We start from the raw sequence: 72089 nt of genomic DNA on the forward strand, positions 1-72089 counted from the left end.
TAACATCCCATCCCATTGTACTTTATTTCTGATTTGACATTGAACATGAAACCATACTCTGAGTAATGCAGGGAAGTTGTATAAAAACATTTATTAATGAAATAATATGTTTGTTACATTTTTATCCTTCTTATAATATTTTGTGATGCTGCCAAGTTACCTACATCCTAACTATGCTGAGTAAATTATATTCATTCACACACACACACACACACACACACACACACACACACACACACACACACACACACACACACACACACACACACACACAAAGTATTTAAATCATATAAGTCAGTCACCAATCTGTGATGTTCAGTGCACAATCAGGGCCAAATGTCTGAGTTCACTAACAACGGTTTCAAATTATTAGTATTCAGATTGTTGTGATGCCATAATATTTCATTTAAACTCGACTTAAACCCAACAGACCTGGTACCGAGTCTAATAGAACGCTGTTATAATTGACTGGTAAAAAGTTTAAAAAAGACTGGTTTGGTAAGTTCTATACTTCCTAAAACTTTTGAAGTTTCTATGTACTTTGTGGTATTTATATGTTTTTTTGGCCAGTTGTAGTCAAGGAGTTGCTGAATGAAAAAAATGGCATCTTTGTGCATGGGACCATTGTGCTGTCCACTGTCTAATCTAGAATAAATGAAGCGATGGGGAAAATGTAAACTTCTCCTTTGGTTTATCACAATTTACTCAGGCATAGTAAAAATCACAATGTTACTGAGACTGGAAATATATTTTCTGAGGTCTGACATATCCATCGAGACCATGATTATATATTGACCTGATAATCGTGGAAGTATTTTTGATTAATCTTGGGTATGCCTGTCTAGGAGAGCCACACCTCCCAGCACTCGAGGCTTTAAAAGGTTAAACAAATATGCATTTATGCTCCTAACATGCTTATACTGCCGCATGGCTCAGTTTTATTTTATCATTTCTAATGCCTTCATTTAGTAAGAACACACTGCACTAGGCTTGAATTTAGGCACATAAATGATTAAACTAATCTTGTTTGAGATATATCATGTGAACAGACGTGTTCGTGTTCAATAGCTGATGAAATAAAAACAGATTGTGAAGGTAGTGAACTCAAAATCTGAACCTAACATGAACAAGAGCAGAAAAAGACTGACTGTGTCAAACATGGGAAGGAATAAAGAATAAAGAAATAAAATAAAGGTAATAGTAAAGCAAGCAAATAGACATGTTTTTACAGAAACATTTTAGAGAAAAGCACAAACTTTCAAGCTTACGGTAGAAGTTAAATTTGATAAAATATCACAATATGCATAATGAAAGATTAAATAACTGAATAAAGTTGTTTAAAAAAAGCTGATTCGTAAATCTGTAATCATGAATATGACTATACTATATGATCCAATATGACTATAATTATAATCCAATAATTTGGCTCCTTTTTTCAACTAATTTTTGCTGCATAATTGTATTTATTTTGTAAATACATCCATCAGGGAATGCTGTGTGTTTGCTAAATAGAAGTGTACAGTGTCTTGCAAAAGTATTCATCCCCCTTGGTGCTTGTCCTGTTTTGTTGCATTACAAGCTGGAATTAAAATGGATTTTTGGGGGGTTAGCACCATTTGATTAATACACAACATGCCTACCACTTTAAAGGTGCACATTGTTGTTTTATTGTGACACAATCAATAATTAAGGTGAAAAAACAGACATCATGTGACAGATCATGTGACACTTTGCACACAGGTGGATCTTAATCAACTAATTGTGACTTATGAAGTGAATTGGTTGGAGCAGCTCTTATTTAGGGGTTTCATACGAAAGGGGGTGAATACCTATGCACACTCCAGATTTCTGTTTTTTCATCTTAATTATTGTTTGTGTCACAATAAAACAACAATGTGCACCTTTAAAGTGATAGGCATGTTGTGTAAATCAAATGGTGCTAACCCTCCAAATATCCATTTTAATTCCAGCTTGTAATGCAACAAAACAAGACAAACATCAAGGGGGATGAATACTTTTGCAAGGCAATGTATAGTGAAAGAATGCAAGGACAGATGTGTGTATGTGTTAATGACTGAACAGTCGTTGCTCATTTGTTAGAGTTCTGCACTAGTGACTAGCTCAAATCCTGGGATCTCAAAAGATCCATGGTCGGACTCATGAGCAAAATTCTTAATCGTCAACTGCCCAGTTCTGAGATTGAGTTCTGATTAGGTGATGTGCACAAGGACATTTTGGTATCCATCAAAAATGGACCTTTAGTTATTACATTCCTGACAGTTTGTTGATGGACAACAGGCATCAATCCATGACAGTCATGAAAGCATACTCAATCATTTATTTAGAAAGTTGACCAGAGTTGATGTAACCAAGCTCCAATTGATGTTGATGTGTTTACCAATTAGAGACAGTCTGGTATAGATCATCAGTGTTTCAATGGGTTGCCTAGTCATTTGATTCCCAGTAATATGGGGAAATATTCTAAAATGTCCTTGTACACATAGACGAGATTGTAAACTGCTTTGGAGATTAGGACTTGTTCGAGCTGTTTCAAATAACTAATATTGTTCAAGTTCCCTGAGTTGATTTTGGATTTTGGATTTGAGTTATGCATGAAGAGCTCCAAGTCAGAGTTTTAAGCCTCTGCTTTGTTCTTAGAGTGATCAGCATGAGTAAGACTTTCTCCGACCTCCTCATCCTCAGGTACCTGCAGATAAAAAAAAAACAAAATAAAAACAACAACAAAAAACCCTCATCAAATTAATAAATAGTTAATAACAGAATAAGGATAAATAAATCCTGCAGTGTTTTCTTCTTAGAAGTATTCTGTTCCTACTGCTTAGATGGATAGTGATACAAATGTAACATTCATTTTAACATCTACAATCTATCATGCCTTTCTGATAATCATTGATCATTGATATAGTAAAATGCTGATTACAAGGGATGCTTAAAAGATATTTAATTCATTCATTCATTCATTCATTCATTCATTTATTACCTTGCCTGCGATGGAGTAAGTGGAGCAAGGTACTGTAATCAGTGCGGTTTGTTTGTGTGTCTGTCTGTTAACAATATAGCGTCTAGACAGTTACACCGATGGACTTCAAATTTTCAAGGTAGGTGTGCAATGGTCCATAGATTACCTGAATAAATTTTGGGGGTAATCGAGTCAAGGTCACCGGAAAGGTCAACCTTTCGGTCAAAATAACATCTTTTCCATTATAACTCAAAAACAATTGCTGATATACAAATGTTTACTATTATGCGCATATAGGAACTCCCATATGGGATTTCATTTGGCATCATGATCTTTGACCTTGAGTGACCTTGAAAGGCCAAACTCAAGGTCACAGATTTTCAGAGGGCTGTAACTTGAAAACAGTTAATGGTAGACAGATATTTACCATTATCAACTTATAGGAAGTGCCATATGGGCTTTCATTTGGCACCATGATATATGACCTTGAGTGACCTTGAAAGGTCACACTTAAGGTCATGGGTTTTCAAAGGGCTATAACTTTAAAATGGTTCTTGATAGCCAGATGTTTGCCATTATCAACATATAAGAAGTCCCATATGGGCTTTCAGTTGCTGCCATGACCTTTGACCTTGAATGACTTTGAAATGTCAAACTCAAGGTCATGGATTTTCATAAGACTATAACCTGACAGTTGATGATTGAGAAATATTACCATTATCAACATATAGGTATAAAATAAGTGCTGCTGGGCGAGGCTTGTTTTGCCTGGCAACACTTGTTCATTAATTTTCAATAACCAATTTATCCTGGTCAGGGTTGCAGTGGATCTGGAACTTATCCCAGGAACACCAGGAGCCACATATACTAATGATCTGTGCCAGTAAAAACCTTCTTTTGATGTTAAAAATTTACTATCAAGATTTACTAAAGACACACAGTGAAAAGTTATCAATGGAAAGGCATGGGCAAAGTTATTTTTGTGCTTGACCTCACTGCATATGTGAGGAGGTTTCCTTTTAGACTGCAAAATTTGGCGTTGGAGAGTATTTAAATAAATCACACAACATGATTTACAAAGGTTTGTGGTAGTCAATTTTCTACTAATTGCGCCATTATTTAACGCTGAAAAAAGCATGCCTTAATTTGCACTTGACATCAAGATGTTGAGAGAGCCTGCAGGCAGAATTGAGCATGCACAGAATAATTTTTTGTTGGCTTAGATTAATATTTTCTCTTCAAAATATAACTACTCTATGTTCAGGAACGAGGTATAAAAAAAGAGGAGTGTGTACAGGGAGAGAAATTTCTCCACTTGTGTTACTTTATTTGGAAGACATTATCAGAACATATTGATTGTCAAGGCACGTTATTTTGTACCTGTTTGCATCCCTACTTTAATTTGTGTTGCTCTTAGTAGATTGCATTGATCATTATTAAAATGAACTGACTGTCCGTGCGTTCATTAATATGCATGTTGTTAGTAGATCACCCACAGTACTGGCTACTCCTATGTGCACCTTTAAAAAAAAATTAATTGGAACCTCACACTAATTTGCCCTGCTTAGTAAATATGGCCCTCGGTGAAAGGCAGGAGTACACCCTGGACATACATTCACACATTCACTCACACCTAGGGGCAATTTAAAGCAGCCAATCTACCTAATGGCTTGTTTTTTTTTTTTTTGTAGCTGGGAGAAGACCTGAGAATCCAGAAGAAACCCACATGGTTTTGAGAACAACAGGCCATCACTTACATCACCTTTCTTATTCATATTTACAAGGACCAGTCAGTTTACAATGTTCTCACCTCCCAATAGAGAGAGTCGTCAAAGCAGTTCTGATCAGGTGGCTGTCCCCAGATTTGCAGCTTTAGTAAAAAACCTGTAGCACCAAATCAAATCATGTGAATTTTTTAGCATTGCACCCTTCTCCTCAGGTACAGAAGATGACACACAGCTAGCTCTCTCTCTCTCTCTCTCTCTCTCTCTCTCTCTCTCACACACACACACACACACACACACACACACACACACACCATATAACATTTAACACACATATAACAGTCATTGATGTGTGTGTGTGTACACACACCCCAATCAATCATAAAATTAAAACCACTGACAGGTGAATTGAATAACATTGATGATCTCATTACAATGGCATATGCAAATGGGTGGGATATGTTAGGCAGCAAGAGAACAGTCAGTTCTTGAAGTTGATGTGTTTGAAGCAGAAAAAAATGGGCAAGTGTAAGGATCTGAGTGACTTTGACAAGGACCAAATTGTGATGGCGAAATGACTGGGTCTGAGCATCTCCAAAACGTCAGGTCTTGTGGGGTGTTCCCAGTATGCAGTAGTTAGTACCTACCAAACGTTGTCCAAAGAAGGACAACTGATGAACTGGCGACAGGGTCATGGGGGTACCAAGGCCACAATGGTGTATATGGTTAGCCCAGTTGCCTCATGGCAAGAAGGTTCTGGGTTCAAGCCCAGCAGCCAGCAGGAGCCTTTCTGTGTGGAGTTTGCATGTTCTCCCTGTGTCTGCATGGGTTTCCCCCACAGTTCAAAGGCATGCAATTAGGTGTGCATTCTGGCTGCTGGTTCTCACCAGAGCTTTTTCTTGTTTGTTTTCGTTTGAATGTTTTGTCCGCTGGTTGTGGTGTAGCTCCGGACCCAGTTTTGGGCGTCGGTTCCCTCCAGGCCTTGGTTCGCCATGGGTGATGCCTGTGCTCCTAGCTATGGACTGCAGTGAGCTCGTTGCTCATTTTAACATCGTAGTTGTTCAGCACTCTGTACAGCAGTGCTTTAGCGCTTGGCGGTTTGGGACATACCAGCACTCTGCATGGCAGTGCGTCTGTGCCCGCTTTGTGGATCCATGGTGCAGTGTTCCGAATGATGTTGCCCGGTGGCATCACGGTGGCTGTGCAGGCAGTGTGGGACTTGTTTTTGTATGCCTTTTGGTGGGACTGTGGCTGCTACACCATTGGAATGACATCCTGACCTTTATTTGGTGGACTTTTTTTTCCCCCCATAATTGTAAAGTGACCTTGGGTTTTGTGAAAGGCACTATATAAATTGAAATAATAATAATAATAATAATAATAATAATAATAATAATAATTATTATTATTATTATGGGACAGCCTTGGGCTGAGGTGCCCTTGAGTGAGGCACCTAACTCCTAACTGCTCCCCGGGCGCTGTTAGCATGGCTGCCCACTGCTCTGGGTATGTGTGTGCTCATTGCTCACGTGTGTGTGCATATGTGTGTGTTCACTGCTTCAGATGGGTTAAATGCAGAGAGGAATTTCACAAGTGTGTGATGAATAAAGTTGTTGGTGTTCTTCTTCTTCTTCTTCTTCTTCTTCTTCTTCTTCTATCCCACAGAAGAGCTCCTGTTGAACAAACTGGTGAAAAAGTTAATGCTGGCTAAAACAGAAAGATGTCAGCATTAACATTTTCAGCAGTTTATGCTACAGTAGCTCTTCTGTGGGATTGGACTATATGGGCTAGCCTTCACACCCCATGCGAATCAATGAGCCTTTGTGCAATTTCTTTCCCCCTTAATGCATTTGAGATCATCAAACAGTTGTGGTTTCACAAAGTTACAGAATACGTCCTTGTGAATATACATATCAAAATGGAACTATATTATCACCCAAAATTCTTCAGCTAATATGACTTCAACTACTGTTTCTGGAAAGCCGTTTGAACTGAAGCAGTGATGAAAAGTGTAGTTTGCACGAAGCTAACCTAGAGTGTCTAAGCTCATCTTGTTTGCATGTTTACATTAGTCTTGTAGCTCCAGTGCAAAACTAGAGCGGCAGCTACAATTATCGACAGTCCATAATTATCGACACCTTTTCAGATTTACCAATAAAAGACAATTTTACAAAGGTGAGTTTCAGTTACAATGGTTATTATTGGTTAATTAATCAACCCGAAGACCCCCCTTGCCCTTTGATCTTGGTGTCTGATGACACAGCTCATTACCTGAGATGGAATTTTTTCAGCATGATCAGCAAGTTGAGAAAAACCCAGATGTTATCATCGCCAGTAAGTATGGTGGAAAGATCATGGGCATGTTTTTACTTATCAAATTCACCGATATTTCATGATCTCTATTCAGGCACAATTTATGTATTGAAAAAGTCTTTTTTTTTTTTAACTTTTGCAATGGCCAAAAGATCATTAAGGTGTCGATAATTGTAGCCGCCGCTCTAGTTGTAGACCGTAGACATCAAACATGTTCTGTCTGATCAGCTACATTTGGAGTGTGGGGAAGTTGGGTGCGTTCTAAATTTGGCCCTTTTAACAGAACATGAGCTCAGTTTTGTGTAAACAATCTTAAACATGTAATAGCTTTTATGTGCTATAATTGTTCAGTGTAAATTCATGTCCTCTGATTCCTACTGTGTTAGTGATAGCGGAAAATGTGTGAACACTGAATGACAGACATATTCTATGTTTCCATCACTACTTCAGTTTTTAGATTTTTAACGGTGGTTATGAAGACAGATAAAGATGTAAAAGTACGCACCTGTGGTGGTTCCTCCAACCAAGGCGAAACCAAGAGATGAAGCTAAAGCAGCAGCCTGATGACCAGGACTAATTCTAAAGATATAAAATGAAGAGATACATACACAATGATAAATGCTAATATACAAACACAAGCGCAATGAGAGAGAGAGAGACCAATTCTGACTATATTAAAACTATAAACACATTACTGATCAACAGCAGCAATATCAATCAGTTAAGTTCACTGCATGTATTAGAGATAAATGCTATTTTATATGATCCACAACCATCACCCTATTGCTAACAACTACCACTATGATCTGGATTCTTTTAGCAAATACTGTATGTCCATTTGACAATTTTTTTGTTTCCAAATTTCCATATTTAGTCTTTATTTCCTGTTCTGGTTAATCATTCTCTCTCTTAATTCATTTCACTTCTGCCACCTAAAATAGTAGTGCTTGTCCTGTTAATATTGCCCTAGAGCAGTGGAGTCCTGTTTTGTGGAGTCCTGGGGCTCTAGTTTCATGTTGGTGCAAGAATAGTTCCTTATTAATGCTTGTTAATGCATTACCATTTTAGTTTGGTGCAAGCCATTTTTAAAAGGCTTGTGTTCTGTTTTGTGGTCATAAATGAACGTGGTATACTGGTGTGGACAGACTGACATGTGGAATATAAAATCCACTGGTGCAGTGGGATTTTAACGTAATTTTGGTCCGAAAACATGTGTCTGTTTCTGCCTCCTGTGAGCACAGGATGCAGTGTGTATACGCTTTTAATCTGTCTACAGTTGTATATATAACATTGATCTTTTTTTTTCTCTCCGTGCTCTCACGGAAGGCGGTCGCATTTCTCTGCTCTCCTCTCCTTTTTTTCCTGCTTGTGCTCTTTGTTTCGTCTCATCTGCCTATACTTTTTTTTTTTGAGAGACTCTCTCTGCCTTGAATTTCTAAACTAAAAAAGCATGGATTTGATAAACTGGTCTCCTAACGAAATTGACACAGTTTTCTCAACGAGAAAGCCTGGGTTCGGGGGAACCCACCTGTCCTGCCAGAACATCTGTGGAGGACATGGAAGATATCTACCTATTCGGAACCATGATTATCGGACTTTTGCTGATTGGATTAGGCATTGCCCTGGTATATTGAGGAAATCAGACAATGGTGACAGCTGTTCAAAGCCCCACAAAGCTGCCCAATATGATTGAAGCGGTGGGCAAAGCTGTCGGCACTTAGACTGTGGCTATTAGAACTTGAACCACAACATGGTTGTCATCTTGGAGACGCTTTTGGCTTTGCAAGGAATAAGTATTTCGGAGACCAAATTGAATTGAACAGAATGGACGAAATGGACAGATATGGACGAGTGGTGTGGACGTGTAAAGACTGCGTCTGTTCGAAAGACCAAACAATCTCTATTTTATCGACATTCGGCTCCCTGAACAGCACCGGCCTTGATCAAGGCCGTTGCTGGAACAACATTTCCCCCAGAAGGTCACTGCTGGGAGACACTCTCGCATTCTTCGCATTCCTTCCCCAATTTTCTGCAGTTGCCGTTTTTCATCCCCAGTGTGACAAGCGGGTGAGTGACCAGCGCCGTAATGGCTGCAGGAGCGGACGGCTGCTTGCTTGCGCTGGGTTACCTCTACCTCCTCCCCTCCCCTCCTATCCCCTTACCCCTCCCCCCTTACCCCCCACCCCTGATTGCCCCCTCCTTTCCCCCCTTTCCCCCCTCAAGTCCCGTGTTTTAAAGTGTACTTATGTTATTGTGTGCTATGTGTGGAGGTTTTTTAAATGCTCCCACACTGTACTCCTGATAGGAGCATAGTGGGGGGGGGGTGTTCTTTTTTCCCCCTCATCTTTCCTCATGTTACTACTGTGTTTCTTTTTCTTTTATCCCTGTCTTCCTGTCCTGTTCCCCCTCTGTAAGGACAGGTTGATGGTCAATTTCACTGGTAACAGTGATAATAAAGGGTTCATTCATTCATTCATTCATTCATTCATTCATTCATTCATTCTCTTCCTGTTTTTGTTTCTGCCTTTCAGTCTTTGTTTTTTTTCTATCATCTTTAATTTCACTGTTAAACACAAGAAACAGGACAAATGATTTCAAGTGCAAATCTCATTTAGGCTATAGCAAGTCAGAATTGGTCTGACCACAAGTGATAAAATTAGCTTGGTGGGAAAAAAAAAATTAAATGGGAAAGAACATTGGGAAATATGAAGGTGGAATTTGACTAATCGAGGCAGCAGTTTATTACAAGGCCCAAGAGACTACAAGAGGGTGGGCTGTACTCTCCTTTGTTCTGAGAGAATAATTACATCAAAATGAGGAACTGGTATTAATTCAGTAATAGTCACACTAGCTATGTGCTATCTCCAGCAATACTCATTTCTATCCATGTTCTTACTTAGAACTGTTCTATTTCCTGTTTCAATGCATCTTATAGTTTGGAAAACACTGTGTGTGTTTCTATGTCAGTCTTACTTTTCTTTTTTGCCCAGTGCTGCTGCTACAATCCCAGCTAGACCACCCAAAATCCCAGGCATGCCATGAAGGTTATGCACTCCACATGTATCCTGAATTCCCAAGCTTGATGCAAGGATGGGCTACAGATAAAATAAACAAGAGAACAACAAAGAAAGTACTAATAATTATATTGTTATAACTCATGACTAAGTTAGCGTTTTATGGTTTACTACATGTTACTATGAACTCTGTGTACTACATGTTAACATTCGAAAAATATTAATCAGTTCTTTATGCTGTTGTTTCTACAGGATGAATTGTGTATGTGTATTTGGGTGCTTACGGTGAGGAATTTGAAGCCGAGAGTAGAGATGATTCCAGCAATGACGCCGATCAGCATGGCTCCAAACGGTGCAATGGCCATATCAGCACACGTTCCCACGGCAACTCCACCAGCCAGGGTTGCATTCTGTATGTGAACCTGTGAAAGAAATTTGTTATGTTTAACCCTCAGATTTTCTTTGGTAGGGTGCTGTTATTCCGTCTTATTATTACTTGTAATCCTGTTTTAAAAAGTAATTTTCCCTCTAATAGTTTCTGTTGTGATATAATATTAAGAAATATGATTAAGCACGTAAATATGATATATTCATGATAATGTCAGACAGAGATTTATGAGATTTTGCACCAGAAGCATGCAAGTAATTCAAGCACATGACATCATTTTAAAACTGAGGCTTCTAGTTATCACAGTTTTCTCTGGCATCTAGTTTTGTTTTCAGTTGGGCACCACTCAAACTGATGATCACATCATCAGCTTTTCTTTGGCTAGTATGCCACCACTCTTGCTGGAGCAGTTGGGGATTAGGTGCCTCACTCAAGGGCACTTTAGCCAGTCCTGCTGGTCCAGGGAATTAAACCAGCAACCTTTTGGTCTCAAAGATGTTTCTCTAACCATTAGTCCATGGCTTTCTAATGAAAGCAGGGAAGCCGACAGACTCTAATCACCATGTATACCACCTGTTAAAGACCATCTGACAATGATAAAGGTTTGTTTTGATATGTTTGTTGAGACATTACATAAAATCCAATTTTCATTATCATTAGCTCGCAAGCAAACTAGCACCAGGCATTGGTAGTTATTTTGCTAGTCACAATGTTGGGGAAACTCCAGTCCCAGTACAGGGCCAGCCCAAGGCATGTCATGTAAACCAGCAAGGTAAATAACAAATGTATAATAATACACAAACCTTTCAATGATTGTATCAGAATGGCTGAAAATACTGAATAAGTACAAATCTATTGTACTAAATTCCAGTAGTCTATATATTTTTGTTCTATGAAACATTGATGCACATAATGGCAGCATTGTGTTAGCAACTTCACAATAGCAACAATGATGTGACCTTCAGTGGAGAATGAGAAGAAACAAGCTGAAAAAGATAGGTTCATTATTAGTTTTGTACAGTTTATCCATCCATCCATTATCCATAACCGCTTATTCTGTGCAGGGTCGTGGGCAAGCTGGAGCCTATCCCAACTGACTATGGGCGAGAGGCGGGGTACACCCTGGACAAGTTGCCAGATTATCACAGGGCTGTATAGTTCATTTATTCATATAGTTTACTTGGCCTTAGATGTTTTGGTGGGCTAGCAGCAATTGGTCAGTTTGCATATTCTCCCCATGTCTGCGTGGGTTTCCTCTGGGTGCTCCGGTTTCCCCCACAGTTCAAAGACATGCGGTTAGGTTAATGTGGGGCAACCATGACCTGAGGTTGGGCTGAAGTACCCTTGAGCAAGGCACCTAACACACAACTGCTCCCTGGGCGCTGGAGCATAGCTGCTCACTGGTCTGGGTATGTGTGTGTGCTCATTGCTCACTTGTGTGTGCATGTGTGTACGTTCACTGCTTCAGATGGGTTAAATGCAGAGGTTAAATTTCACTCTTTGCTTAAATCTGTGCTTGAGTGTATGTGTAACAAATAAAGGCTTCTTCTTCTTCTAGTCAATTAGCTAGACATGTAGCTTACATGCTACAATATGTTAGTTATTTAGCATAACAAGCCTAACAGTAATGGCATGAAAGTAAACCTGATGTTTAAATAAATTGGTTGCCAGCTTCGTTGATGACTGATATTAAATAAATAGTAGTCAACTAAGCTGGCAACCAAGCTATGAAAGACTAAAGATGATGCTCTAATTTGGTTATATAACTGGGTAATTGTCATTATGATTGCTCATGCCGATGTGGGAAAACAAAGATGAATTCTGTCCAGGAATGAAAGCCAGTTTCAATGTATGATATACTGAATCACCCCAAGGATTAATAGTTATTATCAGGAAGTTATAACCAGGCTATTTGTGTTTTATTGTTTATTGATTGTCTGAGTTTTGTTGGTTACATAACTAGTTTGAAAAATAGTTAAATGTTCTAGCTCTTACTATTTTGTAAGGACATTACATTTTACTGTGATTATAATTATAGCTTTGCACAAAATACATTTGTAGAAGACATTGCCATCATTGTGCTGCCATTTTCTTCTGCAAAATTATGCGTACATATTCTTTAGGAACATTGCCAAAGTACAATGTATGACTATCCCACAGGGAGCCCCAAAGAATTCTGTAGGTACAATTACACTATAATCAGCACCTTTGTGTGTGTGTGTGTGTGTGTGTGTGTGTGTGTGTGTGTGTGTGTGTGTGTGTGTGTGTGTGTGTGTGTGTGTGTGTGTTTTAAGTGGATCCAAGCACTTAACTCACACTTGTGTGACATAGTATTTTTCATGTCGTGCCTTCATTTTTCCATCTAGTTTTGTTGAGCTGTTTAGGACACATCTAACTGTCAAATTGACAAGGTAGGTCAATAATAATGCATAGACGTTTCAGGCTTAATTTCTTGACAATACAGAAAAATGCTGTTTGGCAATGAAGAATTCAGTTCAGATGAACAGAAGTTTTATCCCATCTTGTTCAACAGCATTATATTTAATAATTTTCGTTTAGGATTTATTTTATTATAACTGATCACCAAAATGACGAGATTTCTGGTTTGTCTCACCATATCTAGTTTGCCTTTCTCCTCTACCAGGCTGGAGGTAGCATAGGCAGCAAGCGCACAGGCAGCCAGAGAGAAATAAGTATTAATGATGGCAGTGAGCTGTGGAGGTCCAGGGTCGGCAATAGCAGAGTTAAAACTTGGCCAGAACATCCACAGATACACAGTACCTACAGATAGGAAAAAATACAACACATTCACACAATTTTATCCAATAAGCCTGTTTTGTTGAATGATGAATGAAAGAATAAATGATTTCTAAAATTATGCAAGGATCACAAAATTAAAATATCGTTATATAAAGGAAAACACTATGGTATTCAAAATATGCATATACTGTACATATTCTACCTAATCTTCCACATTCCTTGGGAATATAAATGCTGGGGATCAATACACAGAATCTTGTCTTTACATTACATGATTTCCATCATGTAGATGATGAATATATCTATTCATATAAATATTCATACATACATGCATACACACATACATACATAGCTATCATATATCTATCATGATGTAATTGATGAATATACAGATGTATGTATATGAAGAATATGTCATAAAACTTTTCTATTCTGATGGGTGTAGTCTCTTCCAGGATGACCCCGCCCATATTTACAGGGCACTACGGCTGACTAAATGGTTTGATGAGGATGAAAATAAAGTAAATAATGCGCTATGGACCACAAGTTAGCATGTCCGCCTCTCAACTGGGAGATTGTGAGTTCTACTCGCGGTCGGGTCATACCAAAGACCATCATAAAAATGATACCTACTACCGTCTGGCAAGGCATGCTGCAATACAAATGAGAGTGGGGAAGTCAAACTCTTGTGGTTACCAGAGGACTAGCCCCCCACTGTAACCCTAAGCGAGAGGCCGAGGGCTATGGAAATGGAGATCGGCGCTACACCCATATGCCATATGCAATATGCTATGGCTTTCACAGCCACCAGATCTCAACCCAACTGAACATCTCTGAGAATGACATGTTATACAATGCTCTCCACTATTATCATTATCATCAAAATACCAACTGAGGGAATATCTTTTGGAGAATGGTCTTCATCTCTTCAGTACATCTCCAGAGACTCATAGAATCAATGCCATGGTGTAGTGAAGCTGTTTTAGCAGCTCAACACTTTACTAAGACACTTGATATTTGTTTTTTCCTTTAATTTGTGTCACCTGTCTGTATAAAGCTCTCTAATATATTCAGTGTTATATTTTCTTATGAATTCATATATATGCATAATAATAGGCATGGACATAACATTAGGGAATATACTGTACATTACCATACCTTTTTATATGTATATTTCTACATTGACAAACTACACATATTTATAGCAATATATATGTAGGAGAACATAAAACAGACTTTGTAATGTAAATATAGTCATCCACTGGCCATGGAACACAAATTGTGGTTGCATAAATGTATGATGTAGATGTACCAATCATTGCAAACAGATCAGAGTGATAAACAGATCCCTCATTGTTGTGGCCTTCATGAAGTCCTGGGCGATAAAGTATACGAGTAACAGCAAGACCAAAGTAAGCTCCAAAAGCATGGATGGTCATGGAAGCACCAATATCAGATGCCTGGACACAAAGAAACATTTCTACATGACTCTACATAGTATTTGTATTATCCTTTTGTACCTCTACAGCATTGTAAATCATGTCTTTCTCAATTATAAAAAAGAATGAAATTAAATGAAATTAATGCATAGTTATTTCAGTACTACTGCATATTCAATCAAATTTTGCATAAAAATACACAGCCTAAAAATAAATTCAAATTTTGGTCCATGTAAATTTGGTTTCTTAATGACTGCACCACAAAATGAAATCTTAGAAAGTGAAAATATATTATTTCTTATTGCAAACTATATCTAAAACAATTCTAAGGCTATCAAGCTTATTTCTAGATATAGTTCCTTATTTCAAGTTTAAAATTGGATTGTTATTCTACTGTAAGGCAATTATTAGAATTATAATTATTAGAATGATTAATTATACAATTATTTTCTAAAAATAAATGCTTAAAATATAATTTCATAGCCCACTACGGAAAAGTCATGCATTTTATCTTGGAGGAATCCTTCCTTAACACTACCCACCCATACCCCTTCCCTTCTGCTTTCAGATGTATATGGTCTCATGTGTTGCATCGTGATCCTGGAGATGTCACATAAAAGTAAATTGACAGGATGATATTAAAACTTAATTTAATGGGTAAATAATTATTAATTCATACGTTCAGGAATGTAGCAATAATGTGTTCATTAATGCAGAATGTGGTGATTTCCAGCAGGGTCATGATGAGCAGCTGCACTGGGCTTGTCTTCCCCAAAACTGCACCAAATGAAATGAGCACCGTCGCTGTGCTGAAATCTGCATTAATCATGCTGAGGTGAAAGCAGAAGACAGGAAAATAAAGGAACATTTACTTCAGTTGAAGATCAGTCAACTTAGTGATATAATATTCAACATTAACCTCCTATCTATCTATCTATCTATCTATCTATCTATCTATCTATCTATCTATCTATCTATCTATCTATCTATCCATCCATCCATCCATCCATCCATCCATCCACGAACCAGATCCACTGGTTTCTCTACAGTCTCAGAAACACTGAAGAACATTTACTTCCTGGATTCTATGTCCAATTGTGGAAAAAAAAGTTACTTCCTGGATTCTTCTGGTGTTGATGTCCCAGTAGATTGTTTCTTTATTGATAAAACCAGTACTAAACAATGATGTAATGTGTACAATTTGTCAGTGTGTTTATTCTCAAAATATTGCAAAGTTTCCCCTCATAATATCAGATATTATGACTATTTTCCTCAATATATTATAACTTTTTCTTGAAATCTTATAATGCACATTTTTGTATCTTTATATTTTTTAAACAGTGGCCTTAAAATGTTGTCATAGGGTCCAGGACTTTAGTGTGATTCAGTGACTGATGACAAAATCATCAATGGTTTCACATAGAGTAGAAACCTACAAATATGTTAAAAAGAGAAATGTTAATGGAATGTTGAAATGTTGAAGACAAAAGACGTGAAATAAATTATTAAAATATATTTTAAACAGGAAGAAAGCTATTGGAGAAAACTTATTTCAGACATTTGACCTTGCTGTGACCTTGACCTTATTTGGCTCAATTCCAGAATCAGTTCATCAGCTGGTTGCAATGATTACAAGTGTTGCCAGGCAAAACAAACCTCACCCAGCAACACTTATTTTATACCTATGTGTTGATAATGGTAATATTTCTCAATCATCAGCTGTCAGGTTATAGTCCTATGAAAATCCATGACTTTGAGTTTGACATTTCAAAGTCATTCAAGGTCAAAGGTCATGGCGGCAACTGAAAACCCATATGAGACTTCTTATATGTTGATAATGGTAAACATCTGGCTATCATTAACCATTTTAAAGTTATAGCCCTTTGAAACCCCATGACACTGAGTTTGACTTTTCAAGGTCAAAGATCATGGTGCCAAATGAAAGCCCATATGGTACTTTCTATAAGTTGATAATGGTAAATATCTGTCTACCATCAACCGTTTTCAAGTTACAGCCCTCTGAAAATATGCTCATAATGCTAAACATCTGTCTATTGGCAACTGTTTTTGAGTTATAATGGAAAATATGTTATTTTGATCAATGACCTTGACCCCCCTGACCTTTAACCCCAACTGCTACAGAGACTGTCTAAGCTACCCCATCATGCAGCATATGGTTGCAAGCAGAATTGAAAGATGCACATTTTGGTTTTGCTTTGAAGTCAAAATGATGAATTTGAAGAAAACGATTTTGACCTTTCGGGTGACACTGACCCGATTACCCCCAAAATTTAATCAGGTAATCTACAGACCATTGCCCACCTGCCCTGAAAATTTGAAGTCAATTGGTGCAACCATCTAGACGATAGATTGTTAAAAGACAAACAAACAAACAAACAAACAAACAAACAAACCGCACTGACTCCTTCGTGGGTGAGGTAATAACATACTAATCCTACATACATTCAACCACTCATTCTTGAGATATTATGCAAACTAGAATATTGGATGTACAGATGCACAGACAACTCAAAAAATCTAATGCTTTTACCACATCGTGTCAAAGTAAAAACTAAATTTCATTCAAAGTTTGACATCCCTATTGTAGATAGATAGAGATAAATTTACCTAAGGATTGAAACCTTAATTTTTCCATCTTTCAGGTGCCAGATATTCTGCATCAGTAAACCCCACTGAAGTCCAAAGGCAGCGAGCAGCAAGTTGATGCCCACACTGCTGAAGCCGTACCGCTTCAGGAAGGTCATGAGGAAACCAAAACCGATGAAGATCATCACATGCACATCCTGAAACACTTAAAATGTAGAAAATAGAAGCAGATTAAAGAGCTGCCAAGGTGATCAGTCTGGTCTTGGTCAAAATGAGCTCATTGAGATTCATTAGAGAAGGAACATGCTCAATCAGTTTGTGAATGGGGTCTGTGAAAAAGATAAAATAGTTTTGTATTGCTGCATTCAATTCTTCTGTCTTCTTTAGTCCTGAATACTACAGAGCCTCTGAGGTAACATGTTTTTAATAGTGTGTGGTCATGAAATAATATTTTGAGGTCAAAGACTAATTATCTAATGGTCTAATGGTCAAATTATTACTGTATGTTGTGGCCACTAAATACCAAAACTGTGGCCATGAATAGTGTAACTCGACCCTCTGACTTAATATGCTCTGGGGACATCATAATTACTTAATTATCAGTTAATGGGTTAATTTATTTTGAGAATTGCTTAAGGTGACATGAACTCATTCTATATCTACAGTAGTGCTTGAAAGTTTGTGAACCCTTTAAAATTTTCTATATTTCTGCATAAATATGACCTAAAACATCATCAGATTTTCACACAAGTCGTAAAAGTAGATAAAGAGAACCAAGTTAAACTAATGAGACAAAAATATTATACTTGGTCATTTATTTATTAAGGAAAATGATCCAATATTACATATCTGTGAGTGGCAAAAGTATGTGAACCTCGAGGATTAGCAGTTAATTTGAAGGTGAAATTAGAGTCAGGTGTTTTCAATCAATGGGATGACAATCAGGTGTGAGTGGGCACCCTGTTTTATTTAAAGAACAGGGATCTATCAAAGTCTGATCTTCACAACACATGTTTGTGGAAGTGTATCATGACACAAACAAAGGAGATTTCTGAGGACCTCAGAAGAAGCATTGCTGATACTCATCAGACTGGAAAAGGTTACAAAACCATCTCTAAAGAGTTTGGACTCCACCAATCCACAGTCAGACAGATTGTGTACAAATGGAGGAAATTCAAGACCTTTGTTACCCTCCCCAGGAGTGGTTGACCAACAAAGATCACTTCAAGAGCAAGGTGTGTAATAGTCAGTGAGGTCACAAAGGATGCCAGGGCAACTTCTAAGCAACTGAAGGCCTCTCTCACATTGGCTAATGTTAATGTTCATGAGTCCACCATCAGGAGAACACTGAGCAACAATGGTGTGCATGGCAGGGTTGCAAGGAGAAAGCCACTGCTCTCCAAAAAGAACATTGCTGCTCTTATGCAGTTTGCTAAAGAGCCTGTGGACAAGCCAGAAGGGTATTGGAAAAATGTTGTGTAGATGGGTGAGACCAAAATAGAACTTTTTGGTTTAAATGAGAAGTGTTATGTTTGGAGAAAGGAAAATACTGCATTCCAGTATAAGAACCTGATCCCATCTGTGAAACATGGTGGTGGTGGTATCATTGTTTGGGCCTGTTTTGCTGCATCTGGGCCAGGACGGCTTGCCATCATTGATGGAGCAATGAATTCTGAATTATACCAGCGAATTCTCAAGGAAAATGTCAGGACATCTGTCCATGAATTGAATCTCAAGAGAAGGTAGGTCATGCAGCAAGACAACGACCCTAAGCACACAAGTCATTCTACCAAAGAATGGTTAAAGAAGAATAAAGTTAATGTTTTGGAATGGCCAAGTCAAAGTGCTGACCTTAATCCACTCGAAATGTTGTGGAAGGACCTGAAGTGAGCAGTTCATCTGAGGAAACCCACCAACATCCCAGAGTTGAAGCTGTTCTATACAGAGGAATGGGCTAAAATTCCTCCAAGCCGGTGTGCAGGATTGATCAACAGTTACTGGAAACGTTTAGTTGCAGTTATTGCTGCACAAGGGGGTCACACCAGATACTGAAAGCAAATGTTCACATACTTTTGCTACTCACAGATATGTAATATTGGATCATTTTCCTCAATAAATAAATGACCAAGTATAATATTTTTGTCTCATTTGTTTAGCTGGGTTCTCTTTATCTACTTTTAGGACTTGTGTGAAAATCTGAAGATGTTTTAGGCCATCTTTATGCAGAAATATAGAACATTCTAAAGGGTTCACAAACTTTCAAGCACCACTGTATGATGCAATGACAGTGACTCAAGTATGTATGTATCATTAAGGCCTCAGTCACACTTATTCAGAATTAGCAGGAATCAAGCAGAACCAGCCCGAATGAAAATTTTTTCAAAATTCGTGCGGGAATTTCAAATTGACCAACATTCTTACAGCTTTGTAAGAATGCCGTTCGAATACTTAGAATGTGCTTTGAACCTGCCTTGAATGATTTTTGCACATTGCGGGTGTATTAGCTTTCGAATGTACAACCCCGATTCCAAAAAAGTTGGGACAAAGTACAAATTGTAAATAAAAACGGAATGCAATAATTTACAAATCTCAAAAACTGATATTGAATTCACAATAGAATATAGACAACATATCAAATGTCAAAAGTGAGACATTTTGAAATTTCATGCCAAATATTGGCTCATTTGAAATTTCATGACAGCAACACATCTCAAAAAAGTTGGGACAGGGGCAATAAGAGGCTGGAAAAGTTAAAGGTACAAAAATTGAACAGCTGGAGGACCAAATTGCAACTCATTAGGTCAATTGGCAATAGGTCATTAACATGACTGAGTATAAAAAGAGCATCTTGGAGTGGCAGCGGCTCTCAGAAGTAAAGATGGGAAGAGGATCACTAGGGTGCATCAGTTGCCCTCACTTTCATAAAATCTGATGCATTTTTGTTTGGGTGTTCCTTTTCACCAATAAAGACATCCTGTAAAATTTTTTGACCATATTCAAAAGTCTAATGGTGGCACCATGAGGTTCATTTGTTGCCAAAAAACACTTATTTTATGTTTTCGCATAAGGTTTGAATCACAATGTTGGACTCCATTTATTGATTTCTTGTGAGCCAGAGATCATGTTAAGAACCTTTGCAAGGGATTGAGAAGCATTAATGTGATTCATAATACATTTGTATTGTTTAAAAGTAGTTGAACAATGATTCAATGAACAGCTAAAACTCAAACTGTGCTTGATAATATATTTAGAATATGTACTAAAAATGTGTATCTAAGATATTTGGTATACTCTATAAGGTGCCATAATGTTTCATGAAAAGTGATTGAAATTTTGTCATAAAAGTCATAAAATAGCAGCTTTTTCCATAACTTTGAGCTCCTGGTGCAACCATTAAACTTTTGAATTTTGTCAAAATATTTCACCCAGTGTGTTTTCTTACCAAAAGGAACATAAAAACAAAAATGCATCATGATCGGAGGAACTTTTCATTTTTAGGGGCAACTGATGCACCCTAAGGATCACCAATCCCCCTAATTCTGCACCAACAAATAGTGGAGCAATATCAGAAAGGAGTTCGACAGTGTAAAATTGCAAAGAGTTTGAACATATAATCATCTACAGTGCATAATATCATCAAAAGATTCAGAGAATCTGGCAGAATCTCTGTGCGTAAGGGTCAAGGCCGGGAAACCATACTGGGTGCCCATGATCTTCGGACCCTTAGACAGCACTGCATCATATACAGGCATGCTTCTGTATTGGAAATCACAAAATGGGCTCAGGAATATTTCCAGAGAACATTATCTGTGAACACAATTCACTGTGCCATCCGCCGTTGCCAGCTAAAACTCTATAGTTCAAAGAAGAAGCCGTATCTAAACACGATCCAGAAGCGCAGACGTCTTCTCTGGGCCAAGACTCATGTAAAATGGACTATGGCAAAGTGGAAAACTGTTCTGTGGTCAGATGAATCAAAATTTGAAGTTCTTTATGGAAATTAGGGACGCCGTGTCATTCGGACTAAAGAAGAGAAGGATGACCCAAGTTGTTATCAGCGCTCAGTTCAGAAGCCTGCATCTCTGATGGTATGGGGTTGCATTAGTGCATGTGGCATGGGCAGCTTACACATCTGGAAAGACACCATCAATGCTGATAGGTGTATCCAGGTTCTAGAGCAACATATGCTCCCATCCAGACGACGTCTCTTTCAGGGAAGACCTTGTATTTTCCAACATGACAATGCCAAACCACATACTGCATCAATTACAGCATCATGGCTGCATAGAAGAAGGGTCTGGGTACTGAACTGGCCAGTCTGCAGTCTGGATCTTTCACCCATAGAAAACATTTGGCACATCATAAAACAGAAGATACGACAAAAAAGACCTAAGACAGTTGAGCAACTAGAATCCTACATTAGACAAGAATGAGTTAACATTCCTATCCCTAAACTTGAGCAACTTGTCTCCCCAGTCCCCAGACGTTTACAAACTGTTGTAAAGAGAAAAGGGGATGTCTCACAGTGGTAAACATGGCCTTGTCCCAACTTTTTTGAGATGTGTTGTTGTCATGAAATTTAAAATCACCTAATTTTTCTCTTTAAATGATACATTTTCTCAGTTTAAACATTTGATATGTCATCTATGTTCTATTCTGAATAAAATATGGAATTTTGAAACTTCCACATCATTGCATTCCGTTTTTATTTACAATTTGTACTTTGTCCCAACTTTTTTTGGAATCGGGGTTGTAGTTCAGATTTAGTTGGAACACAGTAGGAATACCTAGAATGCTGTTAGAATGCAGTAAGAATATTAAGAATGCACTTCGAATGCCATACGAGTGCGGTTCGATTGCTGCCTGAATACTACCCAAAGTCTGGTCGGAAGGTGCCTCGAATGCTGTACAAATTCACCTCAAATGCAGTCAGAATGCTCCCGGAATAGTCGCCGAATCATCTAAGAATTCAAAGTGAATGCAGCTCGAATACTTAGAATGTACTTCAAATATCCCAGCATATATGAAGAATATTCATTCCGACCACATTCTGGCTCATTTGAGGCACATTCGGGACATTCTGGCAGGATTTGAAGTGGCTTGCCATTTCGATTTTTCCCTCAAACGCGATCAGAATGTTTCGAATGCTGTTGGAATGCCGTAAGAATATTTAGAATGCAGTCAAAATGCAGTTAGAATACACTTCGAATGCCGTTTGATATTTCTCCTCTTCGAATGCACCTCAAATGTTTTGAGCATGAGCAAAACATTTGGGCTGGCCACAAGAATGGGCCCGAATGTTTGGAATGCACTCAGAATGCAGTCAGAATTTTTAGAATGCACTTCGAATATCCCGGAATATATGAAGAATTTTCATTCCGATGGCATTCCGGCTCATTCCACCTCTAGTGTGACTACCCTATAAAAGATTGATTTCCATCCATCATCTGTAACCGTTTATCCTGTGCAGGGTCGCAGGCAAGCTGGAGCCTATCCCAGCTGACTATGGGTGAGAGGCAGGGTACACCCTGGACAAGTTGCCAGATCATCGCAGGGCTGATACATAGAGACGAGCAACCATTCACACTCACATTCACATCTATGGTCAATTTAGAGCCACCAATTAACCTAACCTGCATGTCTTTGGACTGTGGGGTAAACTGGAGCACCTGGAGGAAACCCACACAGACATGGGGAGAACATGCAAACTTCATACAGAAAGGCCCCTGTCAGCAATTGGGCTCAAACCCAAAACCTTCTTGCTATGAGCCAACCACTACACCACTGTGCCATCAAAGATTGATTTAAAGTGTAATATTTTCAGTGTTTTATTTTATTAACTCTGTCAACTTTATTGGAGAAGGTTATGTTTTTGCCTCTGTTTGTTTGTGCCTTTGTTGCCTTTTCCCAACATAACTCAAAAAGTAGTGAACACATTTTGATGAAATTTTGAGGAAAGGTGGGCCATGGGCCAAGAAGCAATTGAACAGCTTTTCATACAAATCTGGATCTATATGTGGATCCAAGATCCACATATGTATGCGGATCTAGGCTTTTTTGTCCGTTCCCAACATAACTCAAAAAGTTGTGAATGGACTTTGATGAAATTTGGTGTACATTTTTAGTATTCAAGGTTCAAGTGATTGGATTTTGATGTTGATAATATGTGGCTTGGTGGAGGTATGCACTCTACTGAGTGCCCTTCTAGTTTTCTAATGTTATTACTCACAGTCATCTCCAGCTTCTTGTGGCCACAATTCAATTGATTTATCTGTCCCCTCATTTAAAAACACAGTATCTGCCCTGGGCGGCACGGTGGTGTAGTGGTTAGCGCTGTCGCCTCACAGCAAGAAGGTCCGGGTTCAAGCCCCGTGGCTGGCAAGGGCCTTTCTGTGCGGAGTTTGCATGTTCTCCCCATGTCCGTGTGGGTTTCCTCCGGGTGCTCCGGTTTCCCCCACAGTCCAAAAGACATGCAGGTTAGGTTAACTGGTGACTCTAAATTGACCGTAGGTGTGAATGGTTGTCTGTGTCTATGTGTCAGCCCTGTGATGACCTGGCGACTTGTCCAGGGTGTACCCTGCCTTTCGTCCGTAGTCAGCTGGGATAGGCTCCAGCTTGCCTGCGACCCTGTAGGACAGGATAAAGCCGCTAGAGATGATGAGATGAGTATGTATCTGCCCTGAGTTAGGTCCTTTGTAACTATGAACTCAATGTTTTAGTTTGTGGTCTGACCATCTTCTCCTTCCTCTTTTTACATCTTTTTCCCACTTCTACGTGAGGTTGATGTGGATAGATTGAGCAGATAGAATTAAAGGCTTTACCCAAGGGCCTAACAGTGGTGGCTTTGCAGTGCTGGGGCTTGAACCCCTAACTCCTCATAATGACCATAATGTCCTCAGTGAATTCATTGAAACCAGTGTCTATAATTCTTCATCAAAGCATCTTATTTGGATAACAGTCTATAAAGTCAACTACCCAGATACTGACACCAAACAGTGAAATTTGAAGATGTCTGAGGTTTGGTGTTGCTGTGACATATATAAATATCCTGCTTCCTCTGAAAAACTTCCAACCCTTCCACTTTCTTTCTACTCAAGGAAGCCATTAAACTCTGCATGTAACCAGAGTCTGTGCTTTAGGGAGCACATCTGGTAAATCTATCCAAGATCAAACAGCTCGGAGCAGTCTTGTCACATTTTAAGGTCAACAATCAGAACGCAGCGGCCGAGTGGAAACAACTAGTACACTTGTAATGCATAAATTAATTAGTGAAGTAACTGTTTTGCAGGATTGTAAAGATAATGTCACATTCGTTTTTCTTTGACGTGCTAATTAATTCTGAATCTTTTTGGCATTGACCATTAGCTGTCTACAAAAGTTTGTTTTGCTCATATTCTTGTGGTTGACTATGCAATCTTGGGTGTTCTGTGTTAAGAATGATCTCATCCAGTTTTTAAAATATTTATTTGCAAAAGGTAGCCAACAGCATTGAGTGTTGGTGGTGTTGGAAACTGTTTTAGAATTTTGATAAGGCATTTCTGTTGTTGATTTTTAAAGGAATAATTTGGCCAGAAATGGTATACAATATGTAGTCAATGAGCTAAGATATGTTTGGCACTTGATGTTGCTTCTTTAATTTTGCACACGATGCTAATTGCCAACATTTTAGCATCAGATAAAGTCCATCCATTATCCGTAACCACTTATCCTGTGCAGGGTTGCAGGCAAGCTGGAGCCTATCCCAGCTGACTATGGATGAGGGGCGGGGTACACCCTGGACAAGTCGCCAGGTCATCACAGGGCTGACACATAGACACAGACAACCATTCACACTCACATTCACACCTACGGTCAATTTAGAGCCACCATTTAGCCTAGCCTGCCTGTCTTTGGACTGTGGGGGAAAGTGGAGCACCTACAGGTGGAGGAAACCCACGCAGACACGGGGAGAGCATGCAAACTCCACACAGAAAGGCCCCCATCGGCCACTGGGCTCGAACCCAGAACCTTCTTGCTGTGAGGCGACAGTGCTAACCACTACACCACTGTGCTGCTGTAGCAGATAAAGTGCATGCCTAAAATCAATGCTTATGATATAAAATAAAATTTCTGGTTAAGCATTTACATTCACACTCTAATTTGACCAACTTTGCCCATATGCAGATTCAAAATATTTTTCTTATTTCTTTCCTTTCTCACTGTTAAAAATTCAGTTCTATTGACTCTTCCTTGGAATATAATCTATGTAATGTAGTGTGTGTGTGTGTGTGTGTGTGTGTGTGTGTGTGTGTGTGCGCGTGTGTTGACTGGCATCCCATTCATGGTGTATTCCTGCCTTGTGCCCAGGGTTACGAGGATAAACTATGGATCCACTGCAATCCTGACTTGGATAAAGTGGCTACTGAGGTTTAATGAATGAAAGATAATCTCTGTAAAAAAAAAAAAATTCTCATGCAGACCATGTGAAGAAAAGCCAGCATATAAAATTGTGAACATGTAGTACTGTAGACATGCTAAGACTGTCCCTTGTGGACCATGGCATTTTCATACAAACTGCTCAGGGATGTTTATCCTGAGATAAAGGCACAGACTAAACAGGAAAAAAGACGGCTTCAAAAAATGCAAGAAATCTTATCATAAACATAAGTTATGAAAGAGGAGATCTCTTTAGGATGGTGCCTCCCTGAAGAACCTTCCAGAGCTTATTAACTGGTCAGTGGTGGGATTCCCAAAAGCCTCTTAATGCTAAGAGCATCTTAACTAGGAGAGAGAGAGTGTTTATTGTGCTGCTCGTGCTACCATTTAACGATGATCTTTGTAGTACGATGCTTTTGGAAAACTCGACACAGTCTGGTGCACAGTGACTGGACCAATACTGATACTACACTGACCAGCCAAAATAATGTTGCCATTTGGATTTAAATAAGCAAATGCCTAAGAGCCTTTGCTTGGTTAATTACTGCAGTGATTAATGTTTCAGCTTGCAACAATTCTTCTTACTGATGCAGTGAATAGCTTCTCATTTCATAAACAACCATGTCAGAAGATGTATCTCATGATCATAGAAAAAATGCTACTGTGTTTCAGAAGCATCAAATTATTGGTCTGCATCAAGCAAAGAAAACAACTAAGGAGATTACTGGAGTTACTGGAATTGCGTTAAGAACTGTCCAGCACATTATTAAAACCTGGAAGGATAGTGCTGAACCATCAGCTTTGTGGAAGAAATGTGGTTGGAAAAAAAAAATCTTGACTGACCATGATGAGAGCTCAATTAAATGCTTGGTAAAGTTGAATTGTAAAAAATCGACAGTTGAACTCACAACTATGTTTAATAGTGAACGTCAGAGCACTTGACTCTCCTGTTGTAAAGACAAGATCTCGGTGAAAAATGAACGCAACTCTGGATGGAAATAAATGTTGTGATGTTGCATAAGGTTGTTGAAACAATGCAACAGCAAATACATGGCATAATCAAAGCTATAAGTGGTACAACAAAATATTAGCATGTGCAATATTTCTTGGCCAGGCAGTGTAGTACTGAACCTAATTCGACTACCTGACGGACCTAGTTCTCTTAGGACACTGTCTACAGTTGATGTACTTTTGAGTTGCTATTGCTAACAAATGTAGCATGACGATGACGACAACGACTACTATTACTACTACTACTAGTACTAGGTTGCATGGTGGTACAGCAGGTAGTGTTGCTGCCTCACAGCTTCAGGGACTCCATTTCAATCCTGAGCTCAGGTTAATGTCTGTGCACCTTTTTCTTGGGTTCTCTAGTTTCTTTCCACCTCCATGAAAGTACAAATGTCTGGAGTCTTTTGATGGACTGGCAACTGTGTAGGCTTAAATTCACATTTGCAGCATATGCCAGATTCTTTTATCTAGAGAGACTTACAGTAGGCATATCAGGCACTCGCTGGCCGTGCTGTGAAAATTGTACATGCAGACGCTCATCTATGTTTCCAAATCTGTCATTGCTTAACTCTTGAATATTTTCTGTCGTGAATATGATGATTAAAAAGCTTATAATCTCTGCTTTCCAAAGAACTTTATCTTGTTAAGATCTGTTCAGTACTTTGGGAGTAACGGCAGGTTGAAGTCGGTACAACAGAGTAAAAATTGCTCGCGTGACGTCGGAAAACTGCTGGTGCTTTTTTTTGAGTCACAGGAAAGCGGTCAGGCTCTCTCTCTCTTCTGATCAGTTTCTAACTGGATTACTCATGAATATCAGTCAGATAACTTTTATAGGGATGTTCTCTCGCTCTCACTGTTTCTGATGAAGGATTCAGCAAAATTTTCCGTCTGCTAGTTTTGATGTTATGATTCACGGGAGACTTTGAAGTGAGTTTTCATAGCTTTACCCACTTATTTTTTTCAAATCAAACTGATTCATGTAAATAAATAACTATTTTAGAATATAACTGTTGTTTTGATGAAAAATATTGAGATCTTGAATCTTGAGATATTGAATCTTCTGTATTCAATTCTGAATTCAATGAGAACAGTTTCAAGCTACTTGGATTGAATTTGAATTTTCACCTTCATATGCCTACTTACAGAAACGTTTTTTAGTCTCCATGAAAAACATATCCTCAAACTGTTTATATATATATATATATATATATATATATATATATATATATATATATATATATATACACAACCTCGATTCCAAAAAAGTTGGGACAAAGTACAAATTGTAAATAAAAACGGAATGCAATGATGTGGAAGTTTCAAAATTCCATATTTTATTCAGAATAGAACATAGATGACATATCAAATGTTTAAACTGAGAAAATGTATCATTTAAAGAGAAAAATTAGGTGATTTTAAATTTCATGACAACAACACATCTCAAAAAAGTTGGGACAAGGCCATGTTTACCACTGTGAGACATCCCCTTTTCTCTTTACAACAGTCTGTAAACGTCTGGGGACTGAGGAGACAAGTTGCTCAAGTTTAGGGATAGGAATGTTAACCCATTCTTGTCTAATGTAGGATTCTAGTTGCTCAACTGTCTTAGGTCTTTTTTGTCATATCTTCCGTTTTATGATGCGCCAAATGTTTTCTATGGGTGAAAGATCTGGACTGCAGGCTGGCCAGTTCAGTACCCGGACCCTTATTCTACGCAGCCGTGATGCTGTAATTGATGCAGTATGTGGTTTGGCATTGTCATGTTGGAAAATGCAAGGTCTTCCCTGAAAGAGACGTCGTCTGGATGGGAGCATATGTTGCTCTAGAACCTGGATACACCTTTCAGCATTGATGGTGTCTTTCCAGATGTGTAAGCTGCCCATGCCACACGCACTAATGCAACCCCATACCATCAGAGATGCAGGCTTCTGAACTGAGCACTGATAACAACTTGGGTCGTCCTTCTCCTCTTTAGTCCGAATGACACAGCATCCCTGATTTCCATAAAGAACTTCAAATTTTGATTAGTCTGACCACAGAACAGTTTTCCACTTTGCCACAGTCCATTTTACATGAGCCTTGGCCCAGAGAAGATGTCTGTGCTTCTGGATCATGTTTAGATATGGCTTCTTCTTTGAACTATAGAGTTTTAGCTGGCAACGGCGGATGGCACGGTGAATTGTGTTCACAGATAATGTTCTCTGGAAATATTCCTGAGCCCATTTTGTGATTTCCAATACAGATGCATGCCTGTATGTGATGCAGTACCATCTAAGGGCCCGAAGATCATGGGCACCCAGTATGGTTTTCTGGCCTTGACCCTTACGCACAGAGATTCTTCCAGATTCTCTGAATCTTTTGATGATATTATGCACTGTAGATGATGATATGTTCAAACTCTTTGCAATTTTACACTGTCAAACTCCTTTCTGATATTGCTCCACTATTTGTCGGCACAGAATTAGGGGGATTGGTGATCCTCTTCCCATCTTTACTTCTGAGAGCCGCTGCCACTCCAAGATGCTCTTTTTATACCCAGTCATGTTAATGACCTATTGCCAATTGACCTAATGAGTTGCAATTTGGTCCTCCAGCTGTTCCTTTTTTGTACCTTTAACTTTTCCAGCCTCTTATTGCCCCTGTCCCAACTTTTTTGAGATGTGTTGCTGTCATGAAATTTCAAATGAGCCAATATTTGGCATGAAATTTCAAAATGTCTCACTTTTGACATTTGATATGTTGTCTATGTTCTGTTGTGAATACAATATCAGTTTTTGAGATTTGTAAATTATTGTATTCTGTTTTTATTTACAATTTGTACTTTGTCCCAACTTTTTTGGAATCGGGGTTGTTTGTATATATATATATATAATTGCAGAGATTCAGCCAATAATCGTTAGTGTATATATATATATATATATATATATATATATATATATATATATATATATATATACACACTAACGATTATTGGCTGAATCTCTGCAAAAAAAAATCCAGCTTTCTGCCAATAATGGGAACACCCGTGCCATGTACGATGGTATGAAGTGGGCCTTCGACCCCAAGCACAATCAAGCTCACGCCCCTTAAGCCCTCGTCAGGCCAAATCATTACTGATTGCAGCAAGCAGATGGAGAGATGGGCAGAACACTACCAAGATCTTTACTCGTGGGAGAATACAGTAACTGATGCTGCAGTTCAGGGCATCGCAATCTTGCCCATCATGGAAGAGCTTGACGTTCCACCCACTGTAGACGAGTTTTCCAAAGCTATCGACTCTCTGGCCTGTGGCAAAGCTCCAGAAAATGATGGGATTCCCCCCGAGGTTATCCAAGCTTGCAAAAACACCGGCCTCCACCAACACCTCTACGCACTTCTGCTGCAGTCCTGGGAAGAGGGGGCAGTTCCCCAAGAGATGCGCAATGCTAACATCATCACATTATATACAAGGAAAGGTGACCATGGTGACTGCAATAGTTACCATGGAATATCGTTAGTTATCATAGTTGGAAAGACCTATGCCTGCGTAGTCCTCAACAGGCTGCAGCCCCTTGCTGAACGTGTCTACCCAGAGGCACAGTGTGGTTTTCGGGAAGGAAGATCAACAATCGACATGAGCTTCTTGCTCCAGCAGCTGCAAGAGAAGTGCAGAGAGCAAAGACAATCCTTATACATTGCCTTCATTGATCTGACCAAGGCCTTTGACATGGTCAGCAGGAAAGGCCTCTTCACTCTACTGCAAAGAATCGGCTGTCCGCCAAAGCTTCTGAGGATGATCATGTCTTTCCACGAAGACATGCAAGGCACCATCCACTACGATGGCTCAACCTCAGATCCTTTTCCCATCAGAAGTGGTGTGAAACAGGGCTGCATACTTGCCCCGACATTGTTTGGCATCTTCTTCTCCCTGCTCTTGTCACATGCCTTCAAAGGGTCAGAGGATGGTGTTTACATCCACACTAGAAGTGACAGAAGCCTTTTCAATCTTGCCCGCCTCAGGGCCAAGACCAAGGTGCGAAAAGTGCTCATCAGGGAATTGCTGTTTGCGGATGACGCGGCTCTGACTGCTCACACCAAAGATGCTCTACAACGGCTCATCGATTGCTTTGCACAAGCCTCAAGAAGACCAATATTATGGGTCAGGATGTCAGCAGCAACATTTCTATCGGTGACTACACCCTAAAGGTGGTTGAGGACTTCACCTACCTGGGCTCAACCATCTCATGCAACCTCTCCTTGGAAGCTGAGTTAAACAAGCGTATTGGCAAGGCAGCATCAACAATGGCTTGTCTCAGCAACAGAGTTTGGGAAAACCCATCACTGACCACCAACACCAAGATGAGGGTGTACCAAGCATGTGTGCTAAGCACTTTACTATACGGCAGCAAGACCTGGACCCTCTACACTCGCCAAGAACGCAGGCTCAATGCATTCCATTTGTATAACCTTTGGAAAATCTTGGGCATCGCATGGCAAGACCGCGTCCCAAACAAAGACATCCTTAAAAAGGCAGGATTGCTGAGCCTGTTCGCTATGCTTAGTGAAAGACACCTTCGTTGGTTAGGCCATGTCCACAGAATGCAGGACGGCAGAATACCAAAAGACCTACTCTACGGTGAACTTGCTACTGGCCCCAGACCTGCTGGTAGGCCCAAGCTCCACCACAAAGATGCCTGCAAATGCAACCTGAAGGATTGTGGTGTGGGGAGCTGGGAAACTGTTGCTGACGACCGCACCAAGTGGCGCAGTGTAGTCAAAGCTGGAATCAAGAGGAGCGAGAGAAAGAGGGAGCTTCATTGGGAAGAAAAAAGATCAAGAAGAAGGCAAAGGGAACCAACACCAGCCCTAGCAGAACATGACACTGCCACCCTTACTTGTCCAAATTGCAGCCGAGTGTGCCGGTCGCAAATCGGACTGTTCAGCCACTCAAGGCGCTGCAACCAAAGACTCTCGGATGCATAGTCCATTGTCTCTCGAGACAGATGGAAGCCAAGGAAAATATATATAAAATAAAGCAAGATGCTGGCTCATGTGTTGTTTATCCATGCAGTTGGTCCAAGGATCAAATGTCACCTATGATGGTTAGCAAATGAGAAACTTGGAACTATTGAAATTTAACTATTAGAAAAATTAAACAGTTGGCATCATTTATTCACCCAAATACAAAAACAGGCTGCATGATGTAGATATAGTACCTTTAGCTCTTTCTTTAAGCAAAGAGCTCAGAGCTTCAATTAGTGAAAAACTCCACATAATCTAACAGCTTGAATCTATCAATTTTAGTGGATTTTAAAAAGTAGTAGACAATTAAATCTCAAACTTTAACCTATGCTAGTCTTGATTAGGTCAGTCTTATATGTATGATGCCTCTAAATGGGTATATGACACTATTTTCTCCATCCAGTAGCAGATAATCCAAGATGCGCTCCAACATGGATTACATTAGGCTTGCTGAGTATGGAAAAAATTGACAATTTAGGCTTAGTGTGGGATGCTAAGAGTTTCAGTATAATTCAGACTTTGCAAATAATTTATTTGCTGTCCATCATGCATAATACAACTCTTTATAAAAATTTCAAAGGCTTTACTTGTTGCCAAATGGGAAGAAGGTTATTTTTCACCACTGGATGTACAGACAAATTCAATTACTTTCTATCAGCACTAATATGACACTCGATGACAAAGCTTATCCTTGTATGGGTGTGTGCTTTTTTTCAAAGTCACATTCCTTGGTTTGTTTTTATTTCTTTGAAACTGTAATCATGCTACATTTGATCTAAGCCCACAAAGACTGATCTGTGCGATTTTCCCAGACTGCTAAAACATCTGGCTCCTTTCCCCATCTCTCCGCCACTCCTTTACCTTCACTTTTAGGGTCCATTCTTTTCAAAATGAAGGAAAACAGCTAAATTTCTTCACATGAAGTTGATGACTGATGAGAAAGTTATTCATGAGTTTGTGTATTACTGGTTTCTGCTTTACCACAATAATCTACATTCACAGTATTATCATAGGCACTTCACAATATTGTGACATGATCTGAATTTGTATTCGACATCATTATAATTATGCTCTATTCTAGATGTTTTGTAATTGTCATTAAATCTATAAGTGTATATTTGACTAATGTGAGACCACATAATGATGACTTCACTACACAAATGGAAAGTTTGGAGCTCAGATGTGACATTGAACATAATCTTGCACACTCACACCCTTCCCACCCTTAAAACTGTTACTGCACAGTGAAGATAAAGAGCAATAACTCAAACGGCCCAATTTATAACTGGACAGAAAACACAGCAATTTATGACACATTAAATCTACCACATATATTTTGAAAATAATCATGACTAACAACAACAACAATAATAATAATAATCATGACTAACAACAGCAATAATAATAATAATAATAATAATAATAATAATAATAATAATCTATATTTCTCTCTATATATATTAATTTCATAATCTTTTCATTGTCTCCTCTTCTTTCTGCTTTTCCCCTCTTTATTTCTTCTTTCTCCTTTTCCATTCTCTATTCCTTTCCCTCCCTCACACTTTCTTTCTTTCTTTCTTTCTTTCTTTCTTTCTTTCTTTCTTTCTTTCTTTCTTTCTTTCTTTCTTTCTCCTCACTCTCCCATTTTTGCTCTCTGCTCTCTATTTCTGTCTTTCATTTTGGTGCTGTCTTTCTCCTTTCACTAATTATTTCTGCCTATTTTCCTTTTTTTCCAGTTATCAAGAAAACATCATCTTGATAACTGGAAAAAATGACGTGAAAAAGAAGGCAGTCATAACATAAACCTCTAAAGATGTATAGTTTGCTGGCCAAATCAGGTGAACAAGGACATACCAAAGGACTTGTATGTAATTTTTGGGCCAATTTAAGTCAAACCAGATTGGCTGAGGGATCTCTCTCTCTCTCTCTCTCTCTGTCTTTCCCTCCCTCGTAATCACCTCCTCACAGGAAGGGATTGCAGCTTCTCCTGTTTCTTGCGTGTATAACTGAACTTTGCGTGTGAAAAAATCATTTCTCCATCTCCTCTCAGCCACTGACCTGCACTTCACCCTCAATGACTGCATGTTTTTACTCTTTGAATATTGCAATACAAACACACACCATTTTCAGTTGGCTTGTTGGATCCCACAGGAAGAATTCATTGTTAAAATAATTATATACCAATCATCTGGGAGCTGCAGTTTTAAAAGAGCATGAAATCTTATTCCAAACCTCTCAAATCAGGTTTGGTATACTTTAATCCTTTATTATATATTTTAAATGCTATTATTTTAGTTTTGGTGGCATAGTGGTGTAGTGGTTAGCGCTCTCGCCTCACAGCAAGAAGGTTCTGGGTTTGAGCCCAGTGGCCGATGGGGGCCTTTCTGTGTGGAGTTTGCATGTTCTCCCCGTATCTATGTGGGTTTCCTCCGGGTGCTCCGGGTTTCCCCCCCACAGTCCACAGACATGCAGATTAGGCTAATTGGTGACTCTAAATTGACTGAGAGTGTGAATGGTTGTTTGTCTCTATGTGTTGGCCCTGCGATGACCTGGTGACTTGTCCAGGGTGTACCCTGCCTCTTGCTGATAGTCAGTTGGGATAGGCTCCAGCTTGCCCGCGACCCTGCACAGGATAAGCGGTTATGGATAATGGATGGATGGATTATTTTAGTTCCAATTAAGTTATCGTTTAAAGGCATCCAGACTATAATTTTTAGACCAAATTACAGAGTAGTTTACAGACATATGACTAAACATGCATGTTTTATGAATTATGAATAATGCACTGAGTATTTCAGTCAATTTCTCTCTCTCGCTCTCTCTCAGATTAAAATGTAGCATTTTTCTAAGTAAAGGCAATTAAACTATTAGTGCTGGTTAAATTTGGTTGTTATTAATCCACCCCCCAATCTCTGTCTTTTTTCTCCAAAATGAAATAACTTTTCCTCAGTCATCAAAAATAAAGTGGTTCCAATAATATAGAATTGTATATGTAGGTTCATAATGCAACACATCATCTATCTTTTGACTAATCCCATATTTAGTGCCTGATACATTAATATTTTCAGGAAGTTTACAGAAACAATGCATTTACAGCATCAGTACATACAGCATTCAATACATAAGCTGTCTAATAATCTGTATACTTATCTATCTCTAGTTAACTGCAATATTCTTTCAGATGCAGTATGCAGTATGTATGGGTACTTACTAGGGTAGAGGCTCACTGGGCTTCCCTCATGGGTTTTATTTTCAGTCTCCTGATGAGATGAATGTTGGCCCTTTCCATCATCGTACACCACAAACACAGCATACACTACGATGGTGATGATCTCCAGCAACAAGGCCACAACTGGAAACTTCAGCCTCATGTTGGTTGAATACGCGGGCATGCTCAAACCCTATCTCTCCTTCTTCACACTTCCTCACTATCTGTAGTATGTGTGTGTTGTGAGAGGGGCCTCAGAGTGATGTCTGAGTTTAAATTGGATACAGGTTTGAGGACGACCAATGATAGACGCTGGAACGGCCAATGGTCACACCTCCTACTGAAGTCTGTTTAAAAGAAAACAAAACAAAACAAAACAAAACAAAACAAGGAGTGTCCTTTGCTGCACAGGAAAACACATTAGCAGATTTTCTGTTGCTGCAGAAATGACAGTCAAGGGTTAACTCATATTCAGTTTGGTTCAAAATGACACATAAGTTTACATATTTCTTTGAAGTCAAACATTATGACAAAATGATTTTCAAGCTAATGACCAAACAAAAAGTCATAGAATAAGATTATATATTTCAAATCATAAGCAAACTAGAACTATAGTCATCAGAGTTGATATATATTAAAAAAAAAATCAATAACATGCTTTCTCCACATAGAGAAGGAAACAGGCATGTGGTTAAAAGCTGCATTTTTCACTCAATGGCCATTTTTTATCAGGTAACATATACAGTAGATACATTTTCTGATTTTCACCTCTGTCTGAATGTCTGGATCATGATTATGGATTTGTCCAAATGTCTGATGAACCTGCAACACATTCTGAGCATGTTAATTGGAAATACTTGAATACACAAACTCAGCATGGACATTCAGCTGCCTCTGACTCCCATTTGTTAAAATACAGGGTTCCATATTTTGTTTATAACATGCTTTATAATAATGTTCTTACACTGCTCTGAGACACACTGACAATCCTGCAATAGTAATTCACAGCTAGCTTTATGGTGGTTGTCAGGTCAGATTGGTGGGATATATGTACTCAAACATCATACTCTATGCCAGTTCAGCTACGTACATCGAACATCATCAGTACTCTGCTTTTGGCACAAAAAAAGTCTGACTATGCAGTGACCAGCAGGAGCTGTAGCCAATCAGGAGGGAGAAAGTGTGAGAGTTAGATACTACACATTAAGAGGGAAAAAAAATTAAAGGTAGACTGCCTTTCAGATTTTTCATGTTTAAGTCATAAAAAGAATTTTCTCTGACACCCAATTATTTTTGTTCAGTGGATCAAAAGATAAAGAATTCGAATCATAGAATTCCAATTTTATTATTATTTTTTAATAGAACAATGAATTAATTTAGGGCAATGTGGCCCTAAATTCTCCGCTATTTTTTCCTGCTTCACCATGACCCAATTCAAGATACTACATCATGCATCATGTGGTGGGCTTTCCCCGTTCACGCAAGGCATTGTGGGATACAAATTTGAAACAGGAGAGAAAAATGGAGGACATGAGTGTGCGAATGAAATGTGAAAGACCAACTACATTAATGGAAAGTGAGAAGAAAAGACGTTATGTTATATACAACCCCGATTCCAAAAAAGTTGGGACAAAGTACAAATTGTAAATAAAAACGGAATGCAATGATGTGGAAGTTTCAAAATTCCGTATTTTATTCAGAATAGAACATAGATGACATATCAAATGTTTAAACTGAGAAAATATATAATTTAAAGAGAAAAATTAGGTGATTTTAAATTTCATGACAACAACACATCTCAAAAAAGTTGGGACAAGGCCATGTTTCCCACTGTGAGACATCCCCTTTTCTCTTTACAACAGTCTGTAAACGTCTGGGGACTGAGGAGACAAGTTGCTCAAGTTTAGGGATAGGAATGTTAACCCATTCTGGTCTAATGTAGGATTCTAGTTGCTCAACTGTCTTAGGTCTTTTTTGTTGTATCTTCCGTTTTATGATGCGCCAAATGTTTTCTATGGGTGAAAGATCTGGACTGCAGGCTGGCCAGTTCAGTACCCGGACCCTTCTTCTACGCAGCCATGATGCTGTAATTGATGCAGTATGTGGTTTGGCATTGCCATGTTGGAAAAAGCAAGGTCTTCCCTGAAAGAGACTTCGTCTGGATGGGAGCATATGTTGCTCTAGAACCTGGATATACCTTTCAGCATTGATGGTGTCTTTCCAGATGTGTAAGCTGCCCATGCCACACGCACTAATGCAACCCCATACCATCAGAGATGCAGGCTTCTGAACTGAGCGCTGATAACAACTCGGGTCGTCCTTCTCCTCTTTAGTCCGAATGACACGGCGTCCCTGATTTCCATAAAGAACTTCAAATTTTGATTCGTCTGACCACAGAACAGTTTTCCACTTTGCCACAGTCCATTTTAAATGAGCCTTGGCTCAGAGAAGACGTCTGCGCTTCTGGATCGTGTTTAGATACGGCTGCTTCTTTGAACTATAGAGTTTTAGCTGGCAACGGCAGATGGCACGGTGAATTGTGCTCACAGATAATGTTCTCTGGAAATATTCCTGAGCCCATTTTGTGATTTCCAGTACAGAAGCATGCCTGTATGTGATGCAGTGCCGTCTAAGGGCCCGAAGATCACGGGCACCCAGTATGGTTTTCTGGGCTTGACCCTTACGCACAGAGATTCTTCCAGATTCTCTGAATCTTTTGATGATATTATGCACTGTAGATGATGATATGTTCAAAGTCTTTGCAATTTTACACTGTCGAACTCCTTTCTGATATTGCTCCACTATTTGTCGGTGCAGAATTAGGGGGATTGGTGATCCTCTTTCCATCTTTACTTCTGAGAGCCGCTGCCACTCCAAGATGCTCTTTTTATACCCAGTCATGTTAATGACCTATTGCCAATTGACCTAATGAGTTGCAATTTGGTCCTCCAGCTGTTCTTTTTTTGTACCTTTAACTTTTCCAGCCTCTTATTGCCCCGTCCCAACTTTTTTGAGATATGTTGCTGTCATGAAATTTCAAATGAGCCAATATTTGGCATGAAATTTCAAAATGTCTCACTTTCGACATTTGATATGTTGTCTATGTTCTATTGTGAATACAATATCAGTTTTTGAGATTTGTAAATTATTGCATTCTGTTTTTATTTACAATTTGTACTTTGTCCCAACTTTTTTGGAATCGGGGTTGTACAAAGGAAAGGAAATGCAGGACCAAACTAATAAATATCGGCGCTCAGCGAGCACCTTGGTGTGATCAGCTGTTCGTTTAGCGACAAAACGATGTACTGTAACTGTCAGTGCACGGTCAAAGGTAAACCTGTAGATGGCAGTAATGCAACACTGTGGATGCCAGCTGCCATAAAACTCAAAAGATGAAGATGACGACAACTAAGGTAAGCATGCACATGTGCACACGGAGTTCCTCTGTCTGCTTGACTGCGCAAAGCAAGCGACTTCATGCACATTATTTGCTAGGGAATCCCCTCAAATTAAATAACTTCCCAGCCATAGAATGACCTGATATTTTTTTTAGATATTACAGAAATAATCATATATCACAATGACCAAATTTCAGAGGGAATTTAATTTCACAGATTTTATGAAATCAAAAGGCCATCTAGCTTTAATGTTTTTCTTTCTAAACAGGTAAAACATATTCTCTAATTTTGTGTGAAGCTAATATTTGCATGTGGTATATGGAAGATAGAATAGCATGTGTTCTGAGGTTTGGGATACAGCCTTGAATTCTATCTAAAGGTGTGCACTTGGAGCCACAAAATTAATTAGCCTATGCAGACTTAATATGCTTCACCTGAATTTCGCTAAGAAATGTTGCTTATATGACATTCACAGCTAGAACTAATACTGTGGAAACATTACTGTTAACCTTCCTAGAACTAACTTATAAAACACTAAACAAATGTTCTTGCACATTTTTGCTTTATTTGCTTGTTAACAGAATTTTGTTAATATCGGAAAACCTCATGAGAAAAATATTCAAAAGGTCATAAACCTGAAAAGAGCCCTCAATCTGCTGGGTTTTTTTTTAAGGAAAGTTACCATTCAAATTTCACCCCATGGACATAATGTTCACATCTCTAGCCAGCATACATACTGTAGGTCATGGATTTTTGGCGATGACAGATTTAAATTATTTAATATTAAATCAATGGATTAAAACCCATTAATGATTACAATCTTAATTAAGAGTAGTGACTGAATTTCCATCTCTACATTTAGTCACCACTTAAATCTAAAGCTTCTGCATAAATGAGCCTTCAGATCACATCACAGCAGTGATGTGATCTGAAGGCTCATTACTGTTAACAAATGCATGAATTTATAGATTTATATTAATATATTAGCTAAATCTCTCCTAAATTCTACACAGGACTGATAAGCAGGTACAAGTACAGTCTGGCTGCAAGGTGTTGCTAATATGTAATAAATATACAGTTTCACATGCTTTTTTTTAAATTAATGACCCTGGTAATTTAAACAAATGAAGATATTGCCACTGTCACATGTTGTATGTTAATGTAGGTTAAATAAGGCTGATTAGGATCCATTCATGCAGAAATCCTGTTATGTTCAATTGGTTCAAACAACTGGAGTAGTCTGGCTAGTTTCCACTATGTAGTATATCATGTAAGTAATGTGACATAATGTCATTAACTTTTGCAAATTGCCTCCACGTGTGTTCATATTTTCACAAACAGCTTTTAGAGCAACTGAAATATAAATGTAGAAAGGTTTTCCATGTACAGTAATTGCAGAGGCCTTGAGTTTTCCCTGTTATGAGAATGAAAAGCTGTTAAAAATAGAAGTAAAAAAAAATTCCATAATAACGATAACCCCCCACCATCACCACCACCGTTCTTCATTAAAGATTTTTAAATGGTAATGTAAACTATTTACTTTAATTGCTGATGGATCAGCTTTAAGATGCACACAGACAATATAAATTATTTGCAAATTCATTATTGCAAACTAATTCTGGAGCTGTTGCTGTGCGAAAATTATACTATACTTTAGCCTGTTGAGCTATGTAGAGTAGGATTTTGTATAAACAGGTTATTTCCTTTATTTGTGTTGTGTTTAACCCTTTCTTGTTTTTCCACCCAAGCTAGAAATATAAGGTATTATCCAAACTTCACAGTAGCAAGAGCACTTCTATGAATGGCTCGGTATCAGTTACTAATTTAATCATTTTAGGGTTGACCTGGAACTGAAAACAGACCTTTATAATCCCACTGACTTGTAAAGTTATATAATGTCAATGTATTAGGCTATGACACAATCCAACAGAGTATCCAGGGAGGAAGTTTGACACTATTGGTTCAGTTACTTTGCTTACTAGGAGGAGAACAGATTAAAAGAGAGGAAATTTTGATTGCATGAAGATAAGACTCAAGACAGAAATTACATAAACAATTCACTGGGAGACAGTGTGAAGGCTAACAACATGCCTTAAAGTAGGTTTTCTGAAAGGCCACACAGAGTTTTATGTTTGCTCCACTCCCAACACCATATCAAATTATCAAAATTAAAACATTGCAGGACAGTGGACCTCTGGGAATGGAGTTGAAAAATTCTGACTTCATGGACACTTAAAATTGAAAATAAATGCAACTACTGTATATAATAATCACAATATACAACCCTTTTTTGGTTCAGTGCTATCCACCATGCCACACATTTCATTTATTACTATTATTAACCTTAGATTATGAGGAGCGTCTGCCATAAAATTCCCTGTGAATTAACAGTTACTAAAGAAATTATATCAGTAGGATGAGTGCATTAATATAAACTGTCAGAGTCAGTCAGGCATGTCTCAAGTCTCAAACTCCACAGATATTATTTCATGTTGCTAGTTAAAAAAATAAATAAAATAATAATAATATCGGGGGTGGCACGGTGGTGTAGTGGTTAGCGCTGTTGCCTCACAGCAAGAAGGTCCGGGTTTGAGCCCCGTGGCCGGCGAGGGCCTTTCTGTGCAGAGTTTGCATGTTCTCCCCGTGTCTGCGTGGGTTTCCTCCGGGTGCTCTGGTTTCCCCCACAGTCCAAAGCCATGTAGGTTAGGTTAACTGGTGGCTCTAAATTGACCATAGGTGTGAGTGTGAATGGTTGTCTATGTGTCAGCCCTGTGATGACCTGGCGACTTGTCCAGGGTGTACCCAGCCTTTCGCCCGTAGTCAGCTGGGATAGGTTCCAGCTTGCCTGTGACCCTGTAGAACAGGTTAAAGTGGCTAGAGATAATGAGATGAGATTAATAATATCAGGGCCATTTAGAGATCACAAATAAATGATTAAAAGTAATTTAATAGTATTTCCCATTTATGTAAAAATACATTATTATCATACTAAATTAAACTAGATTATAAAGTACTGCATTAAATAAAAATGCATAAAATTTGCTGTTAGGACTTATAATGATTACATGGGCTGTAACCTATACACATGGATAGTTGTCTACAGTTTACATTAGTATTCATATTATCTTCCTTTGTACTGTCCCTCATCTTTAATGTTGCTTTCTACACAGTGATACACAACAATAGCAGTACCAGTTATACCAGATCCCCTGTCTAACTTTACGCTTTTTTTTTGGTGGTGGTGGTGGGGGTGGGGGGGGGTGGGGTGGGGGGGGGAGTACATGTATTTGAACACAAACAAAAAAATTATTCAAAACCTGTGAGCATTATACTCAAGCATTCATGAAAAAATTATGAAAACAAAATAACACATTAAAATATAATCCACCAAGGGTTTTCAAAGTGTGTAAAGTTTGATTAAATGAGTAGGCAATGGATGGCAGCCAGTTCTCTCTGGAAAGATTTTGTTAACACACTTGCATATCTTGGCAGCAAGAGACTTATCTGAATGTTTACATGTGATGAATGTGAATTTAATTTGATTGTTTAAATAATTGAATGGTGCTATTGGTGCCACTATTATTCCAGCGTGATGAATAATAGCTAATAGGAAGTATGACAGGCAGCTGCCCAAATGATATAAGGAAATTGAACAATTTCAACTATTATTCACTGGAGGGCCAGTGGAACAACGGATAACTTTGTGTAGAATAAATCTTGATGGCTCCAACAATGCACAATCAGTCATGTGTGTGTGCGTGCGTGCTTCTTAGTGTACAGTTCCTCTATAAAAAGCTGCAGTTATGAACACTGAACAACGTTATATTCATTTAGATGATATTAGTTCCCATTTCTGCAATTAATTTTTTATTGTATAAAACTGTTTATGCACAAATAGCATTAGTGACTAGAGAAGGTCATTAATAAAAAGCGATACTGTTTGTGTCTTACATTTCACTTTTTTTCCACTGATGTGATTCTTTTTCACTCTGGTACTCCAAATCCATCATTGCAACAGACAGAAACAAGAACTCTATCTTAATGTGCATCTATGATGATATCTAAGAAGAACAACACATGTATGTTAAGAGCTTCGAATAATTTTAGCACAGTATAGCTTATATACAGATAAGCTATATCTACTAAGCTATATATATATATATATATATATATATATATATATATATATATATATATATATATATAAGATATATAGCTTAGGAGATATAAGATATATAGCTTAGTAGATTGTGGCAGCAGGGGCGTGGCCAAGCATCGGTCTGTGAATGGAGGGTGGAGTCAGGGAAGGTAAGTGGTGGAATCACTGCACCTGATGGGAATTAACCTGTGTTTGTGTGTCTTCCCCAGTGACCACACCCTTTAAAAGGAGAGAGAGAGAGCAGAGAAAGGGAGCTCTCTTCTCAACCAGAAGACTTGTGTGTGTGCGCGTGTGTGGCTGGGAGAGTGTGAAAGGCTTAGCTGAAAAGCTGAAAATAAAGAGTTTTGAGAACTCAGTTCTGGCCTGCTGTGCTTCTGTGCTCCACCCACCTGGTCAGATACGACAGTGGTGCCGAAACCCAGGATGGAGTGCAGAAGGGAACAGCCACATGGAGTCCTCCCCCTTCAAGGACCTGGTCCATGCCCTCGCCACAGCCCAACAGAGCCAGCACCAGGCGCTGATCGCCCTCTGGAAGGAGCAGGAACAACGGTTCGAAGCCCTGGTGCTGGTACAACAGGAAGATCGCCAGGCATTCTGGCACCTGCTCGCGTTGGCGGGGTCCACGATCACCACCGTCGCAGACCCTCCCCACCTCACCCTAACGAAGAGGGGGCCGCATGATGACCCCGAAGGCTTCCTCATTCTTTTTGAGCAGGCAGCAGAGGCGTGGGGTTGGTCGGTGGAACAGTACGCGGTGTGCCTCCTCCCCCTGCTAATGGGCGAGGCGCAGCTGGCTGCACTACAGCTCCCTGCCGACAGCCGGCTGGTCTACGTGGACCTCTGCGGGGCCATCCTCCAATGCGTGGGTCGCACCCTGGAACAGCAACGGCAGTGCTTCCGCGTGCTGCGCCTGGAGGAGGTTGGCTGGCCGTTCGCGTTTGGCCAGCAACTCCGGGACACCTGCCAGTGGTGGCTGAGGGCCGACAACCGTGACGCTGAGAGAATCATCGATCTGGTGGTGCTGGAACAATTCATCGCACAACTTCCGGAAGGATCAGTGGAGTGGGTCCAGTGCCATTGCCCAGCGTCGCTGGATCAGGCCATCGAGCTGGCGGAGGACCATATGGTGGCCATTCCGATGGCAGGACAGCGTGTCTCCTTTTCTCCCCTCTCTTCTCTCTCTCCCTCTCACTCTGTTCCTTGTCCTTGCCCCATTCCCTCACCGCGGAGGTGGGGGCTGGCTCCACCTCAGCCGGCCCGCCGCACCTGCAGTGCCCTACTGTTTCCTACTTCCTTCTCTGTGTCTTCCTCCCCTCAAGTGAGTGATCTCCGGAACACTGGTGCAGGGAGAGAGCGTGGGCCAGTATACTGGCGCTGCGGGAAACCGGGGCACCTCCAGCATCAGTGCTCGGCGATGGAGGTGGGCGGGGTGGTCCGGATCCCTGACATGCCAGGGACCCCCCTTAATCGGGCCGGAGCATGTCGCATACCGGTGAGTATCCAAGGGGATACGCATCAGGCTTTGGTGGACTCCGGCTGTAATCAGACCTCAATCCACCAAAGCCTGGTGGAAGACGAGGCATTGGGAAGAGCACAATTAGTGAAGGTGTTGTGTGTGCATGGGGATGTTCACAACTACCCTTTAGTGTCAGTCCACATTCTATTTCGAGGGGAGAAATTTAGAGTGAAGGCGGCGGTTAATCCTCGCCTTACCCACTCAATAATTCTGGGGACTGATTGGCTGGGATTTCGGGAGTTAATGACGCATTTAGTGAAGAGTGGGGCCTGCCATAGTTCAGCGGGGGGAGGTCCTGGAGTGGCATTGGTGGGAGCAGCTGTCACAGAGCCATCTACGTCATCACCGTGTCAGAGTGAGGAGCAGCATGCTCCTCCTCCCTCTCTCGGGGATTCCCTCGCGGATTTCCCATTAGAGCAGTCGCAAGACAAGACTCTGTGGCATGCATTTGACCAAGTGAGAGTAATCGATGGTCAAACTCTCCAGCCAAATGCCACCCCATCCTTCCCCTATTTTTCCATTATTAAGGATAGGTTATACCGAGTGATGCAGGACACTCAGACTAAGGAACAAATAACACAACTTTTAATCCCAAAAAGCCGCCGGGAATTTATATTCCTGGTGGCTCACTTTAATCTCATGGCCAGACACTTGGGGCAGGATAAGACACTAGCCCAAACAATGGCCCGGTTCTATTGGCCAGGGATTCTCGGCGATGTCCGTAGGTGGTGTACAGCGTGCCGCAAATGCCAGTTAGTAAATCCCGTGGCCATTCCAAAAGCGCCTTTGCACCCTCTGCCATTAATCGAGACCCCGTTCAAAAGAATTGGGATGGATCTCGTCGGGCCATTAGATTGGTCAACACGAGGATATCGCTTTATTTTAGTTCTGGTGGACTATGCAATGCGATATCCAGAAGGAGTGCCTCTTCGCAATATCTCAGCACGTAGTATTGCAGAAGCACGCTTCCGCATCATCTCCCAAGTCAGAATCCCCAAAGAGACTCTGACTGATCAAGGCACTACGTTTATGTCACGCAAACTGTGCAAACCGTATGGGTTACTGGGAATTAAGCCTATCTGCACCAGCATTTATCATCCACAAATGGATGGCTTAGTCGAACAGTTTAATCGCACCCTCAAAAACATAATTAGAAAATTTGTAAGCGAAGACGCACGCAACTGGGATAAATGGCTTGAGCCCCTGTTATTCGCAGTGTGAAAGGTCCCACAAGCCTCCACGGTGTTCTCCTCATTCGAATTATTATACGAGCATAAGCTGCATGGCAGTCTGGATGTGCTACAGGAAAATTGGGAGGAGGAACCTTCAACCAGTAAAAATTAAATTCAATACGTTATTGACCTGCATGCCAAACTCCACACACTCATGCACCTAACCCAGGAGAATTTGTGGCAGGCCCAAGAACGTCAAGTCCGCCTGTACGACAGGGGCACGCACCTTAGGGAATTCACACCGGGAGATAAAGTACTCATGTTGTTGTCCACGTCGAGCTCCAAATTTATCGCCAGGTGGCAAGGACCCTTTGAGGTCACACGGCGAGTCGGGGATGTTGACTATGAGGTGAGGCAAACGGACAGGGGTGGGGCGTTACAGATTTACCACCTCAATCTACTAAAACTTTGGAATGAGGAGGTCCCCATGGCGTTGGTGTCGGTGGTTCGGGAGAAGGCGGAGCTGGGGCCGGAGGTTCAAAAAAGAAAACTGACATCGCCTATCGCTCTGGTCCCCTGTGGAGACCACCTCTCCCCGACCCAGCTCACGGAGGTCACCCAGTTGCAAACAGAATTTTCTGATGTGTTCTCGCCCCTGCCTGGCTGCACCCACCTCATAGAACACCACATTGTGACTCCCTGGGGGTAGTAGTGCGCAGCCACCCTTACAGACTATCCAAACACAAAAAAAAGATGGTTTGGGAAGAACTTGAGGCCATGCTTGAAATGGGCATCGTTGAGGAGTCCCACAGTGACTGGAGCAGCCCGGTGGTCTTGGTTCCCAAGGCTGACGGGTCGGTCCGGTTCTGTGTGGACTATAGAAAAGTCAATGCGGTGTCTAAATTTGACGCGTGCCCAATGCCTCGTATTGACAAGTTGCTCAATCGGCCGCCTACTTGGATGATATTATTATTTACAGTAATGACTGGCCGTGGCACTTAAAACACCTAAGGGCCGTCCTTAGGTCGCTGAGGCGAGCGGGTCTCACAGCCAACCCGAAGAAGTGTGCGATTGGGCAGGTGGAAGTATGGTATCTGGGTTTCCACTTGGGCAATGGGTAGGTGCGTCCCCAAATTAATAAGACAGCAGCGATTGTGGCCTACCCGAGGCCCAAGACCAAAAAGGGGGTGAGACAGTTCCTGGGGCTGGCTGGCTACTATCGTAGGTTTATACCTAATTATTCAGATGTCACCAGCCCGCTGACTGATCTCACTAAAAAGGGAGCACCAGATCCGGTCCAGTTGATGGAGCAATGCCAGTGGGCTTTCTCGGAGGTAAAGGCTGCACTGTGTGTGGGGCCACTGTTACACTCCCCTGACTTTTCTCTTCCCTTTATTTTGCAGACTGACATGTCGGACAGAGGGCTGGGGGCTGTTCTGTCCCAGGAGGTGGAGGGGGAGGACCGTCCAGTGCTGTACATCAGCTGGAAGCTGTCGGTGCGTGAGGGCAGGTACAACACAATCAAAAAGGAATGCCTCGCCATCAAGTGGGCGGTCCTCGCCCTCCGCTACTACCTGCTGGGGCACCATTTCACACTCTGTTTGGATCACGCGCCCCTGCAGTGGCTCCATCGCATGAAGGATGCCAACGCGTGGATCACCCGTTGGTATCTGGCACTCCAGCCGTTTAAGTTTGAGGTGGTCCACAGGCCGGGGGCACAGATGGTCGTAGTGGATTTCCTCTCCCGTCAAGGGGGGGGGGGGGAGTCAGCTGCAGGCTGGACAGCTCCCCGGCCTGAGTCAGGTGGTGGGGGTATGTGGCAGTGGGGGCGTGGCCAAGCATCGGTCTGTGAATGGAGGGTGGATTCAGGGAAAGTAAGTGGTGGAATCACTGCACCTGATGGGAATTAACCTGTGTTTGTGTGTCTTCCCCAGTGACCACACCCTTTAAAAGGAGAGAGAGAGCAGAGAAAGGGAGCTCTCTCCTCAACCAGAAGACTTGTGTGTGTGTGTGCGCATGTGTGGCTGGGAGAGTATAGCTGAAAAGCTGAAAATAAAGGGTTTTGAGAACTCAGTTCTGGCCTGCTATGCTTCTGTGCTCCACCCACCTGGTCAGATACAACATAGATATAAGTAAACAACATGTGTATGTTAAGAGCTTTGAATAATTTTATCACTGTGTAGCTTAGTAGATATGGTGCTAGCGAATGGAAGGTAGTCAGTTCAAGTTCAAATGTCAAACATTTAGTGAGTCTCTTTTGGGACCTGGAACAAGAACCTTAACCGATATGCTTATATTGGATTAAAGGGTGTTCCAAAAGAATAAATGTAAAGTTTGCTTTGTCTGGCCACATGAGTTGAAATAAAATACAGGTACAGTTCTGCCCCCCAAAAAATATTTATTAGTTTTTTTTTAAGTATTACTTCTTGTATTTATTAGACATGTTTGGTGTATGAAGTTTGTATTTCTAATTTTGCACTGGAAATATAAGGGTAATGCTGCTAATAAGTAGGAAAAATATAGCAGTCAGTTTAAAATTGTGCAATTTTATTGCTAAAATGACACAATCTTTCACAAATACTATTTGTGCATAAACAGTTTCAGGTAATAAAAATTAAATATAGAAATTGGATCTTTAATATCACTGAAACTAACAAAATTTTGTTCAGGGTTCATAACTGCAACTTTTTACAGAGGCAGGGGCATACAACAAAAAAAGAAGTACACACACACACACACACACACACACACACAGTGACTAACAAAACACAGTGAGCTTAATGGAAAGGTGCAAACAATGACTATAAGGAGTGGTTAAGACAGAGCCAAATCAACCATGAGAAAAACAGGAAACAGGAACAGGAGAGATACAGGAATATCAGTATCTGTAAACTGACACCAACTGCATATTTTAATGTGGTTGCTGCAATAAAGTGCTTACATACATTGGTATTTCAGGACTATTAAAATTGAATTATTGTAATTCTTCATTATAATGAGCAAAAATGACATGCTGTGAGTGATACTGCAATCTTAAATGTCATGAGGTGCTGAACAATAATTGTATATACATTCAATACATGCTGATCAGCCATAACATTAAAACCACTGACAGATGAAGTGAATAACATTGGTTATCTTGTGACATTGGCACCTGTCAATGGGTGGGGTATATTAGGCAGCAAATGAACAGGCAGTTCTTGAATTTGATGTATTGGAAGCAGAAAAAAATGGGCAAGTGACTAGGATCTGGATCTGAGTGACTTTTGATGAGGGCCAAATTGTGATGACTAGGTTGCTGGGTCTGAGCAGCTCCAAAACGGCAGGTCTTGTGGGGTGCTTCCAGTATGCAGTAGTTAGTACCAGGATTGTAGTAGTCAAGTCCGACTCGTGCCCTAATTTTAAGGACTCGTGACTTGACTTGGACTTAAGCACTGATGACTCGGACTTGGACTTGTGCATTAACTGCATTCAGACTTGTAAACTGGAAAGGAGGACTCGATTTTTTTCTTTACTTTTTGTAACATGCCATAATAATTTGGCCTAAGATATTTATATCTACATTAATTTTTATACTAATTTCGTGCAAGAGAATGCACATTCACCTGTTCAAATGTCACATTCAGGAACAAACTAATGTTAATGGTGCTAAAATGCCTGGAGAGAATGGCTCTAGGATTGTCCACTTTGCTTATACAGACTTCTTGTGCAGTGGGAAAAAATGCACTGCTATGTGTTCCATATGTAGAAGAACTATCGAGGAGACGACGAGGACAACCTTGAACTTCAATCTTCATTTGGCAAGACTCCACCCAGAGAAGTAAGTGACATGCTATGTTCATTGCTCTGTTGATAGCGGGGCTTGCTTGCTGACCGATAAACTAGCTAGTGTTAACCCTCTCTCATGTTATTTGCCCTGTTGATAGTGGTCGGGGCTTGCTGAGCGATGAACAAGCTTTTTATCTGTAGCCTATTAATTAAAATGGGGCAATTGAGCAGTAACGTTAATCCAACACAGCAGCAGAGACGGTTTCACATAAAGGCATCAACAGCCACTGTCAAATGGTGCAGTTGGAGTCTTGTTCTTGGACTCGACTTGGACCAATAGTGGACTCTGACTCAACTCGAAATTTTCTTTAATGACTTGAATTTGACTCAGGCTTGAACACTGGGGATTTGAGACTGGACTTGGACTCGAAGTTTAGTGACTTGACTACAACATTGGTTAGTACCTACCAAAAATGATCCAAAGAAGGACAACTAGTGAACTGTGGACAAGGTCATTGGTGCCCAAGGCTCATTGCTGCACATGGGGAGCAAAGGCTAGTCTGTCTAGTCTGAGCTCACAGAAGAGTTACTGTAGCACTGTAGCATGTAGGTGTAGACCAGTCAGAGTGGCCATGCTGACCCCTATCCACCACCAAAACCACCTACAATGGACATGTGAGCATCAGAACCGAACCACAGAGCAATGGAAGAAGGTGGACAGGTCTGATGAATCACAGTTTATTTTACATCATATGGACGGCTGGGTGAATGTGCGTCACTTACCTAGGGAGGAGAAGGCACCAGGATGCACTATGGGAAGAATGCAAACTGGTAATGCGCTGGGCAATGTTCTGCTGGGAAACCTTGGGTCCTGGGATTCATGTGGATGTTACTGTGACACATACCACCTTCCTAAGCATTTTTGCAGACCAAATATATCCTTTCATGGCAATGATATTCCCTAATGTCAATGAATTCTGCCACATATTCCCTAATGTCAGTGATAATGAACCCTGCCACACTGCAAAAATTGCTCAGGAATGGTTTGAGGAACATGATAAAGAGTTCATGGTGTGGACTTGGCCTCCAAATTCCCCAGATTTCAATCTGGTTAAGCATCTTTGGGATGTGCTGAACAAACTAGTCCAATCCATGAAGGCACAAATTCACAACTTACAGGATTTGAAGGATCTGCTGCTAACATCTTGGTGCCAGATACCACAGCACACCTTCAGTAGTCTTATTAGAGGCTTCAATGGGTCAAAGCAATTTTGGTGGCATTAGGGGGACCTACACAATATTAGGCAGGTGGCTTTAATGTTATACCTGATTGGTGTATATAACTATGATAATTTTTCAAACACAAGATTTCCTAAACAGTTCAATGTCTACAAAACATTGGTTTCAAGTGATTTGTTTCAGCACTGAAAGAGCATTGAGCACTGATTGATCTAACAAACTTGAAGCCACTTGTAGAGGACTCTTGATCCATATTCTTAGCTGGCGCTTATAAATTATATTTTCTTTTATAATCTGCTGCATTAAATGAGACTAAATAAATCTTGCTGATATGACTTATGATGATTGCACTGGCTATAACTTATATACATGCATAGGTTGTCTACAGTTTTAACATTACCTTGCCTTACTGTCCATCTTCTTCTTAATTGGATCTTTGGTTTGTGCATAAAGATTTTCATCTTGAATTCAGACCACAGGTTTAACTGCAGATACTGAGATAGCCATTTTGTTTCTGTAGCCATTGCAGTGTTGACTTGGAGCCTGGCAGAGGCAAGCATGTTTCACAGCATTTTAGTGGGTTATTCTCTAGAAAGCCGTCTTATGATGTGCTTCCAAACAACTTCTTATGAAAGTGGTGTCTAATAGCTGAAAGGTAAATCAGACCTAATTTAGTGATTACATATGCTATTGGTCATGAAGTGCACCCAAGCAGCCTCCTTCTGAGTATGACACAATTGTTGCAATGACTTGAATACATAATAACAATATTATTTGTGGTGAACGTTGTCATAATTGACTGACTGATCTTTTAGACATTATGTGCAATTTTTAGGAGTAGGAATATGTAGGAGATGATAGATTGTTGTATGCATTCTAGGTTTAAACCTGAATACTGGCTTAAATGCACAACAACCCCCCAAAAACAAACAAACAAACAAACAAACAAACAAACAAACAAACAAACAAACAAACAAACAAACAAACAACCATAAAACTTGCTGAACTATGAAGCACTAGGCCAAACAACACTGACATCTTCCAGATAGTTGTATGACACACAGACACACAGTAGAAGAACGTAGTTGTCTTATGAAAAGGAACACAGGATGTTTGTATTTCAGATATACGGCACTTCATGACACAGGTGATGCTAATCATTCTCTTTGCTTTGTTCCTGCTTCATTTCAAACAAACTTTGTTTTTCTTTGCCTCCTTTGGGATCACTGAAACTATGACCACTACTTGGATTTGTACTGTTACTGGGTCACTGTAGGCTCATTTTATGGAGCTCTTAAAATGTTTCACAGCCCTCCTTTACACAAACACAGCAAGAACTCTGTTTACCTGAAGCAGCGTTAATGATAATTAAACCCTGGCAGCACCTCATTCAGGATTCAGCTTGAAGATGTCATTATTTCTAGAAGATTATGGATGTCACATTGATTTACTCACAACTGCCACCACATGTGGATGTAGCCTCATTTAGAGTCCTGGCTTTGCTGTGTAATAACTAATTTGCATTACAGTTCCAATGAAATGGCTTGAGAGTCATGACTTGGTTCTGTATGTTTAGATACAGTGCCAATCAAAAGTTTGGACACACTTATTCATTATAGGTTTTTCTGTATTTTCTATATTTTCTACACTGCAGAACAATACTGAAGACAAAGTAGCCACCATTTACCTTGATGACAGCATTGCACACTACTGGCATTATCTTGACCAGCTTAATGAGGTAATCACCTGGAATGCTTTTCAATTAACAGGTCTGCCTCATCAAAAGTTAATTAGTGGGATTTCTTACCTTCTTAAGGCGTTTGAGATCAAACAGTAAATAGTAAATAACAAAATACAGTAAATAGCCCTATTTCACAACTGTAGTAATTCATATTATGTCAAGAACTGTTCAACTAAGGAAAGAGAAATTATAATCCATCATTAATTTAAGACATTAAGTGACTTTTAATTAATAATAATAATAATAATAATAATAATAATAATAATAATAATAATAATAAACCCATTGAATTAGAAGGTGTGTCCAGAATTTTGACTGGTACTGTATTTCTTTTTGAAACAGGAAATCAGCTAGGTACCATCTAATTTCCACAACAGGCAAGAGTTTGGTGGGAGCCACACCTGAATCCACCTGTTTAATCAGTTGATCTTGATTTTCAAAAGACAATCACATGTGCTGTCTGCTTAGTTGGAATGAAAACTGCACCCACACTGCCATTTTCTCGATAAAATTGAACACCCCTGCTGTAGACAAAGACAAGAAAAATTGACACTTGAAAAAATTCCACTCACTTTTGTTCTTCAATTTTTCCCATATTTCTGTCTGCTATTACTAATGAAATGGATTTTGTTGTTCTATTTATGTACCAGCATTTAATTATAATGTAATATGCATGCACAATATTGTTGACATCTGATTCCACCTGTTAATCAGTTGATCATGTCTTTCAAAAGACTAATATATAGGCATTGCCTAAAAGCAGAGCTCCTGATGAGTGTATGAGCAAGATATTTGCAAGAGGACAAAATTAACCTGAATAAAAGATAGAATAATACTATTATAGCATATGAACCATCAAATTGTGTAATGTAGCGTATTTCATGTCAATAAATTGCTGCATTGTCTTGTGACAGTGATACCAATAATGAGATACGCATTGTAGTTACAAATACATATTTATTCCTTTCTTTGACACCACATGCCATGTGCCAGAAACAACACCATGACATTTATTATGGTATGACTCTGCTGGGTGCCTGGTGCACAGCAGGGAACCAGTGCTTTCACTTTACATCATTACTGTGTAGTTACCATCAAATATCAAACTTGATACTGTATGTCAAACTGTTTTCTCATTACAACTTTCACGTCCACGTGTTTTAGTGCTCGGTGTGCATACATGCCCTTAGGACTAATTCCTATGCACCTGCTACTGATTAAACCTCAATCACAGCCTATAATATAATGACTCTCAGTAACACACAGACTTCGTGAAAGCCTTATATTTTGTATCACTTTTCTGGCTTTGACCATGTTTGTGTTTGAGTATTGTATTACCTCTGATATCCTGTCTGTGCCTCATTCGACCACTGCCTGTTTTTTGACTCTGCCTTTGTCTATGTTTTGGATCTGTTTGCTGGCATGCTTTCAATAAAACTCTTCCTGCACTTACATCCATCTACTGCCCTTACATGACAGAAACTGTCAACTGTCCAACAAGCTAGTGGACTAATAAAACTGTTTTAACTAGTTTTATATAAAACTGTCATGGATAATTTCCATACAACGTGTTGGTAAATAACCCCACGTTATTTTTAAAAAGCAAATTAAAAATAAAGCACTGGATAAAAAACCATATATCTTATGTAACTAAAGATACAAATTTTGTTGTCCAGTCATCAAGTGTTTATGAGATACACTACTGTTCAAAAGTTTGGGGTCACTTTGAAATTTCCTTATTTTTGAAAGAAAAGCACTGTTCTTTTCAATGAAGATCACTTTAAACTAATCAGAAATCCACTCTATACATTGCTAATGTGGTAAATGACTATTCTAGCTGCAAATGTCTGGTTTTTGGTGCAATATCTACATAGGTGTATAGAGGCCCATTTCCAGCAACTATCACTCCAGTGTTCTAATGGTACAATGCGTTTGCTCATTGCCTCAGAAGGCTAATGGTTTATTAGGAAACCCTTGTACAATCATGTTAGCACAGCTGAAAACAGTTGAGCTCTTTAGAGAAGCTATAAAACTGACCTTCCTTTGAGCAGATTGAGTTTCTGGAGCATCACATTTGTCGGGTCGATTAAATGCTCAAAATGGCCAGAAAAATGTCTTGACTATATTTTCTATTCATTTTACAACTTATGGTGGTAAATAAAAGTGTGACTTTTCATGGAAAACACAAAATTGGCTGGGTGACCCCAAACTTTTGAACGGTAGTGTATGTTACCTTATACTTATGACCAGGTTCCCTCTGGTGGTACACATTCATCATTTGTACGTATGTATGTACAGCTGTATGGATGTCATTCGGTCAAAGCCATCAAAAATCAGGTCGGTGCATTACCATATTCTCTTAGTGTGGCTTCTGCTTGGTTGGAATGAAATCCTCCACCTGCACCAGCCATTTCCAGATAAAATGTGACACCCCTGAACTATAGTAATTACAGTGAAACTCTAAGGTGAATATATGAGAGGGTTTGTGGAAAATATTTCAGAGCTCAATCATAACAATGTTGTGGTAGAAAAGAGCTCAGTTATAACAATGCTTGAGCATGTGTCTGTGTCCTATGGTACATTATAGTGATTGTAGTATTATTGTCTCATCTCATCTCATTATCTCTAGCTGCTTTATCCTGTTCTACAGGGTCGCAGGCAAGCTGGAGCCTATCCCAGCTGACTACAGGCGAAAGGCGGGGTACACCCTGGACAAGTCACCAGGTCATCACAGGGCTGACACAGACAACCATTCACACCAACGGTCAATTTAGAGTCACCAGTTAACCTAATCTGCATGTCTTTGGACTGTGGGGGAAACCGGAGCACCCAGAGGAAACCCACGCGGACACGGGGGTAACATGCAAACTCTGCATAGAAAGGCCCTTGCCGGCCACGGGGCTCAAACCCGGACCTTCTTGCTGTGAGGCAACAGCACTAACCACTACACCACCGTGTCACCTAGTATTATTGTTGCATTGTCTAAAACATACTTGATTTTTGAAAAGCAGTTATATAAATTAAATAAATAATTATTGGTCTCAATAGCAAGTCAAATGGCAACGTTCAGGCATGTTGAAATAACATTTGCCATCCTTGCATATATGATGTTTTTAATCTGTGTTACCATGTGAAAGTGGAGAAAATGCAGAAACATTAACTATACTCCTTTACTGGATGAAAATTTATTCTGTACAGATCTACATAACACAAACCAGACACCAGAAACAGGGCTGACTTTTTGAGCATGTACTACTGTTGGTAGAAAAGCTGCAAGTTTTATAGCACAAATGAAAATATTGCAGCATTGACACGAAGAGTCCATAATAATACTTTTCATGCAGGTGGTTCTTTTATATTAGTACAGAATTGATTTCTGGTTTATATTGCCTTAAATGAGAAATAATATGAGTGATTGTCTATGTAAAGTGGCATGGGCCTTAACATATGAGAACAGCTTAACATTTATGTTAATGTCTTAAGACATCATGACTTCTTAAAGTACATCTTTTCTTGCTGCTGGCATTTATTTTTGATTGGTTATTTATTTTCAATGAAAGCTGGTGATTTACATCAGCAGAAGGCGAAGTGACTGTCAGCAATGTGAAAAACTGTAACTGTGCACAGGCTTTATGAAAATGAGAAGCAGAACTGATGATACTCACTATTTATTCTCATATTGGGGAAGCCATAGCCTAATGGTTAGAGAAACAGCTTTGGGGCCAAAAGGTTACTGGTTCGATTCCCTGGACCAGCAGGACCAGCAGGACCAGCAGGACTGGCTTAAGCGGCCTTGAGCAAGGCGCCTAACCCCCAACCACTCCGGCAAGAGTGGTGGCATACCTAGTGTCTGATTAGCCAAAGAAAAACTAATGATGCAGTTTATCAGTTCATTGAACCTGACCAACTGACTAAACTGATTCTCATATATCCCGCAATATAGAGTGATAACCACAAATACCAACAGCTGGGGGACAACAGAGAACCTGGTGAAACCCACATAGACATGGGGAAATTCCACACAGTAACCTGAGCTCAGGAATCTCAGAATAGTTTGGCACAAACACAAACTTACTATCATTAATTAAAGCTAGATGGCCTTTCAATTTCATAACCGTGCAGTGACGGTTACATCATTCTGTCACTAAACAAACAGCTGATCACACCGAGGTGCTCACTAAGAGCCGATATTTATTAGTTTGGTCCTGTGTTTCCTTTCTTTCGCAACATAATGTCTTTTCTTCTCACTTTCTGTTACTGTAGTTGGTCTTTCACATTTCAATCGCACACACACCCTCCATATTTCTCTTCTGTTTCAAATTTGCATCCCACAATGCCTTGCATGAACGGGGAAAGCCCACCATGTGATGCATGATGTAGTGTCTTGGATTGGGTCATGGTGAAGCAGGAAAAAATAGCAGAGAATTTAGGGCCACATGGTCCTAAATTCATTAATTGTTCTATTTAAAAAACCGAATAAAATTGGAAGTCTGTGATTCGAATTCAGTAGCTTTTGGTCCACTAAACAGAAATAATTGGGTCTCAGGGAAAATTCTTTTTATTACTACACTTGAAAAATCTGAAACATAGTCTACCTTTAACCTTTTAAAATCTTTTCATTCATTCAGTTGTTTCCTTTAATTAACTTTAAGAATCCTTGATAAATAAAATGGTTAGGGAGATAAATAAATTAGAAAAGTACTGGAATAATAAAATTTAATGCAAGGAATACATTAACGTGTTCAAAGACTACATGGAAAGAATGCCATGAATGAACACATGCCACATTTAATGGTATTGCCACTTTACCTGCACTTGCAAAGCAGCACTCAAGATGTCGGGTTGCATTGTACAACTAACGTATGGGGACCATGTGCAAAATAAACACAAAAATGACGTGATTGTTCTTGATTGCTAACAACTAGCATGCTGATTGAGGGTTTGTGTTGTGTTTTCCTCTCTGCCTTCTTATCAGCATACACAAATTTTTCACCACAGGAAAGGTGGAGTGTGTGATTTGCAGCAGAAGGGTGTGTGTTAACAAAAAAAAAAAAATGATCGAACAACTACATGTGTGTCTTCCGATGTGATGGTTCTCAAGGTCATTTTCAAATCTACAGTATTGCTAATGCTGACTTTATTGGATGGTCTTATTCCACATTTTGCAAGTCATAATTATGATGTTGTTTGAATGCACAGCTAAAATTACCCAGATAGCAAGTTTTACCTCTTTTGTTGTCTTTTTTTATATTTAACCCTACTGTACAAACCAACAAAATGCAGCCTTATAGTTAAAAATCCTGTTTATGGCTTAGTCTGTGACTGCTAAAATATTTACATCTTTATTTCATTTCATTTATCAGACACTCTTGAAACATTTGAAACATGCAAATGAAGTGCAAGTTCCATGATAGAAAGCCCTTAGTACAGTGGTGCTTGAAAGTTTGTGAACTCTTTAGAATTTTCCATATTTCTGCATAAATATGACCTAAAACATCATTAGATTTTCATACAAGTCTTAAAAGTAGATAAAGAGGACCCATTTAAACAAATGAGACAAAAATATTATACTTGGTCATTTATTTATTGAGGAAAATGATCCAATATTACATATCTGTGAGTGGCAAAAGTATGTGAACCTTGGCTTTCAGTATCTGGTGTGACCCCCTTGTGCAGCAATAACTGCAACTAAACATTTCTGGTAACTGTTGATCAGTCCTGCACACTAGCTTGGAGGAATTTTAGCCCATTCCTCCGTACAGAACACCTCACATGGGTTTCCTCACATGAACTGCTCACTTCAGATCCTTCCACAACATTTTGATTGAATTAAGGTCAGGACTTTGACTTGGCCATTCCAAAACATTAATTTTATTCTTCTTTAACCATTCTTTGGTAGAATGACTTGTGTGCTTAGGGTCATTGTCTTGCTGCATGACCCACCTTCTCTTGAGATTCAGTTCATGGACAGATGTCCTGACATTTTCTTTTAGAATTCGCTGGTATAATTCAGAATTCATTGTTCCATCAATGATGGCAAGCCGTGCTGGCCCAGATGCAGCAAAACAGGCCCAAACCATGATACTACCACCACCATGTTTCACAGATGGGATAAGGTTCTTATGCTGGAATGCAGTGTTTTCCTTTCTCCAAACATAACGCTTCCCATTTGAAACAAAAAGTTCTATTTTGGTCTCATCCGTCCACAAAACATTTTTCCAATAGCCTTCTGGATTGTCCACGTGATGTTTAGCAAACTGCAAATGAGCAGCAATGTTCTTTTTGGAGAGCAGTGACTTTCTCCTTGCAACCCTGCCATGCACACCATTGTTGTTCAGTGTTCTCCTGATGGTGGACTCATAAACATTAACATTAGCCAATTTGAGCAAGGCCTTCAGTTGCTTAGAAGTTACCCTGGCATCCTTTGTGGCCTTTCTGACTATTATATGCCTTGCTCTTGGAGTGATCTTTGTTGGTCAACCACTCCTGTGGAGGGTAACAGTGGTCTTGAATTTCCTCCATTTGTACACAATCTGTCTGTCTGTGGATTGGTGAAGTCCAAACTCTTTAGAGATGGTTTTGTAACCTTTTCCAGCCTGATGAGCATCAACAACGCTTTTTCTGAGGTCTTCAGAAATCTCCTTTGTTCGTGCCATGATACACTTCCACAAACATGTGTTGTGAAGATCAGACTTTGATAGATCCCTGTTCTTTAAATAAAACAGGGTGCCAACTCACACCTGATTGTCATCCCATTGATTGAAAACACCTGACTCAAATTTCACCTTCAAATTAACTGCTAATCCTAGAGGTTCACATACTTTTGCCATTCACAGATATGTAATATTGGATCATTTTCCTCAATAAATAAATAACCAAGTATTATATTTTTGTCTCATTTGTTTAACTGGGTTCTCTTTATCTACTTTTAGGACTTGTGTGAAAATCTGATGATGTTTTAGGTCTTATTTATGCAGAAATATAGAAAATTCTAAAGGGTTCACAAACTTTCAAGCACCACTGTACATTGGCAAAGATTCAGTAATTGAAATACAAGTGACAAGTGCGAGTTTCTACAAGTGCTAGTGTGATCTAGGTAGATACAAAAAAACATTTTCAACATGAGTGTTTAGAAAATACAAAAGACAATTAGTAACATAAGGACAATTTCAAATGTCTGTGCATAAACAATAGTACTGTTAAAATTAAAGAATTAATGCAAAATCAACAAGGTGTTGTCCTAGATACTGGCTAAAGAGGAAGAACTTTAGATTTTTACATAAGGAACAGAACTAGAAAGTTGTTCATAGTGGGTAGCTCATTCTACCACTAAGGGGCAAACAGCATGATCTAGCATAATGAGCAGCAGCAAGGTCTTCTGCAGTAAGAGGCAATGAGATCTTGGGCAGTGAGAGGCAGTGAGACCTTGGGCAGTCTGAGACAACAAGATATTTGAACAGTGAGTGGCAGCAAGATCTGTCACAGTGAGAAGCATTGAAATCTTACATTGTGAGAAGCAGCAAGATCTTGTGCAGCAAGAGGTACTGAGATCTTTCACTACAAACATGTTTATATCTCAGAGAAGCATATACTAGGTGCTGTGAGGTTGAAGATATGGGTTGGCATGCAAACCTCAATTTTCTCCATCATTCTGATAGGCAATAGGCAACAATAAGTAACAAGAAGGATAGGTGAGTATCAACATTGTTTCTGAAGTTCCCACTTGTATGCAGTATTTAAACTGATATTCAAGAACTGATAAACTTTGTGAACATACGGAGAAGAACTACAAGCCCAAATCAGAAAACATTGGAACAGGATGGAAAATGCAAATAAAAAAAGAAAGCAACGACTTCTAAATTTACTTTGACTTTTATTTCATTGCAGACAGTATAAACCCAAGATATTTAATGTTTTGTCTGGTCAACTTCATTTCATTTGTTAATAGACATCCATTCCTGCATTTCAGGTTTGCAACACATTCCAAAAAAGTTGGGACGGGGCAATTTAGGGCTAGTAATGAGGTAAAACAATTAATGATATGATTTGAAACAGGTGATGACAACAGGTGATTGTAATCATGATTTGGTACAAAAGCAGTATCCAGGAAAGGCCTATTCTTTGAGGAGCAAAGATGGGCCTGGGATCTTCAGTTTGTCAGCAGATGCATGAGAAAATTATTGAAATATTTAAAAACAATGTTCCTCAAAGAAAATAGGGAGAAATTTGGATATTTGACCCTCTACGGTGCCTAATCTCATTAAATTATTTAAGAAACCTGGAGGAATTTTGGTGAGTAAAGGGCAAGAGTGCAAGCCAAAGCTGAACACCCGTGACCTCTGATCCCTCAGACGACACTGCATCAAGAACTCTCATCTCATCTCATTATCTGTAGCCGCTTTATCCTGTTCTACAGGGTCGCAGGCAAGCTGGAGCCTATCCCAGCTGACTACGGGCGAAAGGCGGGGTACACCCTGGACAAGTCGCCAGGTCATCACAGGGCTGACACACAGATACAGACAACCATTCACACTCACACCTATGGTCAATTTAGAGTCACCAGTTAACCTAACCTGCATGTCTTTGGACTGTGGGGGAAACCGGAGCACCCTGAGGAAACCCACGCGGACACGGGGAGAACATGCAAACTCCGCACAGAAAGGCCCTCGCCGGCCACGGGGCTCGAACCTGGACCTTCTTGCTGTGAGGCGACAGCGCTAACCAGTACACCACCATGCCGCCCGCATCAAGAACTATCATTCATTTATAGCGGATATAACCACATGGGCTCTGGATTATGTTGGCAAACCTCTATCAAGCACTACAATACAGAGTTATATCCACAAATGCCAGTTCAAACTTTACTGTGCAAAAAAGAAGCCTTATGTTAACTGTGTCCAGATAACCAGTGACTTCTCAGGGCATCTGGGATGGACCATTACAATGTAGAAACATGCATTGTGGTCAGATGAATCAGATTTCCAGGTCTTTTTTTTTCCTAAAGAAATAAATGCTGTGTGCTCCGGACCAAAGACAAAAAAGGACCATCCAGACTGTTCCCAGCAACAAGTCCAAAAGCCTGTCTGTCATAGTATGGGGTTGTGTCAGTGCCCTTGGCAAAGGTAACTTACACTTCTGCGATGGCAGCATTAATGCAGAAAAGTACATTGAGATTTTGGAGCAACATATACTCCCTTCAGGGCAACAACTTTTCCAGGGATATTTCAAAAAGACTACTGTAGTGAGATTCAGGTACGGATGGAGCACAGAAGCACGTCAGGCAGCTGTTTGCATAGAAAAGGGGTTTTATTTTTACTGCTTTTCAGCATAGGGCTCCAACAAATGCTCACTCTTTCACACACGCACGCACACACATACAGGCTGTCAACGAGGCCTCAGTGTCGACCTCCCCTTCTCGCTCTCCTTTTATCAGGCATGGTCACTGAAGGAGACACACAAACACACGTTAATTGACAACAGGTGTAGTGACACGACCACTCACCTTCCCTAACTCCGCCCTCCATTCACAGACCGATGCTCAGCCATGCCCCCACTGCCACATATCCCCACTGCCCGACTCAAGCCGGGGAGCCGTCTGGCCTGAAGCTGACTCCTCCCCCCCTTGATGGGAGAGGAAGTCCGCCACCACCATCTGGGCCCCCTGCCTGTGGACCACCTTGAATTTAAATGGCTGGAGTGCAAGATACCAACAGGTGAGCCGCGCGTTGGCATCCTTCATGCAGTGGAGCCACTGGAGGGGCGTGTGGTCCAAACAGAGGGTGAAAGGGCGCCCCAGCAGGTAGTACCGGAGGGCGAGGACCACCCACTTGATGGCTAGGCACTCTTTTTTGATCGTGCTGTACCTGCCCTCTCGCAATGACAGCTTTCGGCTAATGTACAGCACGGGACACTCCTCCCCCTCCCCCTTCTGGGACAGAATGGCCCCCAGCCCTCTGTCTGATGCGTCTGTCTGTAAAATAAAGGCAAGAGAAAAGTCAGGGGAGTGTAACAGTGCCCCCCACAGTGCAGCCTTTACCCTAGAGAAAGCCTGTTGGCATTGCTCCATCCACTGGACCGGATCTGGTGCTCCCTTTTTAGTGAGATCTGTCAGTGGGCTGGTGATATCTGAATAATTAGGTATGAACCTCCAATAGTAGCCAGCCAGCCCCAGGAACTGTCTCACCCCCTTTTTTGTCTTGGGCCTTGGGCAGGCCACAATTGCTGCCGTCTTATTAATTTGGGGACACATCTGCCCATGGCCTAAGTGGAAACCCAGATATCATACTTCCACCCACCCAATCGCACATTTCTTTGGGTTGGCTGTGAGACCCACCCGCCTCAGTGACTTTAGGATGGACCTAAGGTGTTCAAGGTGCTGCAGCCAGTCATTACTGTAGATGATAATGTCATCCAGATACGCAGCTGCATAGGTGGCGTGGGGGCAGAGGACCCTGTCCATAAGCCGCTGGAATGTAGCGGGCTCCCCAAACAGCCCAAAAGGAAGCGTGATTAATTGGTGTAAGCCAAACGGTGTGGAAAACACCGTTTTCTCTTGGGACAGAGGAGTCAAGGGGATCTGCCAATATCCCTTCGTTAAATCCAGTGTCAAATAAAAACAAGCAGCACCTAATCAATCGAGCAACTCGTCAATGCGAGGCATTGGGTATGTGTCAAATTTAGACACTGCATTGACTTTTCTATAGTCCACACAGAACCGGACCGACCCATCGGTCTTGGGGACAAGGACCACTGGGCTGCTCCAGTCACTGTGGGACTCCTTGATTATGCCCATTTCGAGCATGGCTTCAAGTTCATCCCAGACCACCTTTTTTTTTGTGTTCAGGCAGGCGGTAAGGGCAGCTGTGCACTACCACCCCTGGGGGCGTCTCAATGTGGTGTTCTATGAGGTGGGTGCAGCCGGGCAGGGGCAAAAACACTTTGGAAATTTCTTTCTGCAACTGGGCTACCTCTGTGAGCTGGGTCAGGGAGAGGTGGTCTCCACAGGGGACCGGAGCGGTAGGCGAAGTCAATTTTCTTTTTTGAACCTCCGGCCCCAGCTCTGCCTTCTCTGGAATTACCAACACCAACGCCATGGGGACCTCCTCATTCCAATGTTTTAACAGATTGAGGTGGTAAATCTGTAATGCCCCACCCCGGCTGTTCACCTCACCTCATAGTCGATGTCCCCGACTCGCCGTGTGACCTCGAAGGGCCCTTGCCACTTGGCAACTAATTTGGAGCTCGACGTGGGCAACAATACGAGTACTTTGTCTCCCAGTGTGAACTCCCTAAGGTGTGTGCACCTGTTGTACAGTCGGACTTGACGTTCTTGGGCCTGCCGCAAATTCTCCTGGGTTAAGTGCGTGAGTGTGTGGAGTTTGGTGTGCAGGTTGAGAACGTATTGAATTTTGTTCTTACTGGTTGAAGGTCCCTCCTCCCAATTTTCACGTGGCACGTCCAAAATGCCACGCGGCTTAAGCCCATATAACAATTCAAACGGTGAAAACCCTGTGGAGGCTTGCGGGACCTCTCGTACTGCAAATAACAGGGGCTTGAGCCACTTATCCCAATTACGTGCATCTTCACTTACGAACTTACGAATTATATTTTTGAGGGTTCTATTAAACAGTTCTACTAAGCCATCTGTTTGTGGGTGATAGACACTGGTGCGGATAGGCTTAATCTCCATTAACCCATACAGCTCATGCAGTTTGCATGACATGAATGTAGTGCCTTGGTCTGTCAAGATTTCTTTCAGAATCCCGACCTGGGAGATAAAGCGGAAGAGTGCTTCTGCTATACTGCGTGCTGAGATATTGCGGAGAGGCACTGCTTCCAGATATCGCATTGCATAGTCCACTAGAACTAAAATAAAAGTGATATCCCTGTGCTGACTGATCTAATGGCCCGATGAGATCCATCCCAATTCTTTCAAAAGGGGTCTCGATTAAAGGGAGAGGGTGCAAAGGCGCTTTTGGAGTGGCTGCGGGATTTACTAATTGGCATTCGCGGCACGCCGCACACCACCAATGGACATCCCCACAAATCCTTGGCCAATAGAACCGGGCCATTATTCGGGCTAGTGTCTTATCTTGCCCAAAGTGTCCGGCCATGGGATTAAAGTGAGCCACCTGGAATATGAATTCCCGGCGGCTCTTTGGAATTAACAGCTGTGTTATGTTTTTGCCAGTTTGAGTGTCCTGCATCACTTGGTATAGCCTATCCTTATGTAGCAGTTCGTAGGGGTGGAGCACAGAAAAGACGGCAGGCCAGGACTAAGTTCCACAAGAAAAACTCTTTTTATTTAGTACTTTTCAGTAACTATTCACTCTCTCAGACACACACACATGAGTCGTCAGGTCAGGGAGAGAGCTCCCTTCCTCTGCTCTCTCTCTCCTTATAATAGGGCATGGTCACTGGGGAAGACACACAAACACAGATTAACCAACATCAGGTGCAGTGATTCTGCCACTTACCTTCCCTGACTCCACCCTCCGGTCACAGACCGACGCTTGACCATGCCCCCACTGCTACATACCCCCACTGCCCGACTCAGGCCGGGCAGCCATCCGGCCTGCAGCTGACTCCCCCCCCTTGACGGGAGAGGAAGTCCGCCATGACCATCTGCGCCCCCGGCCTGTGGACCACCTTTAAATTAAAGGGCTGGAGTGCCAGATACCAATGGGTGATCCGCGTGTTGGCATCCTTCATGCGGTGGAGCCACTGGAGGGGCGCGTGGTCCGAACAGAGGGTGAAAGAGTGCCCCAGAAGGTAGTAGCAGAGGGCGAAGACCACACACTTGATTGCCAGGCACTTCTTTTCAATGGTGCTGTAGCACCCCTCACGCACTGACAGCTTCCTGCTTATGTACAGCATGGGGCGGTCCTCCCCCTCCACCTCCAGGGACAGAACGGCCCCCAGCCCTCTGTCCGACGTGTCTGTCTGCAACGTAAAGGGGAGAGAAAAGTCAGGGGAGTGTAACAGTGGCCCTCCGCAAAGTGCAGCCTTCACCTCAGAGAAAGCCCACTGGACCGGATCTGGTGCCCCCTTTTTAGTCAGATCAGTCAGCGGGCTGGTGATGTCCGAATAATTAGGTATAAACCTATGATAGTAGCAAGTCAGCCCCAGGAACTGTCTCACCCCCTTTTTGGTCTTGGGCCTCGGGCAGGCCACAATCACTGCTGTCTTGTTAATTTGGGGACGCACCTGCCCGTTGCCCAAGTGGAAACCCAGATACCGTACTTCCACCTGCCCAATCGCACACTTCTTCGGGTTGGCTGTGAGACCCGCTTGCCTCAGCGACCTAAGGACGGCTTTCAGGTGTTGTAGGTGCCGCGGCCAGTCATTACTATAAATAATGATATCGTCTAGGTACGAGGCTGCATAGGTGACGTCGGGGCAGAGGACCCTATCCATCAGTCACTGGAACGTAGCAGGTGCCCCAAACAGCCCAAAAGGAAGTGTGACAAACTGGTGTAAGCCGAACGGGGTGGAAAAGGCCATTTTTTTTCTCAGGATAATGGAGTCAAGGGGATCTGCCAATAACCCTTTGTCAAATCTAGTGTCGAGTAAAAGTGAGCCGTGCCTAGTCGGTCAAGCAACTCATCAATACGTGGCATTGGGTACGCGTTGAATTTAGACACCGCGTTGACTTTTCTATAGTCTACACAGAACCGGACCGACCCGTCGGTCTTGGGTACCAAGACCACCAGGCTGCTCCAGTCACTGTGGGACTCCTCGACGATGCCCATTTCGAGCATGGCCTCGAGTTCTTCCCAAACCACTTTTTTCTTGTGTTTGGGTAACCCTGCAAGGGCGGCTGCGCACTACCACCCTCGGGGGCGTCTCAATGTGGTGCTCTATGAGGTCGGTGCGGCCGGGCAGGGGCGAGAACACGTCCGAAAACTCGGTCTGGAACTGGGCAACCTCTGTGAGTTGGGTCGGGGAGAGGTGGTCTCCACAGGGGACCGGAGAGGTACGTGATGCCAGTGTTCCCTTTTGAACCTCCAGCCCCAGCTCTGCCTTCTCCAGAACCACCGACACCCACGTCATGGGGACCTCCTCGTTCCTGAGTTTGAGCAGATTGAGGTGGTAAACCTATAGTGCCCCACCCCTGTCCGTTCGCCTCACCTTGTAGTCGACGTCCCCGATTCGCCGTGTGACCTCAAAGGGTCCTTGCCACTTGGCGATTAATTTGGAGCTCGATGTGGGCAACAGTACGAGAACTTTATCTCCCGGTGCGAACTCCCTAAGGCGCGTACCCCTGTCGTACAGGCGGGTTTGCCATTCTTGGGCCTGCCGCAAATTCTCCTGGGTTAGGTGTGTGAGTGTGTGGAGTTTTGCGTGCAGGTCCATAACATATTGAATTTGATTTTTACTGGGCAAAGGTCCCTCCTCCCACTTTTCTCGCAGCACATCTAGAATGCTGCGTGGCTTACACCCATATGTGGCAGATCACAGAATCCAGGGACACATGTCTGCCCGGGGGCATTTTCAGTTATTGACAGATTCAGAAAGTACAGTTTCTAAGCTTTCCAATGATGCCTTCCATGTGGAGATCTGACAATATTTGAAGAATGTGTGGCCTTTTGAAAGTGTGTACTTCTTAAAACAGAAAAGGGAGAAAATCGCCCTCAAAGTTTTCCATCTCAGCTACTCTGGGTGTAGGGCGGGCACATAATGGTGCTCATTTGCATGACATTAAGGAAAGCCCTACCCCCTACAAGCTAGCATGATACTACTTTCATGTAAACAAAGATCACCACGTCAATTTTCCTTCCATGCAAAGTATGCCCAACACAATTATGAAGTACAAAAATAAGTCCTAAAGTATACTTTAACGTTTTGTGGTTGAAAAATTACTCACACCGTAAGAAAGAAAGATAGCACGATGATGACACAACTAACACAACACTAGTTTCATGTAAAGCCTCGGTCACAACCGGCCGTATGTGCTCCTACAGCCGGTCTACATGCAAAAAACGCAAGAAACACACAGAGAGCGCGCGTGAAACGCACGAGAGCGTGCGTGTGAAAAGCACGAGAGCGTGCATGTGATGTGATGATTTTCGAGCCGCAGACCGGCCGCAGAGGTTCTTTGTCATGTCAAACAAACTCTATGGGTGCTTACGTTTTTTTCAGGTTGCAAGACAAACTTACGGCCAACGCGCGTCTTTCTCCGTGAACAAAAAACCCCGCAGCGATTTGGGAAACGGCAAAAATCACACGGCCAAAAAATCGTACGTCCGGTTGTGACCTAGGCTTAACCAAACCACAACACTCTCCGTTACATTCAAAAATAACCAAACAGCCTTAAATTAATAAACTTACCTCATCAGAAAGAGAAACGGTGCACACACCAATGCCTCCAATGGAATGTAATCCTAGAATGGTCCGTGTATCATCCAATCATTCAAGTATTCCATTCAATCTGGAAAACGAGGTTGCGTTTTTTTTTGCTAGAAATGGTTATCTCCAATGTAAATACCATGCGTCTGTTTGCTTCGCGGTGTGTCAGCTCCTCTGTGCTCTGTTTAGTAACTCATTCCATAGTGAAATCACATGCCTGTATGCAGTTAAGTAGCCATGCGCTCAGCTCGGATCATACAGCTGATTCGCGGAAAAAAAAAACCCAAAAGACTTAAATCATCATGTGAATGGCCCATATGATAATTTACCCACACCCCCCAGCAGGCTACAGTCCTGACAAAAATGAGACAATTTGCAACAAAAAATGTATGCTTTTCCAACAAAACAATCTGAAATACTGATTGCATTCTTCAAGATCTCAACTTGCACATGATGGAAAAAAAACAAAAATCACAAATTTCGAAAAAAAATGCTTCTTTTGTGATTGTCTCAGATTCGTTTCGGCTGACATGTGTCCCTGGATTCGGTGAGGGGTCACATATAACAATTAGAATGGGGAGAACCCCGTGGAGGCTTGGGGGACCTCTCGCACTGCAAATAACAAGGGTTCGAGCCATTTATCCCAATTACGTGCGTCCTCGCTTACGAATTTCTTAATTATATTTTTGAGGGTGCGATTAAACCGTTCAACTAAACCGTCCATTTGTGGATGATAAATGCTGGTGCAGATCGGCTTAATACCTAATAACCCATACAGTTCGTTCATTGTACGTGACATAAACGAGGTGCCTTGGTCAGTCAGAATCTCTTTCGGGATTCCAACTTGGGAGATGACGCGGAAGATCGCTTCCGCAATACTGCGTGCTGAGATATTGCGCAGTGGCACTGCTTCCGGGTATTGCGTTGCATAGTCCACCAGAACTAAAATAAAGCGGTACCCTTGTGTTGACCAATCTAATGGCCCGACGAGATCCATCCCAATTCTTTCGAATGGGGTCTCGATTAATGGGAGAGGGTGCAAAGGCGCTTTTGGAATGGCCGCTGGATTTACTAACTGGCATTCGCGGTATGCTGTACACCACCTACAGACATCACTGCGAATCCCTGGCCAATAGAACCGGACCATTAGTTGGGCTAGTGTTTTATCCTGCCCTAAGTGTCCAGCCATAGGATTAAAGTGAGCCGCCTGGAATACCAATTCCCGGCGGCTCTTTGGAATCAAAAGCTGAGTGACTTGCTCTTTAGTCTGAGTGTCCTGCATCACTCGGTATAACCTATCCTTCATAATAGAAAAATAGGGGAAGGATGGGGTGGCATTTGGCTGGAGTGTTTGACCATCAATTACTCTCACTTGGTCAAACGCATGCCACAGAGACTTGTCTCACGACTGCTCTAATGGGAAATTCCCAAGGGATTCCCCGAGAGAGGGAGGAGCCTCACTCTGATGCGGAGATGACGTAGACGGCTCTGTGACAGCTGCTCCCACCAAAGCGACACTGGGACCTCCCTCTGCTGAATTACGGCAGGACCCAGTCTTCACTAGATGGCTCATTAACTCCCCGAATCCCGGCCAATCAATCCCCAAAATTATCGAGTGGGTGAGGTGAGGATTAACCGCCGCCTTTACTCTAAATTTTTCCCCTCGAAAAAGAATGTGGACTGACACTAAAGGGTAGCTGTGAACATCCCCATGCACACACAACACCTTCACCCCCTGTGCTCCCCCCAATGCCTCATCTTGCACCAGGCTTTGGTGAATTGAGGTCTGATTACAGCCAGAGTCCACCAAAGCCTGATGTGTATCCCCTTGGATACTCACCGGTATGCGATACGCTCTGGCCTGATCGAGGGCGGCTCCTGGTGCGTTGGGGATCCGAACCACCGCGCCCACTTCCATCACAGAGCACTGATGTTGGAGGTGGCCCGGCTCCCCACAGCACCAGCAAACCGGCCCGGGCTTCCTCTCTGCACTGGTGCTCTGGGGTTTCACTCACCTGGGGGAGGGGAGAAACAGACACAGAAGGGAAAAATGGGAGGGCACCGCGGGTGCGACGGGCCAGCTGGGGTGGGGCCGACCCCCACTTCCACGGTGGGGGAACGGGGCGAGGACAAGACACAGGAGGAGAGGGGGAGAGAGAGAGAGAGAGAGAGAGAGAGAGAAGCGTGAAGAAGAGGATGTCTGCTGTCCTGCTGTCGGAACAGCCGCCAAATGGTCCTCCGCCAACTTGATGGCCTGATCCAGCGACACCGGGCAGTGGCACTGGACCCACTCCATGGTTCCCTCTGGTAGGCGGGCGATGAACTGCTCAGTACCACCTGATCGATGATCCCCTCAGCATCGCGGTTGTCGGCCCTCAACCACCGCCAGCAGGCATCCCAGAGCTGCTGGCCAAATGTGAACGGCCGGCCGACTTCCTCCAGACGCAGACCGCAGAAGTGCTGACGCTGTTGTTTAGGGGTGCGCCCCACTCGCTGGAGGACGGCCCAGCGAAGGGCCGCGTAGACCAGCCGGCGGTCGGTGGGGAGCTGTAGCGTGGCCAGCTGCGCCTCGCCCGTTAGCAGGGGGAGGAGGTGCGCCACGCGCTGTTCCACCGGCCAGCCCGAGGCCTCTGCTGCTTGCTCGAAGAGCGTGATGAAGGCCTCGGGGTCGTTATGCGGGCCCATCTTAGTGAGGGTGAGGGGAGAAGGGCCCGCGGCAGTGGAGGTGGTGGACCCTGCCAATGCGAGGAGGTGCCAGAACGCCTGTCGGTCTTCTTGCTGCGCCAGCACCAGGGCCTCGAACCGGTGCTCCTGCTCCTTTCGGAGGGTGACTAGCACCTGGTGCTGGCTCTGCTGGGCCGTGGCGAAGGCGTGGACCAGGTCCGTGAAGGGAGAGGACTCCATGGGGCTGTTCTTTTTCCTGTGCTCAATTCCTGGGTTCCGGCACCACTGTAGCAGTTGGTAGGGGTAGAGCACAGAAAAGACAGCAGGCCAGGACTAAGTTCCACAAGAAAAACTCTTTTTATTTAGTACTTTTCAGTAACTATTCACTCTCTCAGACACACACACATGAGTCGTCAGGTCAGGGAGAGAGCTCCCTTCCTCTGCTCTCTCTCTCTCCCTATGTTAGGTCAGAGATTTACCGTCTCTCCCTCTTGCCCCAACCAGAGCGATCACCATCTCGAGATCAGTCCCCTCGTATCACCCAGAGCTCTGGGGTGAGTCACAAAAAAAGACAGGAACCCCATAAGTTCACAATCTTTAGTCACAAGTCCCCAAAGACAAAAGAATGCAGAGAACTTTTATATGAATGTGTGTGTGTGTGTGTGTGTGTGTGTGTGTGTGTGTGTGTGTGTGTATGACATCACTGCAGCTGTGTGTGTGTGAATGAGTGTGTGTGTGTGTGTGTGCAGACTGCATGCGAATGAAAAGACCTTGGAATGTTCAGACACATTTCTGATCAATAATACACATTTCATATCAATAATAAGCAGAATGTTCTGATGATATGATATGATAGCACAGGGCTGTCCCTGATGCACAGCCTGTTCTCATGATATGATATGATATGATATGATATGATATGATATGATATGATATGATATGATATGATATGATATATGATATGATATGATATGATATATGATAGCAATGTTCAGACAGATCTTACGCACAGCACACAGCAATATGTCCTTATGACAGTAATGGAATTTTTAAACAAAGATACTGTGTCTAGCTGACCAGAAGGTCACAGAAGAAATTAATGCCTCCTTGGTCATTTTAAACAGAAATACTATTTCTAGCTGAAATAGTAAAATAGAATAGAGTAGAATAAATCCTTAACAATTCCCCTCTTTGATACTAGATTAGACTAGTATCACACCCCAGCAGGATTCCCAGCAGCCTTCCAAGTAATGTTCGGGAATCAGACACAGTCTCAGCATTTAAGTCTAGGCTGAAAACATATCTGTTTAGTCAAGCCTTTTGTTAATGGTGTTTATGAGGTAAAGGAGTAGATCTGGAGGGTCCTCAGACATAGAGTGTTTTGGTAAACTGGGATGTATGGATGCTGTCAGTCCCCACTCGCTTGCTCACTCGAGTTTGTTGATGGTGTAGTGGCTGGCTGCTTTATGTCCCGGGGCTCCCTCATGCCTGTGTTACCTTCTGGCTCTCTCCTTTTAGTTATGCTGTCATAGTTAGTTGCCGGAGTCCCTGCTTGTACTCAGTGCAATATGTATACTGTTCCTACTTATTCAGGTGACATTGGGCATACCTAACCACCTGTGTTTTCTTTCCCTCCCCCCCACCCCAAATCTGTCCCTGAGTTACATGGAGTCAACAGGAAATCTTTTGGTGGAGAGGGTGGAGACCTCGACTGGCTATCGTAGCCTGCAGGGAATCGGCTGTCAGACATTCTGTCGCATGTCCCAGACCCGGTGAAATGTAACTGAATTGTCTTGGCCAGCCCTAAGGGTCCCATCTGCATCTCATCATTGCTGAGGAGTGTGCTCCCATCACCCAATCAAGCATCCAGCCAGAGCAGTCATGATATATTTTACCATATTAACATGCCATTGTTGTGTGTTATGCCTGATGTAAAGACTCTCGTCTCTGCGAGCCTACCACACAGATTTAATACTTGTCATTTTTAGGGCATACCTAACAACGTGTTTTCTTTCTCTCTCTCTCTCTCTCTCTCTCTCCCCCCCATCTGTCCCTCTGAGTTACATGTTGATCCTGGGATTGAGATGCTGGCCTCTTCTGCCCCTCGGACCTGCTTGATCCATCCTGGTGCCCTGTGTCTGGTCGGAGTTTTATCGCACTGCTCCTGTGAAGGACGGCCCCATGAGGACTGTTGAGGGTTATACCTGTTAAAACTGTTAATATT

The 72089-nt window shown here is 41.4% G+C and overlaps 1 protein-coding gene across 1 annotated transcript; it reads right to left on the reverse strand.

Annotated features, from left to right (window-relative positions):
• Window positions 1-1969: 1969 nt before the first annotated feature.
• rhag (Rh associated glycoprotein) lies at window positions 1970-35119 on the reverse strand. Its single transcript, XM_060917899.1, has 10 exons — window positions 34864-35119; window positions 17247-17430; window positions 15298-15448; window positions 14492-14639; window positions 13034-13200; window positions 10316-10453; window positions 9991-10112; window positions 7523-7596; window positions 4791-4864; window positions 1970-2707 (listed from the first exon to the last, which is right to left on the reverse strand). The coding sequence occupies exons 1-10, from the start codon at window positions 35042-35044 to the stop codon at window positions 2636-2638; spliced, it is 1311 nt and encodes a 436-aa protein (XP_060773882.1). The 5' UTR covers window positions 35045-35119; the 3' UTR covers window positions 1970-2635.
• Window positions 35120-72089: the final 36970 nt, after the last annotated feature.

This window comes from Neoarius graeffei, chromosome 3 (assembly GCF_027579695.1).
Source record: "Neoarius graeffei isolate fNeoGra1 chromosome 3, fNeoGra1.pri, whole genome shotgun sequence".
Taxonomy (NCBI): domain Eukaryota; kingdom Metazoa; phylum Chordata; class Actinopteri; order Siluriformes; family Ariidae; genus Neoarius; species Neoarius graeffei.

What these genes read in the sequence shown, in the direction of transcription:
- rhag (XM_060917899.1), bottom strand. Translation starts at nt 35,044, where the DNA reads ATGCCCGCGTATTCAACCAACATGAGGCTGAAGTTTCCAGTTGTGGCC. An exon ending in TGATCTGTTTGCAATGATTG is followed by an intron (nt 13,201 to 14,491) that starts GTACATCTACAT and finishes TCCTATCTGTAG; the next exon opens with GTACTGTGTATCTGTGGATG. An exon ending in GGTTGGAGGAACCACCACAG is followed by an intron (nt 4,865 to 7,522) that starts GTGCGTACTTTT and finishes TTGGTGCTACAG; the next exon opens with GTTTTTTACTAAAGCTGCAA.